This window comes from Cryptomeria japonica, chromosome 11 (assembly GCF_030272615.1).
Source record: "Cryptomeria japonica chromosome 11, Sugi_1.0, whole genome shotgun sequence".
Taxonomy (NCBI): domain Eukaryota; kingdom Viridiplantae; phylum Streptophyta; class Pinopsida; order Cupressales; family Cupressaceae; genus Cryptomeria; species Cryptomeria japonica.
Genome location: NC_081415.1, coordinates 142866195 through 142938283, shown reverse-complemented (window position 1 = coordinate 142938283; position 72089 = coordinate 142866195).

Genomic DNA, 72089 nt, shown 5'->3' with positions numbered 1-72089 from the left:
AATCTATGAAATGATCAATCACATAAGTAGTATAATAATATTAAAACAAAAATCGACTAAGTAAAATATAATTGGTTTTTTTTACTTGCATAGACTAGTTAATGTTTGATTTTTTGCATAATTAATATCTTAAAAAATATTAAATACTTTTTCCTTCTTTTATAAAAAATAATTCTTAATAGAAGAACATTCAATTAAAATATATATTATAAATTTTAAACTATAAGATATTCATAAATTTTCTAATTGAAGAATTAATACAAATTCAATAATTTTAATTTTATCCGTGTTTAAAAATTTATTGCTCGCAAGCCTCTCTCGAGTTACCTACTTGTTTGGAGCAACCTATATATTTCTTTGTGATCTTGATCCCTCCTACTCACCACTAATGTACAATAGCAACAACAAATGTTTTTCTTGTGCAATTGCTGGTAGGTATATTTGAATTTTAGAAATTTCAGGGTTGTATTGTCATAAATTGTAACCCCTTATAGTTTCACACTCCTTTTTGTGCCCTTTCCTTATAGTGTCTCCTCCTAGATCTTTTCCAAGCATATTTTTGGCCTTGCACTACAAAACTGATGTATTATGATGATAACGTGAAATGGCTATTTGTACTAAATTTGTGTACATGAAGACTACCTTTATTTTAGTCCTTTTTTGTTGGACTAAGGTGCTAGGAATCCTTGTCTTAGTGGACTATGACACTAGGCACCATAGTCCCCTTCCCCATTTTGAGCCAATTTTTAAATATATCAATGTACCAATTCCCACTAGTTGATTCCCAATCCCAAAATTTTACTATGACCATTGGAGGTCATCCTAATTTATGAAATACCTTGGGAAATGTATATAAGATAATCTTTCCTTGGTTGTTTTAGTTCTACAATTTTGAGCATTATTAATATCACTTTCTAGAGCAAGTATTAGGAATGACTTTCTTCAAATCCGAGCATTATGGACTAGCAAGTTCTAGCAATTTTCATGCAAGTGTGTTTTCATGATTGAATATTTTATGCCTTGTCATCTCATGATTGAATATTTTATGCCTTTTAATCTCATTTTATTGTGTTAATGTATATGTGTCCTACACAAAGAGCATTGCATCACCAACAAGGTCAAGCTTGATGTATGATTTTATGTCATGTTCCCAAACAAAATAAGTAAACCAATATTACATACCTAGGGGAGAGCTCCTTGTATTATTATTATTTTTAAATATTAGTAATCAATATAATGAAGACCAAAGCTTCGAAATGTCCTCCTCAAAATCAAGGGTGAATTTAGGAAGGGTTCATCACATATTCTGGATCTCGTATTTTACTTCAACGTTTTCCCTTCTATCTATTTTATTTAAAGGTTAATTCCAAACTTAGGGTTTGAGTAAGGAAAACCTCTATCAATAAAAAACCATTTTTTGTCTCGTCTACATGCCAATTTTAGATTTATCACTCGAGGAATATAGATCTAGGAAGTATAGATCGAGACAAAGGGAACTAGATTTTGAAGAAGCAAAAAACCCTAGACAATGAAAATCATTGAATAGTGTCCAACACCTTTTCAAAAAAGTTTTCAGAGGATTTTTTTGCGACATCTTGATCCTCAATCTTTTGTCAATATCTCAATTTGACATATTTAGAACTAAGTCACCTAGCCCCATAATCTAGCACTTTTGGGCCCAATTTCATACATAGGTTCTTCTTTGAGTCCCATTGCCAAATATGTCCTTAGAGTTTATATATTTGACTTGAAATTATCTATTTAATTTTATCATTATTAATTTTATATCATTAACCCTAGTTCTCACACTTTTTCTTATCAATTCAAAAGAATAATCAAGGATATACTTTCCCAACCCCAACTCTTACAATATGTCTTAAGTTGGGCTTATTGATTATTCTTCAATGTATTAATGTGATGAATGAGTTTGATTCCTAGTTTACATAAAAGGCTAGTGACTACAATTTAACCACATCTACATTTTGGTGGATCCAATGCTTCTTAAATTTTCTATATTTCTAATTCGGTTCTTTCAGATCTAATATTTTTCTATAGAATTTACAAAATCTAATTGGTTTGTAATTTTGCATGTGATTACAATGTTTACTAGATATATTGATCAAAATTGGGTGTTTTATGATGGCTTGTTTCACTTCATATTACTTCCAGTCATCCATAACACTAATTTATTTCATCAAAAGAATTTAAAATGTGTTTTCTACATTCACTTCATTTCTAAAAACCTTAATAGATGTTTCATGTTGTTATATGGTGATATTTTTAAATACGTTTATTGAATATTTGGATGTCACTAAAGCTTTAGTGGATGTTACAAGTGGTACCTTTGATACTCTAAATAGATATGATATTGAAATGAAGCATACTTGCACTTCTCCTAGAGTATCTCTTATTCATGAGTATATAGTTAATACTTTATCAATGATGTCTCCAATGAAAATGTAAAATTGGGGATTAAATATGAATACTCTTTTCACAAGGATACTTAGGTACAAGAGGAACAATCTAAACAAATTAATAATGAATATCCAAACACTTATATCACCTTAGATCCTCCTCATTCTCCAAGAGATTATCGTAGCCATGAACATTTTTTGAGACAAGATGTTGTTATTCATTTCCTTAATGATATGATCTAATATAACATTAAGATTAAGCTTTAGCAGATGAGAAAACTTCATGCAAAACTAATAAAGTTGATAAGAGTAATGATGATAGAGATTAGAATCTCCCTCAAAAGATCCATTCCCTTTCATGTATTCATCCTTTTGGTCCTTCAAAGTATACTTACGCAAAAAAAATTCAGTGAGCTTTATAATGAAATTCCTCCACCCTAATGATTGAAAACAAATTATGAGTTTGGGTATGAAATAAAAACTAAACAAGAATATAGTGGACAATGTGTTGGAAAGATGGAACAAGGAATCAAAGTCCTTGTATAACTTCCTTCAAAATACACTAGGGGAGGTGTAGGATTTTGTTCCTCTTCTTTATCAGTTCCCTTACCAAAACCTAATCCTCCTACCCACAAGAGACACATCCTATCTATGTTGATGCTCATTTTGACCTAGTAAAGTGAATCTTTTGGAAGCCTAAATATGATATAGAGATTACTTTTCCTTTCATAAAATTCACAAATAACTCCAAGAAAATTGATGGCCTATTATGTTTTGTCTCTTTCCTCATATCTTCTCTCATTCTGTTGGCGATTTCAACATAAATATTTTAAATAACTTGTAGAGGATTTATATGATAGAGCTCATATTCATATTACAACTAATGTTGATCTTTTTCTAAGTCCAAGTCTAAAAGTAGTGCATTACAAGTCCTTTGGCCCTATTATGTTACTCCTCACTATGTGAGACTAGTAGTAGCTTTTTTTTGGTGGGGGGGGAATGGGGCGGGGGGGGGGAGGGTTTCATTCATGGTAATTCAATTACATGTGCAATCATAATTGGCTAGGATCATAATAGCCTAGTTCTTATTGTTTTACTTTAGGGACATTAATAGTTTTCAATCATTTTCTATTTTTTTCTAAGGATTCACTTTTCCTTTGTTGAATAGCAAATTTTCAATAGGAATATTTTCTTGCATATAATTTTGTGTCATTCGTGAATATTTTATCCTTGCTTGGAGGTGGGTATCCTTGATTAGGACCTCTTACTTGATTAGAAGTGTATGTATCCTATAAAAGATCTCTCCTTGGTGTTGACAATGTTTAATTATTCATAAATAATCCATTCCACCATCTCCTCATTCTATTTTGGATCCATATGTCTAAAAGAACACTATCATATTTATTCCACCATCTTCCAATCCTAAACCCACTTATTAAATTCTTCAACACCCACAATTTCATGTGTGCCAAAGTTGTTCATAAAAATATTTGCCAATTAAAATTGTATCCCATTACTCAATCCACACACTTTCCACACCTCATTAATTAACCAATATCCCTATTAATTCACTGTAGTATATGTGTTTGTAGAATCCAAATGTCGTAGTAAGGCTTTACTAGGATACAATGATCACTCGGGATGGGATCCTACTATATTGTTATGGAAATATAAATTATCGTTATATGCATCCTTATCCTCATCCATATCCATCCATGATATTCAAAGAAATAAATAATAATAATATCAATAAATTATAAAATAAAAAATAATACTAAAGAGAAACAATATGTCCAATTTTAAAAACCTAACACATAGGAATATTGAGAAAATACCATCATGAAAACATAACACATACCCATCATTTGTAAATCCCCCATCGATTTGTTCTCCACAACTCAGAATAAGTTTCTTCAAGTTACTCATCATATACTATTCATTCCAATTTTTGGCCCCTTTCGATCTTGATAAAGATAGGGAAGAAATATGTACATTCTCTAGAAATTATTGGTATATATTCCCCATCACAGCTTTCAGCCCTTATTATTTTCATCCTTCAATCCTTTCTCTCAAACAATTCATATATATTAGCTTAATCCACCACGATTTCCATCAATCTACTCCTTTCATGCATTCTCACACCCCTATCCTCTCATTATCCTATTATTGATCTTATCATGAGTAGCCTAGTACATCATTGTACATTATATATCTAGAGTGGGGTATCTTATTCATCTAAAAAGTAATCTTTGAAGATTCTAGTCAAACATTGTCTAGATTTGACAAAATTCCTTTTGTCCATATATGTTTCAAAATTTTGTTCTCTTCATCTCATAATTCATATATCTCCCAATCATTACCTTTCAATCCCTTAATTCTATAATTCTTCCATCTCTAGCTACTTATCTCCCTATCTTCCTTGTATGGATCCCTCCAAATGTTTACTCATTCATTCTATAATCCTTACATCTCCCAATATTGATCTTTATACCCCCCATATAATAATATTTTTATCTCCCTATTCCCCTTTCATTGACCCATCCTACTACCACATCCTATCATCCCATAATTCATTATCATTCATATATCGATATAGCTTGCCCCTAATACAAATATACACCATCTATCAAGTAGATATTCATGACTCCCATGTAATCCAAATGCTCATTGCAATTCAAAATAACAAGTAAATTTTCCAATCCATGCAATCTAGTACAAACCATCCAATTGCATTCTTGGTCTTCATCCTAGCCTTCATCCAAATCCCATCATTGACATTGAGATGCATCCTTCCTAATGCTTTTATTATTTTGATAAATATAATTCTAACATCACTAACATCTAATCCACTATCAACTAGTATTCAATTTTTCAACTTGGCTAAGACTACTTAGCCCCTTGATGCACTAGTTGATCATCCCTAAACATTGGTCAAAGATGTCACATCATCCAATGTGTAAAAAGATAGGGTGTTTTCTATAAAAGGAATGGGTCATTTTATATATGACATGTCCTTAGTGTAATGTCTCATGGATCCATTCCATGCCCATTTTTCATATATTTTTTAAATTTCCTTAAGATACTCCAAGTACACACTTTTCCATCATATCCCTTCACTTCCACTAATGAGAATCCTCATCCTTGATTATCCCCTTTATCCATCTCCCTCTATCTCCTTCAATACATGAGGAAACTTGTCCTCCTCTTTGTTTCCAATGTCTCTCAACCAATATGAGGCATTGATCTCATCTTTTCATCATAGTCACCCATTCATTGGTTGAAGACTCTATAGACTAGTGTTACACCAAGTCATTGTCATTAAATAACTACTTGAACACAATTTTACTCTACTAGTAAGAGCACTGAAATCCCACCCTCCATCAAAACAAGCACCATTCCATGGTACAACAAGGGTTGATTTTTTAAAGTCTTTACATGCTTTTATCAATTTTTACCAGCCACTATGCATAGTGAGTGTTTCTTGCCTTTTGAGTAGTGTAGGTTAATATATCATTAGTTTTCTCTATTTGATTTCAAAATACATGTACATAACCGCTTTCAATTAAAAAATTCTTCAAATAAAAGTAATCATTGTTGCACAAATAATATTATCTTATGTTTTTTATTAGATAAGTAGAGATTCAAAAGGCTCTTGACCGTTACAGAGAAAAACACGTCAAGAGAATAGAAGGACAAATTTAGAGACGTCCCAATTTACACCTCAAGGCTAAACATGAACCTTTGTTATATGATTCAACTTTAGTAGATAAAAAGGGAAGCTGAAGACTCTACAATTTATTTTCATAACCCAATATGTATGATGAACTAACTATGGACAACAGAGCCCACCAGGCTTGCTACAGGTCATACAGTGATTGCATGCGATATTCCCCCCGCAATTTAGGGGAATTTCCAACTGTTTACGAGATTCGAGATTTCTAACTACGACATTTTTCTGCACAGATCATGAAATTCACATTTAAACTCCAAAACGATAGCAAAATGCAGAATACAAGGAAACTTCGAATGATTACATACAGGTAGAGCCGATTGGACAATTCGTTTTACAGATCTATGCCCTTCTGAAGCTGCAGCTAAAACAAATATTTCAGATTCAACAATAAGAAAATTTAAGCACTTCATAATCAGCATATTGGCTGTTTAGATGTGAATATCATGAGCAGCCGTAAACATAAGCAGCCTCAACATAAACCAATTGAATTTTAGTTGTGTACAATCCACTAGACATATAAATAGGAATGCATACAATTTACCTAAACTTTGATAGGCGTGTGAGAAAGCAGGGTTATTCTGATGTTCTGAGAGATATCGGCCATGAACGCCGTCAGAGGAAAAGAAAAGCAGCAGTACAAATGCAAATAACAGCATATGGAAACCCATTTTGGGAGCCATGGTGCGGAATTCTAAAACCAGAAATTGCAATTTATAGCAGGTAAATCGATTCTAATGACAAGAAAGTATGTTTGGTCCTTGTACTAACTTTGGTCAAAGCTATTTTAAATAAGTGTTTTATTGAATTAGTTTTTGGTGTCTGATTTTTAAAGTTGAGAAAAGATTTAAAATCAAACACTGTAAATCGGGCAAGTTATATCTCTTCTGACTAAGACAGACTAACTTATTCTGATGTTTTTGATAAGTTAATTCATATTCTACTGTTGTCCCTTGCTTTTTTATTTCGTCTAATTAATTACATCAATCATTGCAAAAAACTTATAAAATTTGAACAAAAAAATCTATAATTTGTTAATTCTACATAATATATTTTTGAAACTAAATTTTACACTGATTTTTTTATAAGGATTTGAACACAAATTATAAAATTGCATGCCCTGTTTCATTAGAATATAAGTATTTGAGATTTCCATTTGAAGGAATATACTTGGATTTGTTCTTTCCTTTTCTTGCTTTCTTATGTACACATAAGACCTCTTTAGATTACGAGTCTTCATTATGGTCAAGTATATTAGATATTACTCCTTCAAGACTAATGCTTATCTTAGTGTAAATAACATTCCAGACATATTGTTAGCAAAACTATTCGAAAGTATTGATTTCGCATCATATGCATTTACCTTCTCATTAATCTCAGCTACCTGATTTAGGATAGAGTGAAACTTACTTATATGATTCGTCATTGTTGTACCTTTATCCATCTTCAATCTATACAATCTTTGCTTCAATGTTGTCTTGGCACTTTCTAGTTCAGATCTAAAGAGCTTGTTTCATAGCTTCAAAATTTTCTTTGTAGACGTTGTAATATCTACACAGTGCAAGTATGATTTTGATAAGCGAAGCTAGATATTCCCCAATGCTTTTTCATTTTTTATAGTAAATTTGGCAAGTTCATTTGCATTAGTCAGAGAGACTGAGCTCTAAATAACATCCCAATGATCTTTTTCAATCAAGTGTATCCACATCTCCAATTTCCAAGTATGAAAGTGTAGTGTCATAATATTGTGACCCTAGCAATTTTTGACTGCATTAGGGTCCTCATGCACGCGAGTTCAAATCCTCTAGCCTGATCGGAGATCGGAGATCACTCAGCCCTCAAAAACAGCTTCTTCCTTGGCCTCTGCATCACCCCGTCCACACTCTACCCTTGAGAAAGGGGTAGGACAGGGGCGTGGCATGGAGCCCCTGTCCCTGCCCTATTTTGGGGTAGGACCCTTCCTCGGGTTGCACTGTTGGTTGTGCATTGGGTGGGAAACACCCTCGATGTCGACCTATGATGAAAATAAAATCCACTAACATGTATTTAAGGGGTATTCATCCTCTCATTTGCATAAGTTCAATAAGTTGAAGTTAAATAAAATTGAAGTGTGTCAAGTTGCATAAGCGATCAAGCATTCAAGAGAATTCAAGCATTCTTTTCCAGCATTGAGCATTCTCAAGTCTCCCTTCAAGGCTAGGTGTTACATTCAAGTCAAGGATTCAACCATTGAAGAGGAGATTGATTTCAACATTCAATTCCACACAAGCACTTCTATCAACATTACTATCACAACCTCCCTTGAGGTGATTTAAAATTCAGTCTTTCATTTACATCTACTCGCAAGTACTTTCTCTCATTACTTGGTTAATTCCAAAACTAGGGTTTGACCTAAAGGAAAACCCCCAATCTCAACCCATTTTCCTCTTTTTTTGTGTGTGTAGGTTGTAAGTGTGTAGCTGTACTTTCGGATTTGGGTTCTATTTGCAAAGGCGGAAAAACCCTTTTTGTTTCGTTGATTTTTCAGAGGACCGTGTATATTCTCACCACGGTCTAGGCAACTTTTCCTCAAATTCACAGGATGAATTTGTCTCGACATATTACTACCAAATCCAGGTGCACAACTTCATTCCATATTCTAATCTCAAGCTATAATCAGTTCTTTGTCACTTTTGCATGACATAATTCAATCAATTCCTTTCCATTTCAAACAAGGAAGAGGGGATCAACTTATCATTCCCATCTCATTCAGAATTCAATCTTCATCTTTGAAAGTTGAATCTAGTGAATTCTCCTCTCCTCTTCCAAATGTAACATGGTGAAAAGTGTTTGAAGGGTAATCAATAGTGAGACTCTCATCTCTTTTTGAGGGAAAGGGTAGTTTTCCTCTTGATCTATCATTCACCATTTTTCCACCATTACATTTTGGTGAACCCGATATGTTGCATGCATTCCTTTGAACAAAATTGCATATTTTTCATTCACAAGTTTCAAATTTCTGCGAACTTACTGGTTAAATCATTAAAAGCCCTATTTTTCAATTAAAATTTGAACTTGCAATTTGTAAAAATTGCTTGTGGTTATCTTAGATCTAAAAATTGTTTTGTTTGTCAAATTCAATTTCCTCCTTGTCTTGTTCAATTTAAAAATAAAATTTACAAAATTAAGAGGTTACTTGTTAAAACCCTAATTTTCAAAAATCATATTGAACTTGTGCAAATATTGGATTTCCATTTAATTTTCATTTTTCTGATTGTTCTCAGATTTGTCTTCATTCGTACAATTCAAATTTTAAAATTAAGTAGTTAGGTCATAAAAACCTAATTTTAAAATTTAATTGGATTTTGTGCACATTTCAAATCAATTTCATTTCAATTCAGATTTCTAAACATTTTCCAAGGTGTCCCTATCTAGTAGGTTTGACCTTTTTCAAAATTGCAATTCAATTCCTCTTTTTCTTCAAAACCCTAATAGAGTCTTATCTTTATATTTACGCCTTCATTTCCCCCATCTAGAGATCGTAAAATTCACCAATTTTGGGGGGTTAACTTTAAAATCATCATAATATCCATCCCTGAAAATTTTGAAAAAAGTTGGTCGGACCATGTGCATTCCCACCATGGTCCTTGGTGTTTTTCCCAAAATTTTGGGAGACTGTTATGACTGTATTTAATAGCCTAAATCCAGAAGATTGGCAGATTTTATCTATTTTTGATCCCTCTAGAATCAGAAATACCTTCAAAATTTAATATTTCAACTTTCAAGAAAAAATTTATAATTAAGAGGTTAATTATAGTCTGCCCTGATTTTAAAATTAGGTGGCATTCCCTTCGCCCTAATTTTAAAATTTCAATTTCCTTTCATTTTTGGAAATTGTGTCATTACCTTCTTCCAACAAAGTTCAAATTGTTTAATTATTATTTTCTTTAATTTTGCATTACTCAATTTTCTAAGCCTAGTTCCACAATTCAAAATTCAAATTTTCCCTCTAGTGCATGAGTTTTACCACTATTACTCCTACCTATCCTATCCATGTTAGATGAAGCATTAGAATTAAGGCTTCCTAAGGTTTAATTACCAAGGAGATGGAGCCTAATTTGGGTGACTTCTTTAATGAGGATCATGTTAATTCTTCCCATCCTAATCATGTGCCTATTCACCACATTGATGAATCCTATGATGAAGAAGAAGCTTTAACTAGGGTTTCTTTAGATCAACTTTCTACATTAGACAATCAATTTGATAACTTTCAACAATGGATTTCCCAAGAATACCCTAATAGTGAATCTCTTCCATTAATTGAAGGCCTTAAGAACATGATTCAAAGTGATAAGAATGGAATTCATATATTGTGTGGCATTGCACATATTCTTGATTCTAATATCATACCTATCAAGAGTTGTGCTGACACCATAGGTTATTCACAACCTTCAATACAAGTCAATCCTTCAATTCCTTTGACTACTCCTATGACTAGTATTCCTACTTTCACATCCAATATCATGGCTACTTCAACTCAAAATATCATTCCTACAACCATGGGTCATGGGGGCAATCCCTCTTCTTCATTTAATCCTCCATCGTTACCTACATCTTCCATGAATATTTCTATTATTCCTCAACCAATCAGTGTGACACAAGGGGGAAATTCCTTCAACAACTTTATTCCTCCTTTAAGTGTCCCTTTTCGAACCCAATCATCACCCATGCCTACTTACCATAATGTGCCAAGACCTTATTTTCAGTACATGCCTTCTTTCAATAATATCACACCACCTTCCCAATCACCCATGTCTAACATCAATTCTTCTATCTAAGCAACACTTAACAATATTTCTCAAACAGTGTCTTCCTTACAACAACAAATTGCTTTTATGAGTCAATCCAAGTTTAGTGTGCCCACCTTTGATGTTGCGAGCCCACTTTCTCTTGATATTGTTAAAATCATGCCACCTAAACATGTTGAGATCCCTCAATTGGAACTCTATAATGGAAAAGGTGATCCTCTTACACATGTCAAAACATTTCAAACCTTGTGAACTGATTTTGCTTATGATCAAAGATTGCTTGCAAAATTATTTACAAGAACACTAAGAAATAAGGCTTTACAATGGCATTTATCTTTGCCTTCTAATTCTATCACTTCCTTTCAACAATTGGCAAATGCTTTCATCCAATAATTTCAAAACAACATTGGCCCTAAAATCATGTTGACTAATTTAATGCATTGTAAACAAGGTGTTAAAGAAAAAGTGACTGATTTCATTGGTAGATAGAAGAATTTGTGTGCTCAAATTTCTTTTCATGTACCTGATAATGTTATAAAAATAATTTTCATTTCTAACTTACAAAAAGATATCAGGGAAAAGATTCTTTTGTCTGAGTTTACTTCCTTTCCGTAGGTGTGTGCAACAATCAACAATTATCAACTGACTGTGAGTCAAATAAAGAAATCCACTCCTATGGCTCCGAGTGATAAGGGGGAGAGTGTTCAACACCATTTGCCAAGTTCAAACCAACAAAAAGGTTCATCAAGTTGAATGATCCAGTCAACAAGAACAATAGGTGTGCCTTCTATTTCAAAAAAATTCCAAAGAGAAAGAGACTTCACTCCTTTGAATGAACCTTTACATAGTATTATGTCTCAAATGTTCCATAGAAATGTTATCAAACTTCCTCCTATAAAACAAATTGAGCATTCTAAACTTGCATCCCCTTATTTTGATAACAATTCTTTTTGCCAATTTCATCATCAACCTAGTCATGATACTGAAAAATATTTTCCATTGAAGAATAAGATTCAAGACTTGATTGATAATAATATTATATATGTGCCAGGTGTGAATGATAAAGGGAAGAAATTAGTAGCTCCTCCTTATCAAAATCGTAAGATTTTCACTAATCCCTTGCCATTTCATACCTCTAATGTTATTGAGATTGTCCCTAATTCTCTCTCTTTTGAAGAATTCACCTCTATGACTCCAAACTTGGTTAATATGGTAGAAACACAATATTTTCCTAAGGATAATTGTATTACATTTCACCCTAGCGAGACCATTAGAGTACTCGATGGTCCTTTATACATAGTTACGAAGGTTAAGGATATCCCTTTCTGTGGTTCCCTGATTGATCCCTTTTGCATGGTTAATGTCATAACCGAAGAGTATCTTTTCACTTTACAATTGCATAAACCAATATATGAGGTTTCTAATGGGCAAGTGCAAGGTAATGAGTCACAAATTCGCATAAGTCCGTGTGTTGGAAAATGCGCTCTTATAAACGGGGGCCCATTTGTGCTTCGAGCTCCTGAGCCGAAAGGCAACGCAGGTTCGAAGCAAAAAAAAATGGGCACCCGTTTTGTTCTAAAACGGGGGCCCTCTTTTAAACAAAACGAGGGCCCGTTTTTAAAAACGGGGGCCCGTTTCTAAAAACGGGGGCCCATTTCTAAAAACGGGGGCCCGTTTCTAAAAATGGGCCCCCGTTTTGTTTAAAAGTGGGCCCCCGTTTCTAAATGGCATTTTTCCTTTTTTTCCACAAGTCGCCCTTGTTTGAAAACGGGGGCCCGGGATAGCCCTAGGATGGCCACACCTAAGACATGGACCTGCAAATTCAAATCTCCATGAATGAAAGTACAAATATGAACTTCAGAAATAGTTTACGCGCTTCTAATCAGAGAATTTTTATACAAAATTAAAACCCATTTCAGATTATACTGTCTAGATTCTAAATATGTAAATTTATTTAAAAATTGATTATTTTAACTATTTTTCATTTAATTTATACTAAATCGGGTCCATAAATTTGAAATATTAACTAATTTTGTTAATTTTATAACTTTTTTATTTTAAAGAATTTTGGAAAAAAAATTATATATCATCAATCTACACAAAATTCTTTTGTATTTAAAAATCAAAAAATGTTAAGTTTACATCAAATTATGTGGGTCGTACACATCAAATTTTTAAAAAGATAATTACGGCCATTAAAAAATTAATTAAAAAAAAATATTAGAAAAAAAAATACAGAAAAATATGCTCATCAATCTTTAGTGTGTTACAAACCATTTCCCAAAATGGTTTGAGAGAATAATTTTAATTGTGTCAAAAAGTGTGGGTCGTACACATGCATGGTATGGTCCTGAAACAGGCATTTTTAAAACATAGTTTTCAGAACTCCATTTAAAAAGTTATTTTTTATTATGTGGGTATTAAAATAAATATATATATTTGGAAAGTACATTCAGAGGGCTATCTTTTATATTACTGACTTTTTCCAAGATTCAATCTCTAAGTGTTTCAAAATTTAAGCTCAAATGAGACAAAATCTGAAAATCAGGGAAAACACTTCCACTTTTTGGCCAAAAAGTGGACTCATCTTCTTGCACTGACCCTAATGTGGTTGTGAAGTTATTTGATGTCTTTTCTTGTCCTGCCATTGGCTCTATCACTCTTCCTATTGAAGTTCATACCAAAGCCATGGATGTTGACTTTGTTATCATACCCTCTTCTTAGCAATTCTGTGTGAAGTTGGGCTATCCTTGGCTATATTCCATGAAGGCTACTGCTTCTCCAATATACAAGTATCTGAAATTTCCTCACAATGGAGAAATCACAACCATGAACCTTAGCTTATTTTGTCCATTTGAAAGAAGCCCCGATGTTCCTATTGATTTCCTTTGGCCTAAACAATTTCAATCTCTTCCATCAAGGAGCTATGCTCTTTTTCAATCCTATCAAAAATGGAAGAATGATATAATTTTATCCTTAAGTCAACCTAGATCTCCAATACATGACATTCCTATTATTCTTCAAGATGAAGTTCTTTCCCTCACGAATAGAACTAATCTCCCTCCTAAGGAAAATCATCTCGCTATTCCTATGGATGTCACTTTACCTTCTATTAAGCAAAACAACAATATTGTTCCTAAGGTTAGACCTATACCTCCTCCTCATGCTGGACCTAGTGTCCTTCCTACACCTAATATTGCTCCTTTATATGGTGCAGTTCCACCTTCTCCTTCTTATCAAGAGAAGAGGCCTGCTTCTCCTCTTGTTCAACCAAAAAGACCTCAACCTAAAATTTCCACTATCAATGAGAGAAATATTCCTAGTTTTTCAAGTGTTCCTCTTCCTTCTCAACCTTCCAATAAGACTAATGGAATCATTGTGCGAGAGAACATCAATGAAGACACCGTGTTCGAGCTCGTGAAGTTATCCCTCAAAATATTCAATCTCCTTATACTTTGATAGTTGACATGATTCCCTTTTCTCCTAAGCAAAATGTTCAACCAAACTCTCCAAATCATAAGTTGCTCCTCTTTCTCTAAACTTTGATGAATAAATGGCTGAAAATTGATGCTCTTGAAAAGCACTGACAGGGTGGGGGGTGGGGGTGAATCAGTGACACCAAAACAAGCACAACTTTAAACACTAACCAGTAGATGAACTTGACTAAGAATTTAAACAAAATATAGTCTATCCAAAATAAAATAACATCCACATAAAGTAGAACATCCACCATACCACAAGTGTTTAAATGTGGAAAACCCAAATAGGTACAAACCACAGTGAGATGGAACTCAAGTTAACTATCTGCAGTAATAAAAAGTGACTGGTTAAGGTCTTACAAAGCGCTTTGCTAGGAGCGAATCTTGTTAGAGATCCCAAGCTTGATTAGAAGCTTATACCCTATTAAGAGTAACCTTGTTGGAGGATTTTAGAATCCAAACTAATGGACCACCTTGTTAGAGGATTTGTACAATGAAGCTTGTTAGAGCTTACCCAGTTAGGGGATTTGATTCTATTGTAATGATTAGAAAACATGAAGAAAGATTTGATTTGTTCTGAGTAGCACAAGACTTGCTTGATCGGATCATTCTAAGTACATTCAACACTGCTCTTCATCTAAACACTTATCACTCTTCCACAAAAGATTTCACTCTTTATGCATATCAGTATTTGCATTAAAAAAAATCCTCTTCTATATCAATTCTCTTTTTTTAAATGATTCACTAAGATGTCTTTAAATACTTACAAATCTTATGTTGGCCATAGGAACACAATTTCCTAGGCGCAGTGTATCTAGACATTTAAAAATAACTCATCACAAAAATGACCGCCAAACAAACATTGCTGGTAACTCATCACAAAAATGGATACCAGTTAAAATAGTCAATACTGGTTGGAACAAATATGTGAACCGTTGTCCTAGAATCTTTCAGTTGATCTTCATCTTCAACTTTATCTTCATTTTGATGCTGACTTAATATAACCACAGGTTATCTCTTAGGCACATACCGGTTGACACAGAGTACCAGTTAGAGATAGACCTTAAACATTCTGGTTAACAATATAAATCAATGAAGTTACACCAGTAGTCAATGTAATCATATATGTGTGTGAGAGTGTTTCATCAATGACAAGAAGTGATGAATATATGATAATCATCATCAAGCCAACAATCTCCCCCTTTGGCATTGATGGCAACACTAAGAATTTTTTTTTTGAGTAATACAATACCACTAAGTGTGCATACACAACATATATATATATATATATACTCATATTCCCCTTTAATGTAATACTCCCCCTTAATGCACGCATAAATACAAAACTTTCAAAAACACACATACATATTATTACTCCCCCTTTGACAACAATGCCAAAATGATAAAGTAAAATGCATACATATATATAGAAAATTTGTATTAAAGGGTTCATCATGTATTACAATTGTAAAGAAGTTCATGCATTGGCTATTCTCATAAAAATATTATTGAAATTATGCTTCATCTAGGATAAAGAATTCTCCCATGATTCCCATATTTTATCTGTATACTCAGAGGTAGACAACAATTGGGAATAGAATTTTTCTATTGAGTTTAGCGTGCAGGTTTTAGGAGTAGCAAGAATAGCTTCTGTGCTAGAGTAGGCTCTTCAAAGAATGTCGACCTATGAGGTGAGCTGACTCTTGAGCTCTCTTAGAGATTGGAATCTCTTAGCTCTCTCATTATCATTCCTATTCATTCTATCATGCAAATCATCTATAGACTAGTTAAAGGCATGAATGGAGTCCTGGAGTGGGACATATGCCTTGCATAACCTTTCTATTTCCTACTTGGTTTCAACTTGATTCTTAGAAATATCAAAATAAAAGAAAGTAACATTGGAGGTAGAGGCGAGATACTTCCCTCCAGATTCAATAGCTTTCTTTAACAAACTTCCATTATGAGATAAAGCCATTTTGTCATTTTCAATGTTCTTAGCCAGTTTATCTCCATATGCCTTCTTGTGGCTCTTCTCAACAGATATTTGAGCAGCATCTTCAAGCGATTTGATTTGATCAGATGCATCTGCAACTAACTTACCAAGGTTGCTAATAGGGGTGGGAAGATGTGTGACAACTATTTCCGTTAGTAAACTAGACAAAATTTCTACTGGAGTTTGGATTGTGACTACTTCAATCCTCTTCTCTTTGATTCGCTTCTTGTGTGCTCGAGATTCCATAACACTAGCAATCTTCATCATTTATGATGCACTCAAGGTGTTCATGTCAATAGGTCTTGAGATAATTAAAGAATCTTCATCATCATCATCAAGTAGTTCTTGCTTTGCTGGTTCAGGGGATATACTCTCAATGATGGCTCTTTCTATGTTTTTCTCTGTTGTATCTTCATTTTGCTGAGTAATAGCTTTCTCAATAGACTCCTTTTGAGTAGTCTCAATAATCGGTGGAGATTGGGGTTTCTCTAGTTCTTCAGTTGTCGGTTCACTGACTACTTTTAGTTGAGTACTCAGTTGATCAATTGATGTAACCTGTACTTCTGTGATTGTAGGAGGATCCATATCTGGTCTAGTGATATCTCTAGATAGGTCTACTATGTCCTGACCATCTTCATCAACAAGAAAAATGGAATCATCCTTCTTCTTTGTTGGATAGACTACGTCAACTTGAATAATTTCCTCTTCATCCATTTTTGGTTGAGGAACATCATCAATAGTATCACCCTTTTTGCTAGAGTGGATGACTTCTTCCCTTTGTTTGATTATACAAGCTAGCTGATGAGTCTTAGATTCAATAACTGCCCTTTTTCCATTAAGGAGCTTCAATCTCCTTATTTAAAAATCAAAACATGCTTTGTATTCCTTAGTTAAAGCACTAATGCCATCCGATGATAGATTGGGAAAATACTGTACAAATATTTCATCAATAATCTTCTTTTCTAATTGAATGGCTTTTTCCCATTTATCTAACAAAGTATTATACAAAGAGATTGAAATATCTTTCTCCAAATCATGTGGAAATCAATTGTAATGACCCAAATAAGTTATTACTTGTTGGATTACTTTATTCTACTCATCTTTAGTAAAACAATCATAATGTTCTTTGACATTGTCAAATCTGTTTCTTCCTAATGACTTCATTGTCCTCTCAAAGATTGTGTTAGGTTTCTAGGTAGCAATATCTATAGGTGTAGTTGCCTTTGGCACTACCTTTACCTTCTTAGGTGTTATGCCAGTTGCTTTTTCCTTCTTTGGTTCTTCTAAAAAATCTGTACCCTCAGACTCTAGTTGCAAAATCAGTTTCCTATTTCTCTTCTTTGGTGTGCTCTCCTTCTTTTCATATACTTTGGGTGCTGGTTCCTTCTTGGTTAGGAAACTCTGAGTCACCCTTGTGGTCTTTTTCATAGGAGATTTGTCATCAAATTTGTTTTTCTTTCCTTTCACTTTAGCTATAGGTGCAGTCGTGGTTTTAGTTGGTGCAGCTTGGACTACCAAGATGTCCAATTTTGCCTTTTTTTATCTTTAGGTGATGCTAATAGGGTATTAGTGTAGCCAACCAGTAAATCATGATTGACCTCATAGCTCATATCTTCCATCTCTTCTTCTATAGGTTCAATTGCTTGCATCAAGTAGAAGTCAGTGGTAACCATGAAGATTATGTCTTTTGCAAAGTGTTTTACCACATCTTCAAGTAACTGCACTCTCATGCTCATATTTTTCTGGAATTCATTAATTAAAATACTTGTTCGTGGTAGCAAAAAAACTATTCTTCATAGCCTTAATGTTTTTCTTGATCTGTGCATTGATCAGTTGTTCCTTGGACCATTCAATATCACCAATACCTGGTAGAAAGTTCTGAAAGTAGAAAAATAACCCAGCTAATAGCTAACCATATTTGAAGTTTTGTGTATTGTCCTTCTTAATGAATTTCAAATTTTGAAATAATGGGTCTCTGATAGCTTCACAAATATCATAGTCTGCATTATCAACAATCATTCTATGTGCTATGTGAGTTGTTGCAGATGGAACATTGTTAAGTCTACTGGAGTATAATACCTAGTAGCCTATCACCATTGTTGCAAGTTTCACCGCAGGGTCTCTAATAGTGTTGATAGAGAAGGCACACTTATTAGATGTAGAACTGGTTAGCTTGAAGACAATGTCCTTTGAAATTCTTCTCAGCACAAGAATTTCACCGGTTGAGCAATAACCCGTTACAGCCCTAATAGCCTCCTTAGTTATTGTATGGGTTCTTTCCAAATACATATTCTCTCCGTGGACTTGACTTACGATCATCCTCAAAGTCTTGAAGAAAATATGTGGCATTATGAAACCCTTTTTCAAAAACCCTAGCATATTTTGCTTCAATTTTTCCATTCTTATCACAAAGTGATTTCAGCTGAGTATAGATGTGTAGAGTTCCTAAATCTTCTATTTTGCAATCTATATAGCTAGACAAGTCACCTTTAACCACAACACCACTCGGGACATGCGATAATGCATTATAAAATGTAATTTCATCTACCTTTAGAGCTTCCTCAGGCTCAGCAGTGATCATCAACCTCTCTATAGACTTAGAAGTAGATGCCATTCTAGATAAATAGATTTCAAAGTGGTATACAAAGAAATACCTTATATCTTGCACGTTGCTCCATTTTCTAGTTGAAATGTTCAAATGCACACCCGTTCGCCTCTTTGCAACTTTCGATTTGGCTTGATCTCTCTAATCACAAAGAAATTCACCAATTAACACCAAGACAATCTTGTTCTACTCTGCAATCACTTCAAATTTCTTTTTCGAAAGAGTTAGGGTAAAAATGATAAAGTAAAACTTGTTTTTATGCACTTTACCAACCGCAATAAATGCTCACACCTTTAGGTTACAAAACCTAATTTTTATTTACCGCTTAAGTGAAATACTGGCTGATAACATGTCAGCAAAAATCACCAAAATTCAAAATTCAAACAAATCTTTCCTGCTTATTTCTCAAAGGGGTCTGGAAATGTTTTACTGTTACACTCCCCTTAGTCGTGTTAGATAGGCTTAAGTCACCGGTGCTGGATTCTCTACACTGGGTGAGGGAATGGTTTCGTCTATAGGAAAATCTTTGCTTTTCTTCTTCCAAGTCTAGTTCATATCTTCTCTAGTTTCCTCAACATCAATTTTCTGCTTACCTTTCTGATCCTTGAAAGAGTTCACCGATTTACTATTCCTTGATCTGCAAAACTTTGCCAAGTGCCCCGATTTGTTGCAGTGGTAACAAACCATACTAGATGATCTCCAGGGTCCTATATTTCCTCTTCTTGTTCTTTTTTTGCAGTTCATAGCCACATGACCAAAGTTATTACAAAAGGGGCAAACAACATTTCTTGCCTTTTCCATTTCGAATGGACTAAACTGGTTGCTGCAAGATCTTTGCCATTTCTGGTTTACCCGGCTATCAAAATTCCTTATCCAGTCACCATTTGGTCTAGGGTGCATGTGTGGTACAGGATTGTTTGATCCATATCTGCACTCAATAAACCTATGCCCATATATTCCACATGTGTAGCAATGACCTTCAAACTTTCTAGACACATACCTAGCATTAGTATTGTAATTTGCATTTTTGTTAGGTTTGTTCTTACAAACATTTTCAGTATGACTAGGGTTGTGACAAACAAAGTAGACAGGTTTAAAAACCTTCTTACTGGTAGTCTTATTGACTTTAGAAGCAGTTTTGTTCTTTGTACTAGAGGATTCACCATTTTTAGTTGTATGAAAACCAAGTCCAGAGATATCACCCTTCATTCTCTATGATTGAATTTGTTCTTCCACCATGGTAGAACTTTTGACAAACTTCTCCAATTTCTCATTGGCTTCAGTAATATTTTTGACAAGATCTTCATTATGCTTAGCAAAGTTCTCTTTCAGAGACGATGCCAACTCAAGATCTAGCTTTAGGTTTTCCTTTTCTTTTGTTTCAACAATCAAGTCCTCATGTATAGTATCTTTTTCTCGTTTGATCTTTATGATCTCCCGATCTCTTACTTTGATAAGATCTTTAGTAGCTCTTCTGGCTTCCAGTTGCTGACTCATGCAGATAGTGAGACCTTATGGTTCTCTTCTTACATTCAGTTTTTCATTGTTCACTTTTTCAACTCCATCAACTAAAGCTTCAATATTGGCTTCATCTGAAGAACTGTTATCAGATATTTCTAGCAATTTTTTAGATAACTCTCTCCTTTTGTCTTGAGAGACTTTTAGTTTTCCCCTAAGGGATTCAATCTCATTTCTGCTAGCTTCTAGCTCTCTAACCATCATGAAGTAGATTTTGTCCCCCATGGTAGTTTCAATATTCCCTTCTAAGCAGTTAGGATTCAAATAAGTTAGGCTTTGATACCAATTGATGGTCTTGAAAAGCACTGAGACGGGGGGGTGAATCAGTGACACCAAAACAAGCACAAATTTAAACACTAACCGGTAGATGAACTTGACTAAGAATTTGAACAAAATACATGCTATCCAAAATGAAATAACAACATCCACATAAAGTAGAACATCCACCATAACACAAGTGTTTATACATGGAAAACCCAAATAGGTAAAAACCACGATGAGATGGAACTCACAAGTTAACTGTCTCCAGTAATAGAAAACTGACCGGTTAAGGTCTTACAAAGTTCTCTTCTAGGAGCGAATCTTGTTAGAGATCCCAAAATTGATTAGAAGCTTATACCCTTTTAAGAGTACTACCCTATTAAGAGTAGCCTTGCTAGAATATTTTAGAATCCAAAATAATGGATCACCTTGTTAGAGGATTTGTATAATGAAGCTTGGTAGAGCTTACTCAGTTAGGGAATTTGATTTTGTTGTAATGATTAGAAAACAACAAGAAAGATTTGATCTGTTTAGAGTAGCACATGACTTTATTAGATCATTCTAAGTACATTCAACACTTCTCTTCATCTAAACACTTATCGCTCTTCCACAAAATATTTCACTCTTTATGCATATCAGTATTCACATAAAAAAAATACTCTTCTATATCAATACTCTTTTTGTAAAATGATTCAGTAAGATGTATTTAAATAGACATACAAATCTTATGTTGGCCACAGAAACATAATTTCCTAGGTGCAATGTCTCTAGACTAATGAATACTAAGAGGGGGGGGGGGGTGAATTAGTATTCCTAAGAACTTAACGAAACTCTTAAACAATTTTCTAGCAGACTGGTGTAGTAGTTTAAACAATAAAGTGGTTAAAACATAAATAAGCCAAATAGAAAATAAAGCATTCACCCATAAAAGAACAATCACCATTGTTACTACTTATCAAATTGCCATTAGTTTTTATATTCAAAGTCATACTATTCTAGTCGGTTAGCACTACCGAATCATGTAGTCGGTATGCACAGTCTAGTCGGTTATAGAAGAAAGCAGTCACAGAACATAGTATTCACCGAGCTGTCTACCGAGCAATAAAGTTAACACATTGAGTGAAACATGTTACCAAATACATTGAACTTGGACATGCATATGAAAATGTGTTACAAGATCGAGGCACATCTAATCGTTATTACATTGGAAATTGCACTAGAAGATTGTGTATGATTATGAGGTCAATCTAACCAATGAAATATTTTGCTTAGTTATTCATTCGAGGAATCTTGTTTGTAAGATCGAAGTAATGAATTAGATCACCATTTTAAGAGATCTATTTAAATAGCATGAGCAAAGAATAAGGTGTGTGCATGTATGTATGAAGGAAGACTATTACAGAGACACAAAGGTCACCAAGAAGGTTTTCAGAGAATAGTCGAAGAACAGAGTAAACAGAAGGGTTTACCGAGTTACTATATGGGTTACTGAGGTATGCTATAAGCAAGGTAATCTTATTCTGAGCACATAGAATCTGCTATAACATTTTAGATGTAAAGTTGCAGATATTTGTAATGATTTTATTGCAATATTGTGAAGTTGAAAGAGAAATATTTAATAGGGTAAAAGACTCTAACCAAGTCTATAAATTGTAAAGCCTCAAACCAAGTGCAACATTCAGATTAATGTTGTAAAATCCTTTAGCAAGGTAGATCTTATAGACCTTGTTACTCCTAGCAAGGTAAGCTATCAGAAGTAACTAAATGTAGCTCTAATTGAGCATTGTTTATTATTGCAGTAGTGAAGTTGTGGGTGCCATCCCCACTGTAGTTTTTCTCTCTAACCAATAGTTTCTGCATGACCAAAATATATGTGTTATGTAGTGAATCATGTATGATTGTTATCTATTTGTTTTAACTTTATTTTATTTTACTACACTATTCTGTTTATGCATAACAGTAAGGTTATTATTCAAGAAAGTTTTTGAAGTACTGATTCACCCCTCCCTTCTCAATACATTAGCTTTCCATATTGAGCCTAACAATTGGTATCAGAGCTTGAATCTTGGAAAAGGGTTTAACTACCTAAAGAGAAAGATCTTATCAATGGAAGGCTACAAACAGTCTCAAAGGATTGTGTATCTGGAAGAAGAGATGGATTATGCAAATCAAGTAATTGCAAACATGCAAAGGCAAATGCAAAAATCTCTGAAAGTAAGAGGAAGATTATTTGATGACTTGCAGGATTATCAAGAGTTAGTGGAACAAATTGAGATATCATCTAAGAATAGTATATCTAAAGAAACTGAAGAAATGATTGGAGTATTGAAAGAAAAGAACAAAGCATTGATTGATCAACTAAAAGCAATAAAAAGAGAACATGAACATTTCAGTACACAGATGACTGAAAATCTAGATGCATTGAGGACAGCAGAGGATAAAGCAAGAGATCTACAAAGAGAGAAACAACAACTTGAAGTCTTAGTATCTGATAAGAATGATGAAGTCATAAGGTTAACTGGGATTAAACAAAATATGATAGATCAACTAGGTTATGCACATCATGAAGCAATTCTGAAGAATGATGAAAATCAAGCATTGAAACTTGAAGTATCAAGGTTGACCAATGAACTTGAAACAGAGAAGAAATCCAAAGAAACATTGAAGAAGAGTTATGAAGGATCAAAGATGTTGGATGAGCAACTGAATACAAGAAGACCCAACAAAGATGCAGGACTCGGTTACAAAGGAAAAGAATCAACCGAGAAAGGAATTCATACTACCGAGAGAGGAGAATCAACAAAGCAAGCTGGAAAAAGGAATAACATCAAAAGGAAAAAGCCTATTTGCTACTACTGTGGAAATCAAGGTCATATTGCCAACATATGTCAGATCAGAAAAGGTAAGCAACCGAATATCACTAAGTACAATGGATATTATTACAATTGCAATAAATATGGTCACACATCTAATCAATGTAGGACAAAGTCTGTTAACAACTATCAGAAGGCAAAATTCAAAGGGTTTTGTAGAAACTGCAATAGATATGGACATAGTACCGAGAAGTGTTGGCATAAGCAAAAGAACTACATGCAGTGTCCACACCGAGCAAACACTAGAGGTTACCGAACTCACAGAGATCCTTACCGACAATATGCTGCAGTACCATGGGATTACAATACAAGGATATGGTACGAATGTTGTGGAAGATATGGACATATTAGTGCCAACTATTTTATAAGGTTTGGAATGAAAAACCGAAGATCATGGAGAAATCCTGGTATGGCATGTTTTCATTGTCACAAAGTTGGACATTTAGTTGAAGATTGCAGAGATCAACCTAGAAGAGACACTAAAGAGATAAAAGAAAAATTTAAGATGATTTGGAAAAAAAAAGAAATCATGTCAGATGAAGAAAGCACCTTACCTACCGAGTTAGATGCACCTATTCCAAATTAATCAGAAAAGGTATAAAGGGACTGCATTCTCTAAAGGTTAAATAATAACAGTTCCTATTCTATTATGTACAAAAATCAAAATCTGCATAGTTAAAGATGCATTAGTAAGTTTGAAACTCTATCAAAAGTACTTTACAGGAAACCTGTCAAGTCGGTGTATACAGGAAGCCTGTCAAGTCGGTAAATGAAGGAAATTTGGTTACTCAGTTAAAAAGAAAAAGGAATAAATCAATTAAAGATGAACCGAGTGCATTTAATGTTTTGACCTAACTCACATGGAGCCCAATAAGGTATTTTGTGTACTTAAAGGTATTTTCATGGTCATTTTCATTCACCAAGTTTTCAAGAGAGCAGAGCAGAGCAAATCAAGGTGATCAAACTTCATTCAGAGCAAATTTAAAGGTATTCACATCAAATCTCATCACACTATTAAGCTGGTTTCTGATCTTGTCAAATTGCTATTATCTACCGAGTGTGAAGCGTCAGTCGTTTGTAAACCATAAAACCCTAAGGATAGTTTGCTAATTTTTTACTTGAAATCTATAATGGCACCCAAGATCCAAGATCCCGTAGTTGTCAAGAATGTGGAGAATCCCTCACTAAAATACTCTTTGACTCCTAAAGTCTCCTCTGAACTGGATGATAAAACTGCATTTTCACTCATCCTAGATTGAGTCTTGTTAGTCGAAGATGTTAGATTCTTCACCAAATGCCATGTTGAAGAACTCGGTCATGTTGAGATTAGTGACACATATGATGAACTTTGTACTGATGGCAAAATGGATAGCAAGTACGAGCATATCAAAATCAAGGGATTAACTAAAGCCCTAGCCTATCCCCATGTGTTCAAACCCTAGTGGGTTAAGTTTGTTTTAAGTAGAGTACATGATGATTTTATGTGGCTAGAGGAGAAACCATTCAAAATCACTAAGGAAATCATTCATGTGATCACCGAGTATCCTATCTATGATCATGCACAAGCATAGAAAATGATATCATAGAAGGAGCTAATCAATCTAACTGGAGTAGAATCAAATTACCGAGGACTGAAATTGAACAATGTCACTGATGCAAAAACTTAATTTTGCAATTAGAGTAATTGGTTACTATTTCTTCCAATCTGCAAGGGAAAACAATGTACCATGTGCAGCGGTTGACTTAGCCTACAAAATAGTGAAAAAGGGAATGAAAGTAGATTTATGTGAAGTGCTACTGAAGAACTTGTTTGAGAACCTGAACACAATAAGGAAGCCGAAGAAGAACAACTCGGCAAATACACTGAAGTTTGGTTTACTTCTTGTATGCATGTTTTTCTACTTTGAGGAGTTCTTTCCCTCAGTTGATAAAGTAGTTTGGGAGCTACACCAACCTATCACCCATCAAATCAATGATTTTATCAAGAAATTGGGAGATAACTTTAATGATATCATGGATAACTCTTTCAGCAAATTTCAAGAGAAGATGCACAACAGGTACTGGATTCCACCACAGCTGGTAGAGAAATATAAGGATGATATATGTTTTGAGGTAGACACTGATTACTGTTATATGAATGTTGTTGAACCAAGGACTCAATCTTTGCCACCAATGAGTTATGAGATTGACTATGATATCACACAATAGCAGATTGATGCCTATCTATCATTGCCAAGGCATGCTACCAAACTAAGATATGGAACTTATGAAGAGGTGAAAGAAAAAGTAAAAATGAGCATTGTAGTACCCAAAGCTACAAGAAAGGCTACAAAGATGATAAAGGTTTTATCTGAGAAATTCGGAGAAGAATCCTCCTCTACACCTATAAAAGGCACTCTTGCCATTACTGAAGGGGAATCAAAAGCTCAAGAGGCAGCAATAACATTAAGTACTAAGTTGCCTAAGGGTAAACTTTTGAAAAGAAAGAAACAGGACATTTCAAAGACCCTACCGACTCCACCAACAAAGAGACCTAACACTAGAGCATCAACTGCATCATCAAGTAAGTAACAAAAGAATGTTATTGTTCCCAAGGTAACCAAAACCTACAAGAAATCTACTCGGAGACTCATTTTGGCAAAAGAGTCTAGTGATATAGAATCTGATGATGCAAACAAATTTTAGATTGTAAAAAGCAAGAAGGTAAATATTCATAGTGTTGAAAATTTTTTTGCCAATCTTAAAGAATATGGTGCATTTTTAGGATTTAGATATGTTAAGTATGAGACTAGGAATAATGATGAGAAGTGACAAATTGAAGAAGATGTCATCTGCACACTTCTAAAGTTTTGGCTAGCTCCATTAGAACTAGTAAAGTCACTTCCGAGTGAATTATACTTACATATTGATAACAGATGGGAATATGCATTGGACTCAGAGGGACAAATAAGAGAAAGAAGTCTAGTCCATTTATTCCCTGATATGTCTATAGCAAAAATCAAGGAGCTTTTGACAACATACAATTCTAAATTTCTTGTCAAACAAAGAGCCTTAAATTGATGAGTGGGCTATATATTGATGTAGAAAATGAGACAAAAGCCAAGTGGTAGGAAATATTCAAACTAAAGGATGTCGGTGAACAATCTCAAGTTGAAATTGTTGATGTCACCAAACAAGATCTTGATGTCACCAAGTAAGGTCCTGATCCTACCAAGCAAGACCCAGCTGACACTATTCAAATTGATGAAGATGTCATGGATGTAGAAGCACCAGAGTAGGAAATCATTGAAGGCACTACCTATGCAAAACTTGTATCTAGTGAATCTGTTTTAGAACAAGTTCAGCCTTATCTGCCGGTCAAGCCACCTATCTCTACTGAAGCTCCTAAGGATATAGAACAAGGCACTAAAGCTCACAAGTCTGAAGTAGCAGAAGATACAACTAAAGATCAGACGTCTCAAGCACCGTCAAGCACTGGCAATGTTACAGCTGAGACCCCTAGTACTGAGACACCCAAGGACACTACAATCACTACAGGAACCAACCAAAGTGTTTCATCTATCGAGCAACCTACCGAGGGTCAACAAGCCTCGCAAGAACTTGTCTTAGTATAATCGACCAAAGGTAAAGAGAAGAAGGTGAGAAAGCATAGTTTCGAAGTTGATTTAACTAAACTGATAGTGTTGCCCAATGTGGATATCTCAAAATTAAAAGGGCAAGCACTTATTGATTGCAGTGAACTATGCAAAGCAAAGGTCGAACAAGAAAAACAATTGGCTATTCAAAAGAAGAATAAAGTATCATAGAAGGTAAAGACACTACTAACAGATATGCTACCTTCAGCAACAGTGTCCACCGATGCAGCCATCCACATTCAACTGGATGAACTCCTTACTCAAATAGAAACATCTGAAGTTGATGCATCTGAATACTTGAGCAAGCTAAAAGATAAAGAGCTTACTGCAAAGATGATTGAAGAGGTACAAAAAGCTCTCACTATAGGAAAAGTAAAGCTTGTCAAATTCATTGCTGAGTTGTCCCCTCAACTCAAGCATATTCTTTATTTATTTTAGAAACTTAGTACATTTTCCTTATTCATTAAAGATATCAAGAATAAAACTGATGCAATTGAGAAAGAGATCACCGATCTCTCAACTAAGTTGATCACCAAGCCGAATTCAGTTTAGAATTTCTATACCAAGCTTCAACAGCTCATGGCTCAACAGTTAGAACTCAGAAATGAAGAGCATAAGATTGGGATGGATATAATGACCCTTCAGACATTATTCCTTCCTCATCTCTCATCAGTACAGGAACAGATCAATAGAGCTACACGCCTATCAACTACACAAGAGGAAAGCACTCTTGATGGCTTAATATCACTATTAGCTGATATTCAAGCACAAAATTCATTAATGGAAAGTGTAAAGGATGCACTCTCAGTCCCCCTCACTGACACCCGGAACAAGTATAAATCTATTTTTGATCAGTTATCGCCCCCGGATGGAAATTAATTTTTTGATGTTTGTCAAAAAGGGGGAGTAATACCAGACAAAGGGAGAGTAATACTATATGCAAGGAGTGTTACAATTTTGGTAATACCGTTTTGAGTATTGTATACAAGGCGAGTAGTATACCAAGCAGAATATACAGAGCATACAGAGCAAACAAAGCACAAAACAGAACCAAGCATGCAAAATCTAAGTTATATACAGAATAATGATAAGGGGAGTATATCAGCATATACTATTTCATTGACTATTGTATATATTGTCAAGTGTAGTCATTTTGCAAAGTATATAGATTTTTGAGTTATGACTTTGAAAGTAGTTTTTGTCAAACATCTCAACTAATGTCAAAAGGGGAGATTGTTACTACTTATCAAATTGCCATTAGTTTTTATATTCAAAGTCATACTATTCTAGTCGGTTAGCACTACCAAATCATGCAGACGGTACACATAGAGAAGTCGGTATGCATAGTCTAGTCGATTACAGAAGAAAGCAGTTACAGAATGTAGTATTCACCGAGCTGTCTACTGAGTATCTTTTTATGGCTATCGAGCAGTAAAGTTAACACACCGAGTTGATATTCATCGAGTGAAATGTGTTACCAGATACATTGAACCTGGACATGCATATGAAAACATGTTACAAGATCGAGGCACATCTAACCATTATTACATTGGAAATTGCACTAGAAGATTGTGTATGACTACAAGGTCAATCTAGCCAATGAAATATTTTGCTTAGTTATTCATTCGAGGAATCTTGTTTGTAAGATCGAAGCAATGAATTAGATCACCATTTTAAGAGATCTATTTAAACAATATGAGTAAAGAACAAGGTGTGTGCATGTATGTATGAAGGAAGACTGTTACAGAGACATAGAGGTCACCAAGAAGGTTTTCAGAGAGCAGTCAAAGAACAGAGTAAACAGAAGGGTTTACCGAGTTACTATATGGGTTATCGAGGTAATCTTATTCTGAGCACATAGAATCTGCTATAATATTTCAGATGTAAAGTTACAGATATTTGTAATGATTTTATTGTAATATTGTGAAGTTGAAAGAGAAACCTTTAATAGGGTAAAAGACTCTAACCAAGTCTATAAATTGTAAAGCCTCTAACCAGGTGTAGCATTCAAATTAATGTTGTAAAATCCTTTAGCAAGGTAGATCTAATAGATCTTGTTACTCCTGATAGGGTAAGCTATCAGAAGTAGCTAAATGTAGCTCTAACCGAGCATTCTTTATTATTGCAGTAGTGAAGTTGTGGGTGCCATCCCCACTGCAGTTTTTCTCTATAACCAAGAGTTTCTACGTGACCAAAATATATGTGTTATGGAGTGAATCATGTATGATTGTTATCTATTTGTTTTAACTTTATTTCATGTTACTGCACTATTTTGTTTATGCATATCAGTAAGGTTATTATTCAAGAAAGTTTTTGAAGTACTGATTCACCCCTCCCCTCTCAGTGCATTAGCTTTCCATATTGGGCCTAACAACCATAACACAAGATATTTTAACATGGAAACCTAGATGGGAAAAACCACAGTGAGTAAAACTCACAAGTCAACTATCTACAAAATAGTAACCAGACTGGTTAAGGTCAGACTAGTGAAGGTCTTACAATGTTCTTTACTAGAACAAATCCTATTAGGAATCCAGATCTCTGTTAGGAGATAAGTCCTATTAAAGACTACCATGTTAAAGGATTTCAGATCCACAATTGTGAACCACCTTGTTAGAGGATTTACAATAGGCTTGGTTGGGCCTACCTAGTTAAGGGTCTCAAAGTTGTCAGGGATATTAGTAATCAACAAGTGAATGATCTAGATAGTAGCACAAAATGCTTGATTAGATCCCTGATAACTCCTTGTTAATGCATTTAAGCATTGCTTCAATCTTTTATGCTTTGTACTCTCAATCTCAGTCATGAGATACCTTTCCTCTCAAAGACTTGCACATATCAACTTTTGTTCTCGTACTAAAACCCTAGGCATGATGTCCTTAAATAGGACCTTGATTTCATGTCGGCGCAATAGGATTAGATTACAATTTCCTAGGTATAGTGCATCTAGACACATTTGGTAACACAACACAGAAACATTGCTAAAGTGTCGGTGGATGATAACACATCACATATTACATGTATACCAGTTAATTACATATGCCAATCACCGGTTAATAGGCGAAGACTGGAAAACTTGATCATAGTCGATCTGATCAAAAGATTAACTATCGCTCAGAGTCTCCATTCCGTTTGAGGTCTTCATACCACTTGACCAATAAGCTTCTTCTTTAAAACACTGATAGTCTTCAATCAAATAAAGACTATACATACAATACCGGTTAGAACAACTACCGGTTGAGAATAATACATTCATCAAATAAGTGTGTGTCCATCAATGACAATCACAACTAAACATCATCAAAATACCAACAATCTCCCCCTTTGGCATTGATGGCAACACTTAGGAAAAAATTTGACATCTAAGTGCTTTAACACAAAAAAAAAGTGATAAGCATAATTACTCCCCCTAAGCATATACACTACTCCCTTTGCAAAAATTACAAGTACGTACAAAAATACTCATCAAAATTTGAAGATAGATACACTACTCCCCCTTTGCCAACAATGACAAATCAAATACAAAAATATTGCCAATTTGCATAACATAAAAATAGAGTATGTGTTTATGACAACAAAGAATAAAATTTCTCAAAAAGAGATTTAAGGTTTTGTAGAAATTCCTTCATATCTGAGGACCACGACTCAAGAAGTGAGGCAAAAATTTCACTCTCAGTCTTCATTTGGAAGGCTAGTTCTTCCATCACATCTATGGTGCTTAGCTCCTATGTCACAATGATAGCATCTAGGTTCAGAAAGCATTTCTGGAGTACCTGTAATTTAGGCAATAGAAGCAACTAAAGCTCCTACAAATCTTGAGTCTGATTGTAGATTTTTGAGTCAAGCTTGGCAATTTGATGCTGATAATGATGAACAAAGTGTCCATAGGCTATGAATAGATCATAGGGAAATTTGAAGTTGTCGATGTACTTCTGCAACTCTATTTGTAATAGTGTCTTTTGCTTCAGAGCATCTTGATAGAATAGGTGAGATTGACAGATTTTACTCAAGAGTAGGTGACCTTCACCCATAGTTCACCTTATATGATCTTTCTGTTTAACCAGTTTTGCTCGGTCGTCATTCATGTGTTGTACTAAGGTAACTGCGAGTGCCTTTTCATGGCTTTTCTTTATAGTGGCCTGGGCAACCTCTTCCAAACATTGTACCTAGTCATGGACTATTGTGCAAAGTAGCTTGAGCTTAGCCAGCGAGGAATTGGTACTGGGGAGATTAGTACCGAGGATTAGATTGGAGAGGGTGTCAATGACAAACTGAATGACATCATGTTCTTTCTTTTTCCTTAGTTCTTCCAATCTTTCCTGCACTAAGTGAATGCTTTGTAGTAGCTTAGTTTCATCAACCAATTGGGTCAGACATGCAAGAGTCAAACCAGTGTAACTAGTGGAATCAACCTGCTCGACTTGATCTCCAGTTTCCTTAGGAATATGTTCCCTTTATTTGGCTTTGACCTCCACTTGTCCTTGCTTCTCCTCTTCATTTCTTTCTTGGGCTAGCTTGACAACCTTCTCCTCTTGTTTATTTCTCTCTTCTTCTCTCTATTTCTCCTCTTCCTTCTTCTTCTCTATTTCTTTCCTCTTTTCTTCTTCGTCCTTTTTCTTTTTCTCATCTTCTTCCTTTTTCTTCTTCTCCTCTTCCTCCTTTTTCTTCTTTTCCTCTTCTTCCATTTTCTTCTTTTCATGTCATGCTTTCTCTTCTTGTTCTTTCTCTTGTTTTTCTTTCTCTACTTTCTCCTTTTCAAGTTTATCATTTTTCGCTTTCTCTTCATTTTCTTTTTGTAATCTTTCTTTTTCAGCTTGCTCCTTATATGGAGTGATATCTTCTATTTCTAGTGCATCAACATCAATGGTGTCATTTTGTTCTACTATTCTTTCACCCATACTGTCAAAGACTACAACGGGTTTGGTAGTGGATAGATCAGGCTCTTGTTCAGCTAGCCGATTAGCTGCTTGTACTTTTGGCATGCCGACAATAGTTTTCACCTTCAAATGGGTGTCTTTTTTCACTTCAGAAAATCTGCCTTCGAGTAGTAGAAGTCTTCTTCTTTGCATGAATAAAATGCCTTTTTTCTTATCAATGAGTTCAAACAATTTTGAATTAAAGACATCTGGAAAATATTGAGCAAAACTTTTCTCCCTGATGTCTTGCTCCTTGTCAATAGAAATGCACTATTTGTTGTCCAAAGAATCATACAAGGATTTAGATGTAACATATTTAATCTTAGAAGGTGACTGATCATTTATGTATAGATATTTAATGAGTTCTTGTTCAACCTCCTCCTTTTCATTATTGAAATCATCAAAATAATCCCTTAATCATCAAGGAATTTTCTTCTAATATTCTTTATGGTCCTTTGACAATGTGTCATAGGCTTGTAAGAAGAAATATCTAAGTTTACCGATGCAGAGATTGTAGGTACATTACTAATTGACTTCATTTTCTTGGTAGATTGCTTTGTCTTCTTTACTTCTACCTCTGATTCAGAGTCTTCTAGATCTGGTGAGTGATTCCTAGTTTTTCGTGTTCATTTGAACACCTTTGCCAGAATAGCCTCCGGTTTCTTTTTAGCAGGTGACCTTTTGGTCACTTTGGGATCAGTAGTAGATGTAACCAGTGCCAATGTCGATGGTGTTGCTTTACCTTTTATCTCCTTCGGTTCCTCACTAGATTTGATTCTCTCTAAATAAGTAGCAGTCCTCTTCTTTTTGGGTTCTAGTGGTAAGGCTAGTAGGGTTGAGGTGTATCCTATCAATATATTATTTACCACCTCATAGGCCATAAGCCCAACTACATATTTTTTGTGTTAAACTACTTCCATTATGCATTCATCTATTTTGATGGTGAAACATATGTCATCTTCATATTATTTAACTAAATCACCAGATATTCTCATTCTCTGGTTTATTTTTATTTTGAATTCACCAAAATACTTGTTCAAAGTCTCTGGATATGTAGTTCTTACTACTTGCAGACTCTCCTTTATTTGTCTGGTAACTAGTAGATCAGTTGACCATTCAACATCACCGACTCCAGGAAATTAGAAAAATAAACCAATTAGTAATTGACCAAACTTAAACCTTTGAGTTTTATCTGATTTGATTGACTTCGGTTTTCTAAGAGTTGATTCTTCATAATGGTACATAGATCACATTCTGCATTGCCTTTTATCATTCTGTAAAGTGGCATGCACTATAGCTAAATGAACATAATTCATTCTACTAACATAAAATATTCTATACCCAATTACTATACATGCATATTTCACCAAATCATCTCTAATGGTATTGATAATCATTGCTCGTTGATCACTTACTAAACTGGTGAGCTCCGTTACTTTTGATTTAGGGATTTTCTAAAGAATGGGCACTTCGCCAATATTGTAGAATCTAGTCACGACATGAATTGCCTCCGGTGTAATGTCATGTGTTCATTCAAGGTACATTTTTTCACCATGAACCCTACTGAGGATAATCCTGATGTGTTCCTCGATAAATTCTTCGAGAAAGTAAACTGCATTGTGCAATTTCTTCTTCTCTATTATGCTATATTTGGGTTTAATCTTTTTATCATCTCCATAGAACAAACTCAACTGGGAGTGAATTACTAGGGACCCTAGGTCTTCTAGTTTACAATCAACATATCCTGTAACATCACCTTGGACAATGAATCTAGTAGGAATTTGGGATGGGGCATTATATCTCATCTTAAGAAGCTCAGGTGTGTCCTCAGGTTCAGTAGAACTAGAGGGGACATTAGATGCAGATGCCATATCAAACTGATTCCAAATGATAAGAATGTTTCAAAGAGAAATACCTTTATTCTCTGAGCTTTAGGGTTTGCCGATGATGAGAAAAACACACTTGTCCGGATGCTTGATTACCACTTTAACTTTCACACTGAAAGTATGAAACAGTTGTAAGATTTGTGCAATATTTCTTTTTGAATTCTTTCGAATGCAAGATGAATTGCTTGGGTTGTGCTACTCAACTTAAACAAAGTTTCTCGATAGCTAGGTAAGTAGAAATGATGACAAAAGTGACTTTTAAACACACTCCCACCTACCATAATAAATGCATCACTCTTAGGGTTCAAGCCCTAATTTTACTTTTTACCGCTTCAACTCTCATGTTTGTTGACAAGTAACAACTATCGATAAAAGTGCCTTACCAATATACTCTAGGGGTTTCTAAATATTTATACCGATATGTTCCTCCTAAGCTTTTTGAAGCTCATATTATTGATTCAGGGATTTCCACACTTGGTGCAGAAACTAGTTCATCATGTGGCTTCACTTCAGATTTATTTTTCCAAGTTTTGTCCATATTCACTTGAACGGTTTCAATATCAATCTTCCCTTCTATGTTGATCGATACATTTCCTGATGGATTCTTTCTCTATCTACATGCTCTGGTGGTGTGTCTCGGTTTGTTGCAGTGATAGCATACCATTCCAGGTGTTCTCCATGGTCCAGTGTTCACATTTCCATTCTTCCTTTTGCATGTTGCAGCAGTGTGACTGCTACCATGATAGATTAGACAGGTTGCTCTCCAGCTGGTTGCCGCTTCACAACAATTTGACCGGTGGTCATGGGTTCTGTACTAGTTTGGGTTCCAGTTTATAAGAGGTTTAGGGGTGGCTCCATTGGATCTTGGTGGATTTTTTCCAGAGTTGTTGATAATTGACCTACACTCAAAAGCTCTATGCCCAAACTTGTTGCATGTATAATAGTGACCATTAAATCTACCAGGTCTAGCCACATTATTATAAAAATAAGGAAAATTATTGTAAGGCTTGCTCCTACATACATTGGCAGTATGTCCTTCCTTCAGATAGTTAAAGCAAACAAGTTTAAACTTTTGCTTACCTTTACTTCTGCTATTGTCCTTAGGTGTTGATTGCTTCTTCAATGCGTCATTCCTGGTTCCAGAGGTCTCACCTTCCTTATATCTAGAGAAACCAAGTCCAGTGGTATCCTTTGATGGTTTTACCAATTCTAGTTTTTGTTCTAACTTGACAGCACTTTGGTTGAACTTAGCAAGTATTTCTTTGGTCTCAGCAAGTTCCTTGGAAAGGGCGTCATTGGTTTTCACCAAGGTTTCATTTTGAGAGAAAGTTACATTTAGTTAAGCTTGCATTTCTTCTTTCTCTTCTTTACCCTCCCGTAGATAAGCAGTAATGTTATCAACTTCTTGCTTTAATTTAAAGATCTCATGCTCCTTGTCTTTTACCAAATCTTCATCTTTTCTCCTTTTTTCTAGTTCCTGAATCATCCTGATAGTCATTCCTTCTAACTCCCTCCTTAGGTTAGTTTTGGATTCATTTATTTTCTCTACTTCTCTGACTAGGGCATCCCTACTCAGCAAGCTCTCTTCTCTTGACTAAAGAGGCTTTAAAATTGATGTTGAGTTCATCATAGGCTTTCTCAGATTTAGCCAAACAGTGAGTGAGTTCCATCATACGGTATTCGCCCATATCTCCTTTTAGCTAGATAGACTTATGGAAAGCTTGGCTCTAATACCAATTGATAAATACTAAGAGAGGGGGGGATGAAATAGAATGCCTAAGCACTTAACCAAACTCTTAAACAATTTTCCAGTAGACCGATGTAGTAGTTTAAACAATAAATTGGCTAAAACATAAATAAGCCAAATAGCAAATAAAGCATTCACTCATAAAAGAACAATCACCATAACAAAAGATATTTTGACGTGGAAACCCAAATGGTAAAAACCACAATAAGTAAAACTCACAAGCCAACTATCTGTAGAATAGTAACCAGAACGGTTAAGGTTAGACTGGTTAATGTCTTACAATGTTCTTCATCAGAACATATCCTGTTAGGAATCCAGATCTTTGTTAGGAGATAAGTCCTGTTAAAGACTACCCTATTAAAGGATTTCAAATCCATGACTGTGAACTACCTTGTTAGAGGATTTACAATAGGCTTGGTTGGGCCTACTGAATTAAGGGTTTCAGACTTGTCAAAGATATTAGTAATCAACAAGTGAATGATCTAGATAGTAGCAAAAAATGCTTGCTTAGATCCCTGATAACTCCTTGTTAATGCATTCAAGCATTACTTTAGTCTTCTATCCTTTGCACTCTCAATCTCAGTCATGAGATACCTTTCCTCTCAAAGACTTGAACATATCAACTTATGTTCTCCTACTAAAACCCTAGACATGATATCCTTAAATAGGAACTTGATTTCATGTCAGTCCAATAAGACTAGATTAAAATTTCCTAGGTACAGTGCATCTAGACATATTTGGTAACACAACATAGAAACACCACTAAAGTGTTAGTGGATGATAACACATCACACATTACATGTATACCAGTTAATTATTGTAAAGCGGAAAATCGAACCCTAGGTGTTCCCCCCCACTCCAAGGAGAAAGGAGGTCACTAGGATTGACGGTTTTCACTTAGGAGAGACTTTACATTCAAAAGAGGGGTTGAAGCTCACAAGATCCAATCCCACACAATGCAAGATTGAATTCTAAATGAGTTTCAAGGGTTGAGACAGCAAGGCTACCCTCTTTTGTAAAGAATGTAGATAGAAGGATTGAATTGGAGTGTAGGTGAAAGTACGAAAGATTCATTTGCAGACAGAAATAGAAACATGGGATGAAGCTATGGACCTGGAATTAGTAGTAAAATGTCAAGATGATGTTGTCCTACAAGTTTGAGCGAAAGTTGACGAGAAGATGGCACCCAGAGTGCACACGGTCCTCCGAAAAATCCGTGAAACGAAGGGGGACCTATTCATCTCTGTACAAGGGTTCCAGATCTTCAATTACAGCTACGTACCTACAACCTACACATAGAAAATAGAGGACGATTGGGTGGTTAGGGATTAGGGGTTTGCCTTTAGGTCAAACTCTGGTTTTGGAATTAACCAAAAAATGAGAATGCTGTAAATGTAAATGTTTGTAATGTAAACAAGTATTGATACCTTGTTGTAAGAATGTTTGTATTCTTACATGCAAAGGTGTAATGTTGTATGTGGTATGTTGTAAGTGATCTCCTCTTGAATGGTTGAATCCTTGTCTTGAATGCAACACTTAGCCTTGAATGGAGACTTAGAATGCTCAATTGCTTGAAGGAATGCTTGAATGCTTGAATGTTTGAATGTTTGCCTATAGCTTCCGCCTCTTGTACACATCTATTTTTCCCTCCTCTTTTCATGTACCCTTTCTGAGAGGGGAAATTTAGTTTATATACTTGTCAATTTGGGTTAAAAGACTGATTTTTCCAACCTTAGGCCGACCTAGGAAGATTATTTTCCAATTTGCAAACTTTAAGACCCGATGCCCAAAAGAGACCGGGCCCAAAATAGAGCCAGGGACCAGGGCACTGGGCGCCATGTTCCTGAAGGACCAGGGCACTAGGCACCATGGTCCCACCTCCCGGGACAGCAGGGTGCAAGGAAGGATCGGGCCAAGGTGCAGAAATATGCAGTTTTTGATGTCACAAACAGGTTTCGGGGTCTCCATTTAGGTTCAGTGTTGCATCGCCATTGTGAAGACCCAAATGCAGTTGAAATTGCAAGTGTCACAATTTTAGGATGCTACATTTAGCCCCCACTTTAGCGGGATTATAAGCATATGCCCATACTTCCAGTAAAGTACAAGGAAAACAACTTTGAAAGACTTTCACCACGTCAAGGAGGCAAGATACACCAAGCCCCCAGTGGACTAAGGATCTTACGACTTCGATTGACAGAGTAAAAGGGAAGATCATGAGGGAGAACCATGACTGTCAGTAGTAAGGTTCCCTCACTATGAGTCATGCAAGAATAATACCAAAAATTTTCAAGGCAAAGCTAAGTTCGTCAAGAAATTTTCAAGTATCTTGAAGAGATATGGACGGGGTGTATGCCCCCTTATGTTAAAGCGGTCGCACACACCTCAACGGGGGTGATTGCTTTAAGGTAGTGATACACATAAAAAATGAGAAGGGAAAGGAGCATGTTATCACGAAGATTTAGCCCCCAAGTGTGAGATAAACCCAAGGATAATGGACACAAAACACAAAGCATGAAGTCACTTCGCTTTCCTTAGGGTTAGTATGTTGTATGATAATTCATGTATATCATATGTATGTATGCATAATTTTTCGTCATTCCCCAATCAAGGAAGGTTACCTAGAAGAAGGGAACACATGTGTCTTTTGAGTCAACATGAGAGAAACCAAAAGAGATCTCAATGCTTTGCATCGTCCTCAAGTAGACAACACTAAGGACAACAAATAGAAGAATGAGAATAACACATAGAAGAAGTAACAAAAGAAAGAGAGGAGGAGAGAGTTTTCTATGCTAATGAAAATAGTCTAGCACGTCATCTACCCCCCGATCTTGCTGATCAATATTTCAGGAAGGTAGGGAACACGCTATAGGAGGAACATCCAACACAGCAGATGGAGCTATCACAAGATCCAAACAAGGGCTATGTTCATGTTCCAAGCCACGTTGTTCTTGTCTAGGAGCTAGGATAAGTGCTTTAGAAAATTCGTTAGATAAATGGTTATCAACATCAACATATTCATATTCACTATCAAAAGCAAGAGAAGTAACATTTTCATCATGAATAACATTTTCATCTATATCATCATCAAGATTTATAAAAATAGGATCTTTAACTTGCACAGGATCAAAATCATCATGCATCTTATGTTTAGGAGATTTTGGCTCAATTTTCAGCTGAGGTGAAAATGGAATAATACTAGCTGAAGGTGTTATTGGGGATTGCAAAGTTTGAGAAGCAGCAGCCTGAGCTCTAAGATGACGCTTTCGTCGGCGTTCATGCACAGAACGATTTTGTCTAGTCTTAGTAGGAAGTTGAGAAGATTGAGGAGGAGGAATGTTCTCATCCTTATCACTTGGGTGTTTAGGTTGTGGTCTCTTAGGTTGGATAATAGGAGAAGAGGAAGGTCTCTTCTCTTTATAAAAGGAAGGAGGAGGAACTGCGCCATATAAAGGAGGAATATTTGGTTTAGGAAGGAGACCATGTCCATCATGACGAGGAGGTATAGGTCTACTTTTAGAAAGTTTATTAGACATAGACATAGTCACATCCATAAGAATGGGTTGGGAATCTTCTTGAGGAAAGACATTAGTTTTATCTTTCAAAGGAAGAACTTCCTTCTCAAGAACGATAGGAATATCAAGTTTGGGTGTTCTAGGTTCACTTAGAGATAGAATCATATCTTGTTTCCACTTTTGATAAGATTTGAAAAGATGATCACTTCGCGGTGGAAGAGATTGGAATTGTTTAGGCCAAAAATAATCAATAGGAATGCTAGAAATTCTTTCAGCTGGTTTAAAGAGACTATGATTGATAGTAACAACTTCACCATTATGGGGAAATTTCAAACACTTGTGAATAGGAGAAGCAATAGCTTACATGGAAGATAGCCAAGGATAGCCTAGCTTGACACAAAATTGTTCAGATGATGGAATAATAGCAAAGCTCACATCAAGGGATTCGTTATGGACCTCAATAGGTAATGTAATAGAACCAATTGCAGGAGAAGAAAATGCATCAAATAATTTCACAACCACATTTGTTTTGTCATAGATCACTTGATTCAATTGCAAAGTAAAAAGAAATTCTTCAGTAATAACATTAACCATGCAAGAAGGATCAATAAGCACTCCACGGCAAGGTGTATTCTTGACTTTTGCAACTATATATAAAGGACCATTAGGTGCCCTGATAGTTTCAATAGAATCAAATGTGATGGAAGGTTCTTTAGGGATTTTCTGCTATTCTAGAAAGTTAATCACATTCGGAGTCATAGACACAAGACCATCAGGTGAGAAAGAGGAATCATTAGTCTCAATCACATTAGAGGTATGAGAGGGTAATGGATCAGTAAAAATCTTAAGATTTTGGTTAGGAAGAGCTATAGATGTGTTGCCTTTATCATTCACACCTGAAACCGAGATAGTATTATTATCAATCAAATCTTGAATTTTACCCTTTAAATTAAAACATTTTTCAGTATCATGCCCAGGTTGACGATGAAATTGACAAAAAGATTTGTTATCAAAATAGGGTGAATTAATCTTTGCAGGATCTATTTGCTTTATAGGAGGGAGAGTAAGCACATTTTGTTCCAATAACTTATTCATAATACTATGCAATGATTCACTCAAAGGAGTAAACTTTCTTTCTTTCTTGAAAAACTTAGAAATAGGAGGCACACCTGATGCTGCATTCACATTGTTGTTGATGATGTTTTCATTAACGAACCCTCTATTCGGTTTAAACTTCCCAAATGGTTGTTGACTACTATCACCCTTATCACTCGGAGCCATAGGATCTGTTTGTTCCATTTGACTCACAGTCAGTTGATAATTGTGAAGAGTTGCACACAACTGTTGGAAAGAAGTAAACTCAGAAAACGGAAGTTTTTCTCTAATATCTTTTTGTAAATTAGAAATAAAGATTCTTTGAATATCATTGTCATGTACTGGAAAGGAAATTTGAGCACACAAATGCTTATATCTACCAATGAAATCAGTCACTTTTTCTTTAACACCTTGTTTACAATGCATTAAATCAATCAAAGTAACTTTAGGACTTATATTGTTTTGAAATTGTTGAATAAAAGCATTTGCCAGTTGTTGGAAAGAAGTAATAGAATAGGAAGGCAATGAGCAATACCATTGTAGAGCCTTATCTCTTAATGTTCTAGTAAATAGTTTTGCAAGCAACCTTTGGTCATGAGCAAAATCAGTACATATTGTTTGAAAGGTCTTAACATGTGTTAGAGGATCACCTTTACCATTATAAAGCTCCAACTATGGGATTTCAACATGCTTAGGGGGCATGGCTCGAACAATGTCAACAGAAAGTGGGCTCACAACATCAAATGTGGGCACACTAAACTTAGATTGATTCATAGAGGCAATTTGGTTTTGTGAAGAGACAGTTTGTGCAAGATTGTTAATGGTCACTTCAGTTGAAGAGTTCATATTAGACATGTTAGATTGTGATGGAGGTATTATGTTATTGAAAGAAGGTATTGATTGAGAGTAAGGTGGCAGGACACTATGATGGTTAGTCATAGGAGATGATTGGAAAAAAGGAGCACTAGAAGGAGGCATGGAATGGTTGAATGAATTGCCCCCTTGCGTCATGTTCATTTGTGGAAATGTAATAGGGACACTCGAAGAAGTTGGATTGAATGAAGGAAGAGTGTTGATTGAAGAGGAAGGATTGCCCCCATGACTGGTGATCATAGGCAGAATGTCTTGTATTGAAGTAGTCATTATGTTTGATGTAAAGGTAGGTATACTAGCAATAGAAGTTGTCAAAGGAATAGAATGATTGACTTGAGTAGGAGGTTGTGTATAACCTAAAGTTTCGGCACAACTCTTCATAGGCATCACATTTGAATCCACAATGTGTGCAATACTATGCAAAATATCAATTCCATTCTTATCACTTTGAACCATACGTTTTAGACCCTCAATTAATGAAAGAGCTTGACTATCAGGGTATTCTCGAGACATCCATTGCTGAAAATCATCAAATTGGTTATCCAATTTTGAAAGTTGTTCTACAAAAACCTCATGGAGAGCTTCTTCATCATTAAGAGGATTAGAGGAATTACCCATGTCCTCGTTAAAAAGGCCATTCAAATTAGGTTCCATCTCCTCAGTGATTAAACCTTGGAAAAACCTAATTCTAAGGCTTTGTCTAATGGGAATAGTATAAGTAGGGCTTATTGTTGTAAAACTTATGCACTAGAGAGAGGGAGAATTTTGAATTTATTTTCGAATTTAGAGGTAGCAAATTTCAATAAAATCAACCAGTCTCCTAGATTTAAGCTGTTAAATGCAATCACGACAATCTCCCGAAATTTCGGAAAAAATGTCAGGGACCGTGGCAAACGGAGTGCACATGGTCCTCGCAACTTTTTTTGAAATTCTCAAGGATGAAAGTTATGATGATTTTAAAGCTAATCTGAAAAAATTGAGTGATTTTACGATTTGTAGATAGGCCAAATTAAAGTTGCAATCTCAAAATTAAACCCTACCAAGATTGTTGAAAAATGCAAAATTTGAATTTTGAAAAAGAGAGGGAAACTGAAATTTTGAATTTTATGATTTTAGAAGGAATACTAAAAGCAATGCAAACTTTGAAATTTAAAAGTTGACTCAATTTCATGCAAAATTCAATTTTGAAAGCGGAAATCAAAGTTGTTGCAATTAACACTTAATTTCAAAAGTCACAAATTGCAAAAATTTGAATAAAGCACTGAAACTTTGAATGAATGCCAACACACTTTTCAAATTTAGGATAGTAAGAAACCCAATTTTGACACAAAATTTCAATTTCAACAATTTTTGAATGATTTTGAAGCCTTAATCCAAGCAATCACTAGACCAACTTTGACTTTAATTTTGAAAGTGTTAGAATTGATGAAATCAGCCAAGATTCTGGATTTTAGCAGAAAAATACAGTAAGATCTAGCTCCCGAAATTTTGGAAAAAATGTCAGGGACAATGGTGCTCGGGGTGCACACGGTCCTCGCAACTTTTTTCAAAATTTTCAGGGATGAAAGATATTATGATTTTGTTGCGGAATCCAAAGTTACAGCCGATTTGGAGGTGTTTTGATTAGTGAAATCATCGGTCAAAGGTTGAATCAAGAGGGTTTTAAAAATTAGCGTTTTGACACTTAACCACTTAATTTTCAGAATTAAGGCACAAATATGAATTGACAATTTGCAATAGAAAGGTGGATCTGAAACAAGCATTAACAATTAAACATTTTACAAGCTCAATTACTAAAAAGAAAATTTAGGGTTTTTATGCAATTAACCTCTAAAATTTGCAAAAGATCAAACATGGAAATGTAATTAAGGAAGAAAATTTTTCAGATCTAACCATGAATAATCAGAATTAGGATGTTCATGTCGAGTTCACCAAAATGTAAAGCGAAAAATCAAACGCTAGGTGTTCCCCCCCACTCCAAGGAGAAAGGAGGTCACTAGGATTGATGGTTTTCACTTAGGAGAGACTTTACATTCAAAAGAGGGGTTGAAGCTCACAAGATCCAATCCCACACAATGCAAGATTGAATTCTAAATGAGTTTCAAAGGTTGAGACAGCAAGGCTACCCTCTTTTGTAAAGAATGTAGATAGAAGGATTGAATTAGGAGTGTAGGTGAAAGTAAGAAAGATTCATTTGTAGACAGAAATAGAAACATGGGATGAAGTTGCGGACTTGGAATTAGCAGTAAAATGTTGAGACGATGCTATCCTGCAAGTTTGACTGAAATTTTACGGGATGATGGTGCCTGGAGTGCACACGGTCCTCCGAAAAATCCGTGAAACGAAGGGGGATCTATTCCACTCTGCACAAGGGTTCCAGATCTTCAATTACAGCTGCGTACCTGCAACCTACACATAGAAAAGAGAGACAATTAGGGGGTTAGGGATTAGGGGTTTGCCTTTAGGTCAAACCTCGGTTTTGGAATTAACCAAGAAATGAGAATGCTGTAAATGTAAATGTTTGTAATGTAAACAAGTATTGATACCTTGTTGTAAGAATGTTTGTATTCTTACATGCAAAGGTGTAATGTTGTATGTTGTATGTTGTAAGTGATCTCCTCTTCAATGGTTGAATCCTTGTCTTGAATGCAACACTTAGCCTTGAATGGAGACTTAGAATGCTCAATTGCTTGAAGGAATGCTTGAATGCTTGAATGTTTGAATGTTTACCTATAGCTTCCGCCTCTTGTACACATCTATTTTTCCCTCCTCTTTTCATCTACCCTTTCTGAGAGGGGAAATGTAGTTTATATACTTGTCAATTAGGGTTAAAAGACTGATTTTTCCAACCTTAGGCCGACCTAGGAAGATTATTTTCCAATTTGCAAACTTTAAGACCTGATGCCCAAAAGAGACCGGGCCCAAAATAGGGCCAGGGACCATGGCGCCATGGTCTTGAAGGACCAAGGTGTTGGGCGCCATGGTCCCACCTCCCGGGACAGCAAGGTGCAAGGAAGGATCAGGCCAAGGTGCAGAAATATGTAGTTTTTGATGTCACAAATAGGTTTCGGGGTCTCCATTCAGGTTCAGTGTTGCATCGCCATTGTGAAGACCCAAATGCAGTCAAAATTGCAAGTGTCGCAATTTTAGGATGCTACAAATACATATACTAATCACTAATTAACAAGTGAAGACTAAAAAAATTGATCATAGTCGATTTGATCAAAAAGATTAACTTCTACTTGGGGTATCCATTCCGCTAATCAAATAAAGACTATACATACAATACCAGTTAGAATAACTACTGGTCAAGAATAATACATTCATAAAATAAGTGTGTGTCCATCAATGACAATCACAACTAAACATCATCAAAATACCAACACTAGACATTTAAACATAACTCATTACAAAAATGACCGCCAAACAAATGGTGTTGGTAACTCATCACAAAAATGGATACCGGTTAAAACAGTCAATACCAGTTGGAATAAAATATGTGAACCGTTGTCCTGGAATCTTTTGCTTGATCTTCATCTTCAACTTTATCTTCATTTTGATGCTGACTTAATGTAACCATGAGTTATCTCTTAGGCACATATCAGTTGACATAGAGTACCAGTTAGAGATAGACCTTAAACATACCGGTTAATAGTGTAAATCAATGAAGTTACACCAATAGTCAATGTAATCATACATGTGTGTGAGAGTGTTTCATCAATGACAACAAGTGATGAATACATGATAATCATCATCAAGACAATAAAAATCTTATTCATAATGGTAATACAACTCCTAATGCTTCTGATAGTGAGTATAAGTATGTTGATATGGACAAGCATTTATCACGAGTTTTCACAAACCCACATCGTAGCTCCTAGAATCGAACAAAGTGACTTACAACATGAGCATAGTCCTTGTTTGGATCTTGTGATAGCACCATTTGTTGTGCTCGATGTTGCTCCTCTAGCATGTTGTTCTACTTCTTGAAATAGTGATCATCAAGATTGGGAGGCAGGTGTCATGCTAGATTAGCAATATTAGCACTGCAGATGTTTCTCTCTCTTCATTCTTTCTCTTTTGTGACCATTATTATATGTGTATCCTTGTTCTTGTATTGTTTCCTTAATATCTACTTGGGGATGATGCAAAACATTGAGATCTTTACTTGGTCTCTTTCATGTTGACTAAAAAAACATCTTCTTTGTTGGAAACCAATAACACTGAGAGGGGGGGTGAACCAGTGTTATACCAGAATAGTAAGTTTTAGCCTTATTAAAATGTGCATACATGAACCAGTATACTAATATAAGCAAAATTGAAAGAAGTAAAGAAACTAATAAGCCAATCACATAAATGAGAATCATAACACACCAGTTTATATGTGGAAAACCTCAAAGTGGAAAAACCATGGTGCAATATCAATCCACTGGCCATATGAAGAGATATTACAAAATATGAGGGGTCTGCACTTGCAGGAAGCCTTGTAGCCTAGAGCACCCTGCTCAATCACAAAAGGAGCCTCACTGACTACATAAAATCATAGACTACAATCTAGAGAAGTGTGAACTGATAAGATAACATCTTCTATGCCAGAATACATTTCCAGTTTAAGCTTTGTCTATTCTGGTCTGAATCCCTAAACCCTTTACCAAAATAACCCTTACAATAATTTCCTCACATACATAATCTCTCTGAATAATTTTGTATCATATTACATTCACATATCCATCACCATGTCTGTATCTAAAATAATATAATCTTAACTGACCTATATACCCTATACAACATTTTATGCTTTATGTCGGCTTACAAAGATATATACAATATCAAATTACATGTCAGCCAAATAAAATAAATGCATAATCATAAAAATCAATTTACTGATGCCGGATCCAAGATATGTTGGCCTCCAATACTGATAACCTTTACTAAACCATGTTGTATTGCATTGTCGGTGACAAAAGAAATTCTTCTGTTCTGCCGGTGTCAGTGAAGTATCTGTGAAGTGCCTACCAGTATACCATACATCCAAAACATGAAGCCAAGACACAAAATCATGTTGCCATCAATGACAACATAGTGAAACCAACCAATAGAGTGTCAATGAATATGCAAAATACTCCATATCTCCAAAACTCCAAAACTCCCCCTAATGTATACAACTCTTTTATTCTTTTTCACATCTATACTACTGCCCCTTTGACATCAATGCCATTAAATATTCTAAAAAGAATGTCAAACAATAAGAACTGTATAATGAATATCCCCAAAAAATGTCTTACCGGAGCTTGACCAACTTCAAAATTACCAGATAAGCCTTCTCTAGTAATTCTACATAAGTATCCCAACCAGTTTTGAATGTGCTAGAAATAGATACAAGTTCACTCAATAAATGTACAAAAGACTCTTTCCCATTTACCTGTGTTGGTGTGGGCTTTCCCACCATATCGATGCATTATTTCTTGTGTACATAGAGTGAATCCAACTAGGGACTCACCAAAACTCTCAAACTTATGGCTCTTCTAATTATTTTATCTCTTTCCTTTTCAAGAGCAGAAATTTGATTCTCCAAAATAAAAATTTGACCATCAGTTTATGTAGTCAATGTAATCAATCCATCAAAAGAGTTAGCAATACTTGCAATTTTCTCTTGAATCTCCTTTATCTTTTTGTCTACATTTGTTGTAAGGATTTCAATATTACAACATACCCTATATATGTTTGTACATTGTTTCAAGGAGTTTTTTGTTAGGATCAACTTTTCCTCAATCTTTTTCTTCTTTGTTTCAATTACTTGATCAAAAGCATCTCTCTTAGCCTGAGTAAATATTTCTAGTGCTTGTTAGTTTGAAATTTGTTGTAAGGATTTAATGTATTTTGATACATGCTCCATGATTACCTTAAGCTTGCCAGATAGGCTCGCTTCATTTTCAATCTTACACTCTGGGACCAATCTATGGAGAACAGTGATTGATTGATCTATAATCCCTTTATCTATGGATCCCTCCATTAGTTTTTGTGCAACCATCATCATCAATTTAGTGGGACTCATCTCTGTGATGTTTTCTTTTCTACTTGAGAAGTGTCAATTGACAATAATGAAGGGCCAACAACTGGTTCCCTACTGGATTCCCCTATTTTCTACTTTGAAGTATTATCCTTTATAACCTCCTCACCTACACTGGTGGTTTCGCCACTTGGTGCAGTCTATGCAACTGTCAGTTCCTCTATAGGAACAATAACCTCAACATGTTCATTTGTATCCAGAGGAAAATCATCCTTAATATTAGTATCCTGTACAATGTTAGCTTGTTCATTCTTTGTATTAGCAGATAACTCAGTATTTGTCTGTACATTTGTAATCACCAGGGGCTTAATTTTCACTATCTTAATATTTTTCAAAACTTAGGGGGAATTACCCATAATCCCCTTTCCTTTTCCTTCAACTGGGGTATCTACAGTGTCTATCTTGGTTTCTGGTGAAGTAAAGAATCCTCTATTTTCTCACAAAAATTTAACCCATGCTATTTGAGTCTCCTTTATTATTTCATTTACTCCTCCTAGCATCGAACTAGTTATCCTATGTTTTCTATTGCAAATTTTTATGTCTACCACCTCACGTGTCTTTTCCATTTCATCAACAGCTATAGTAACATAGATAGATAATAGCTCTTGAATTTTAATGTGTTTATCTTCTTGCATAGTTGATAATCTTATAGCATCCAAAATGTTATATAACTCAGCCGATATTTGATTTTCTCTCTCTATTAATGTTTTCTTATAAATATCCAAGTATAATAGGACTTCTTCCTCTACCTCTCTTTGTTCGTCATCCTCTAAGTTTTCATAATAAAATTGAACATTCTTCAACATGTCATCATTTAGTGATTTCATCTACTATTTCTACACAAGTTCTAGGTGGTATGATAGTTACATTACAAGTTTTAATTGCTAAGTCAATGTCACTCTTCTTCTTCCTCTTGACAATACTAGATGCAACTGCAGGTGTAGATTTAGGTGCATGCTTCTATGCTGGTAGCTTGATTGTGACCTTCCTAACTAATTGCTTCTTTTCTTCTTCCTTTGTTTCCTTTAGTTGCTTCCTAACAACCCTCTTAAATGCTAATGGTGTGTTATCCTCTGATTCTGATTATGCAATAACAAGTTCAATATGAACTTCCAGATCCTTCCTCTTTCATCTCTGAGACAACATCAATTAGTGCCTTGATGTCCTTAGAGACCTTTTGCACAAACTTACTTGCTTTTTCTTCTTATTTCTCTCTTTTATTCTGGTTGAACTCTGTTTCAACCTCTTTAGTTTTCTGTTGTGCAGTACAATAGGGCTTCTCCCCCTCATCAATTGGTGCATCAATTAGCATTTTTGCATAGGCATCAAGAATATGTGCATCCACCTCATAGCCTATTTCTTCAATCCAGATCCTTTGGGGCTTAAATGCTTCCATGAGTGTCTCATCCTTCTTTACCATAAAGCATATGTCAGTAGAGTATTTTCCTACAATATGCTCAGGTACCCCTACCCTAGACCTCATAGATTTTTGAAATGCCTTAAAATACCCCCATACCTTATCATCTCTCTGACTTCCTAATGCAGCTATTGACTATTTCAATTGTCTCCCTACCAGGATGTCAAAATTCCATTATCTATTACTAGAACAGGGTGTATCATTAAAATAATATAACAATAGGAAAACTAACAAGTTCCCATATTAGAATGTACCCTTTTTCTCACCCTTAATCTTCCCTAAGTTTATTAACAACTCATCAAGCATCCAACCACATAAATCTAATTTTACATTATCTCTCATCATTTTGTATGTATCTAAAATGCATGAACTGGAAATAGAATTCAGTTGGTTTGACTGAGTTACCTTATATCCGATAATCATGCTACCAAATTTAATGTTTTTTTCGGTGATAGTGCTCACTTTCATGGATCTTTTGTTAGATGTTGTGCTGGTGATCTTCCTTGCGAAATCATTTGAAACTATCTTGTCTGGATGTTGCCCTACTAATGGTAAACCAGTGATTGCCTGAATGGATTCCTTGGTGATTTTGTAAGGTTTGTTTAGCCATATAATTTCCCCATGTACTCCACTCATTGCATATCTGATTATCTCATCCTCTAACTCTGGAATATCCAGAATGTCTATAAACCCTAGCTCTTCAATATGTTTGTATGTTGATTTGATCTTTCCAGATTCTCCCATTAGCTCACTCATATGCATGCCCTTAATCTCTCAAGTTCCTAAGTCCTCGATGTGACAGTGAATATATGCCCTAACATCCTCTACATACACAACTTCATCTAAAACGTGAGAAAATGATCCAACTGAATCTTCCAAGGTATCCACATGTGAATACCGCTTGAAAATTGGCCTAGGGAGGTCCTTGACCTCTACAACAGTTGGGTTTGCAATAAAATAGGAATAGAAGATGATCTCGCTTCCATGTTTAAATAAAAATACCTTTTGATCGCTCTCGGTGGAAACCTTCAACAAATTCTTCTAGATGCTGATGAAATTGCTCAAGAAGAAATTTAATTTCCTTGAATTGCTTTTGATCACACTTAGTCAATCGTAATCACTCTAAAACCACTCTAAATGCAGGGTGATGAACAATGAAGTGTATTCGACCTTTTATCCTTTGAGAAAAACCCTAATCTTCTATTGACATAAATGACTATCGGTGAAAGATACCGGATCTTGCTTAGAACTTATTCATGCCGAATAATCCTCTCCAATATCTAGAACATCTTCTAGAACCTCTTCACGGGGTATATGAAGCATCTTCATGAATTTTGCCTACCCTAAGGCATTTGCCTCAGATACCAAATGAGCTTTGTGTCGGTGGAGGAGCAACCTGTTCTGTCGAATAAGTAACTAAGACATTCCCATCTGATGTTTGTTCTCTAGTCTTCCTAACCCATCTCTGAGAATGATCTTGTCAGATTTCACTAACCTTCTCTTTTCCTTTCTCATTTGATCCTTCATTACTAACTGATGGATTTCTGCTTTTACAAAACTTAGCAATATGTCCAACCTGATTACATACATAACATGTAACATTGTTCTTCTGAATTTCTTTGCTAAAACAGGTGAAATTGCTTGACCTATACTAATTAGCCATATGTCCAAACTTTCCACAAACATAGCATTTAACATTCATTATGCAATCTTTTGTCTTATGACCAAACTTATTGCATTTAGAACATTTACCAGGAGCATAATTAGGGTTCTGATTTGTTTTGTTTCTACGTTATCTAGCCATGTGAGCAAATCTATTGCAAACAAAACATCTACCATTTAATTTATAAGCATTAAATTTCCTCACCGATGCCTTATGGTTTTGATCTTCATTAGCAGTATCGAAACTTTGTCCTTGCTCAAATCCAAGTCCATTGGAATCTCCAATCTGTCTTTTTCTCTTCAATAACTCATCAAGTTGTGCCGAGCTAATCTTGAAGTTTTCTTTGTACTCACTTGTAGTAGTTAAATCTTTTCTTAGTATTATCATTTATCTCTCAAGCTCTTGCTCATTACTCTGGGATTGTACCAAATCAATTCTCAACATGTCATTTTCATGAACCAACCTACCACATTCTTCAAATTTGTTCTTTAGGGATACAAGAAGATTTTCTTCCTTCTTCTTTATGTCCTCAATCTCTTTAGACATCCTCATATTTATAATTTGCATTTCATTTTTCATATCCATGTTCTCCTGACTCAATTTCTAACATTGTTCCTTAAGTGCATTTTTCTCTTCATCATGCTGACTTTACAAAAGTTCCTTCCTCCTAGCTTGAACTTATGATAGCCTCTCTTGTAAGACAAGAATGAATTCCTTAACAGAATTCAATTCATCTTATAGCTTTAAGTTGTTCAACCTTTTAGCATCATAATCTTCAACTTCCATCTCAAGTTGCTTCTCCAAAGCCATATCTATGGATTCTAGTTTTGGGATCTTCCTCAAGTTGTTAAACTTCCTCTGAGGAACAAGGATCTGATACCAATTTTCAGAAACCATTAACACTAAGAGGGGGGGGGGGGGGGGGGCGTGGGTGAATCAATGTTATACCAGAATAGTAAGTTTTAGCCTTATTAAAATATGCATACACTAATTGGTATATGAGTATAAACATAATTGAAAGAAGTAAAGAAACTTATAAGCCAATCACATAAATGAAAATCATAACACATAAATTTATACATGGAAAAAATCAAAGAGGAAAAACCACGGTGGGATTTGTGACCCACAATATCAATCCACTGGTCTTATGAAGAGATATTACAAAATATGAGGGGCCTGTACTTGCAGGAAGGCTTACAGCCTAGACCACACTGCTCAATCACAAAAGGAGCCTCACTAACTAAATAAAATTCCAGACTACAATCTGAAGAAGTGTGAATTGGTAAGATAGCATCTTCTATGCCAAAATACATTTCTAGTTTAAGCTCTTTTTGTTTCGGTCTGAATCCCTAAACCCTTTACCGAAATAACCCTTACAATAATTTCCTCACATACATAATCTCTCTGAATAATTTTGTATCATATTACATTCACATATCCATCACGATGTCTATATCTAAAATGATCTAATCGTAACTGACCTATATACCTTATATAACTTTTTATGCCTTATTTTGGCTTACAAAGATATACAATATCAAATTACATGTCGGCCATATAACACAAATGTATAATCATTAAAATCAATTAGCCAATGCCGGATTCAAAATAGGTTGGCCTCCAATACCAATAACCTTTACTAAACCACGTCGGCCTTCATTGCCAGTGAGAAAAGAAATCCTTTTTTCCTGTCGGTGTCAGTCCCATCCCAATGAAGTATCTGTGAAGTGCCTACCGATACACCATAGAACCAAAACATGAAGTCAGAACACAAAATCATGTTTCCATCAATGGCAACATAGTGAAACCAACCAATAGAGTGTCAATTGCCAATAGTCTCTTCCCTTTCTTCCAAGGGAGTGCCCATATTTGGGGAATGACGATTATTATATGCATATACATACATGATATACAAGAGTTGTCATACAACATGTTGATCCTCAGGAAAGTGACACTACCTCATGTTTTGTGTTCATTATCCTTGGATTTATTCCTCAATTGGGGGCTAAATCCTTGCAATAATGTCGTCCCTTTCTTCTCTCTCTTGGGTGTATCCTACCTTAAATAAATCACTCCTAATAAGGCACGTGTGATCACTTTAATGTGGGGGCATACACTCCATTCATATTTTCTTTCTATGATACTTAGAGTTACTTAGTGAACTTTGTTTTGCTTTGTAATCTTTGGTATCCTTGCTTTCATGAATCATATTGAAGGGAACTTTGCTAATTGGAGTCATGGTTCTCCCCTTCTCTATCTTCCCTTTTACTTTTTCAATTGAAGTCGTAAGATACTAAGTCCACTGGGGGCTTGGCACATCTTTCCTCTTTAGTGTGGTAAAAGTCTTTCAATATTATTTCCTTGTACTTTACCGATAGTATTGGCATACACTTATACTCCTACTAAAGTGAGGGATAAATGTAGTGTCATAAAATTGTGACCCTAGCATTTTTTTACTGCATTATGGTCCTCATGCATGCGAGTTCAAATCCTCTAGCCTGATCAGAGACCGAATATTGCTCAGCCTCAGAAACAACATCTTCCTTGGCCTCTGCATCACCCCATCAAAAGTCTTCCGTAGAAAAAGGGGTAGGATAGGGGCATGGCACCACTATTCCCCCTTGTATAGGAGCATGAAACCCTTTTCCTCCAAGGATAGGGGCATGGTGCCCCTATCCCTACCCTATTTTGAGGTAGGAACTTTCCTTGGGTTGTATTGTTGGTTGTGCACTAGGCAGGAAACTCCCTTGATGTTAGCCTATGACGAAAATCAAATCCACAAACATGTATTTAAGGGGAATTCATCCTCTCATTTTCATAATTTGGATAAGTTGAAGTTGGATAAGATTGGAGTGTGTCAATTTGCATAAGTGATCAAGCATTCAAGCATTGTTTTCTAGAATTAAGCATTCTCAAGTCTCCTTTCAAGGCTAAGTGTTACATTCAAGTCAAGGATTCAACCATTGAAGAGGAGGTTGATTTCAACATTCAATTCCACACAAGGACCTCTCTCTCTCTCTCTCTCTCTCTCTCTCTCTCTCTCTCTCTCTCTCTCTCTCTCTCTCTCTCTCTCTCTCTCTCTCTCTCTCTCTCTCTCTCTCTCATCTATATCCTCTTGTATATCCTTATGTTTTCACCCCCTCTCTCTTTCTCTTTCTCCCTCTATCTCTCCCTCCTTATCTTCATATATATCTCTCTTCCGATTGCAAAAATAACATGAGATTTATGGTAATGGATACTAATTATGTTCTTCATTGTAGAGGCTTTGTATTGGTCATGTTTTAATCCTTGTATTTGGATGCATAGTTGATTTGAAATTATCACTTCTACATTGAGACTATTTTTGCATAAAAATAGTTGCTAAATTTCCTATTTGTAGAACTTGTGTACTACACAATTATATTAAAAAAAATAAAACAATTTGTTTCTTCATTAACTTTATGAACCTCATCTATGTACCCGTTGCATACCAAGGTGTAATTTATAGTAACAAAATATATTGAAAGTAACAAGTGAAATCGATTGTCTTAGGGGAGAACTTTAACAACTCTATCGATTGGAAAAAGTCTAAGGATTTAGTGATTAGAGCCAAAGTAATGATTAATCATTGTCTTTATTGATTCAATGGAAACTAATTAGATTTAGAGTAATAACAATATAAAATAGTGAAGACTGGGAAGACATTAATTGATGGCATTTTAAAATGAGGTGTCTGGACATGAAGGTGGGAGGGCGGGCTATAGGGGAGGACAAAAGTTGGGAGGATGACTTAGGCAATGAAGTAGATGGCTCTGTTCCCCTCTGTCTGCATGTTATTTCCTAATGCACTTGGTTGAAGGATTTGTTGACTTGTGGGTTTTGTTGTTCGTAAGCCTTTGAGGATGGTCTGGGGTTTGGAGGAAGAGGTGGGAGGTGTGGGGTTTGGATTTCAGTAGGCATTGTGTTGAAAGTTGATGTCATTCCAACTATAGATGTCTCGAGGGTGGGTTTTTATGCAAGTATTTCTCTAAGGTTTGGTGGGTGGAATGGTTTGGCTTAAGTGAACTAATTGTTCTGGATTTTGTTTTTTTTTCCTTGCCACTCATTGCTGCAACATGTCTGCGCCTTTGGTTGTTTTAGGTGAGCTAATCTTTTGTGATCTTAGAGGGCTTTGGATCCCCTCCCTTTTGGTTGTTGATGGTCATTGTTTTAGCCTCTTTCTTTAGTTTTCTCTATTTTTTCACTCTCATGGGTTTTCTACTGCTATGTCTATAGAGGTGACTGCATCTCCTATAGAGGTGGAAATGTATTTTCCTTGTGAACCCTTGAATGGATGCAAGGAGTTGTGTTGGGTGGTTGATTCTATAGGCATACTTTGAAAACTTCTTTGGGGGTGGAGCTTTGTGTGTTGGATTGTGAGAAGATTGTATGGACAGTCAGTGTGCTCTCTGCATTGTCCTATCGAGGTGGCCCTTTCTCCAATTTAGGTAGAGACTAGGTGGGAGGGAGTAGTTTTGCTTCTACTAGTTATGGGAGGAATTTTTGGGTCATCATTTTGATTTCCTCATAGTCCTATTAAGGTGGCTTCTCCTATTGAGGTGGAGAGATGGGGTGAGGGAGCTTTTAATCTGTTGTTATTCATACTGCTAGTTGAGGTTGCCTATTAGTTCTTTTATCATGTTCTTCTCAGATGGATTTGGGTTCCCTTTCCAAACCTAGTTTCCTCAAATATTTTGTGGTTTGACGTAGCCTATAAAAACCCTCATGGTCACTTATGTAAAAGGTTTCAGGTGCCTTTACAAAACCCTATCTCCTAGATTGTACTTTCAAGTGGTTTTGTTGTGGTTTGGGCTTTGTCTGGTTGTGGGAGCCTTGTAAAACTCATATTAAAGGTTGGGGGAGCCTGCAAAAACCCTATTGTTTTTGTTTCTTTTAGGGGCTTGCTGGAAGCTAATAGTTTTCAAGGGCCTAGTTTAGCCAATGTTTGTTTTCGCTTTGGTTTGAGTCTTGTGATCTTTTTTGACCCAGAGATTCTGTTATAGGTTATGGGATCTTGGGAAACCCTTCTTGTTGGCTAAGGGTGCTTGAAAATCCTCCATTCTCTATTTTTCTAAGGTATTCTATTTGTCAACCCAGATTCACTCCTTGTTCTAGCCTATTCTATAATGTATTTCTTTTGATGTTTGGCTGATGTTGGTAGGTTGTGGCTGTGTTGATTGCAAGTTAATTTTTGTTGCGGTCCTTGATTCTTGCACTTTGGATGCTTGTAAGTCTATAAGGTTTCTGATCCTTTCTAAAATTTGCGGTTGGCTGCCACGTAGTCATGTTCATTATTCGATGGTAATTCTTTGATTGAAAGGGTTTCAGGGCCCCTTTAAAACCTATTTTATCCTAATAAAAAATAATATAAACTAGTTAATCATGGTCTTTATATACTTATTTCTAACAATGTTGAATTATAACAAAATAAGTGATAACTAAATGGGGCAGGAGCACTGACCTATGCAGAAATAAACCAAGGACAAGATTATTTTCCTATTAGTCTAATATGAATGTAATAAGACCCTATGGGTCATTTTTGTAATTCAATGTCCTAGGAGTGTGACAAGTTTGTCCATGTTTGCGTCAAATTGTCATCTAGGGTCTTGTAGAGAAAATTGAGTCAATAAGGGTCACAATGGTCTAAATTGAGGGATCAAGTGACCACAAGTCTATTTGAGTCATTTTTGATGTTTTAGGATCTAATGTAATCATTTTTGGAGACTAGGATAGTCAGGAGTCTAAGTTGGTTGAATTATAAATAAGTTGTCATATTGTCAGTTTGTTGTCATGAGAGTTTTGCACTTTCTTGTAAGTTGTGATTCTCCAATGGTCAGTTAATTTGAAAAATAGTTGGAGGAGGTTGTGTTTGTCTAGGGTGACACATTTAAGGACCTCAAACACTGAAAGATGTATGTTGGTTGATTTGGAAAAGAAATTGAAGGATCAAAACTGTTGGAAGCTCAGAAAACCATCTAATTTCTATTGATTGCATACTCAAGGTGGATTGGCAAGAATTTTCATGACATTGATTCTGAAACTAGATTGTTTTACCTTTTTTTTTCTTTCAATGTGAAGTCTTGAAGTGATCGCTACCCCATTCTACAAGCAAATCTCTACTGGGTAGCCTAAAACCCCTAGGGTTTGACTGCAATAATGGATTTTGGCCTATCAATCCTTAACTAAATACTCTGTCGTTATAGGAGATGATAGGCCATTTTACCATATGTCAGTTCCCAAATCCATTAAAAGGACACAACAGGGCGAAGAGGATCGAGAACTAACCCTAGGTCTAGCATCTCTATGTGATAGACCGGTTTGATGAGTGCAGTGCATGAGAATTGAGTGGTATAGCACTAGAAAGGGGTTTGAATATGGTAGAAGAGTAATTTGTAAGTTTAAATAACATTTCATGGTCTAGGATAGTCACCAATCAGGAGAACCAAACCAGTTTGTGGAAGGTGTTTGTCAAATAGGTCTAATATCCCTATTAGGTCTGTTAGTGCAATATTGGTTGGGATATCTATAAGTTGGTTTGGTATTGGAAATTGAGATATTGTTGAGAACTCCCAAAAGGGTATCTGAAAATATAATTTTTTTTCCTAGATCCACAAGGTGTCAAAAGCTACCACCTAATTCCTTCAAATGGAGGCCTAATTGCAATCGGTTCTATTTGTGGACAAGTGAGTCAAAATTGATGTTTCGGTGGGTCTAAACCATGAAATCCTGAAATCCTATTTCATTTGTGTTAACATGTTGTGAGAACACCCCTTCAAGGATATTTGTATTGAATTGATCAAGTGGGTGATTCAAACCCTAAAGCCTAGTAGTAGCCCACACATGTATGCAAGGGTGTGTGTAGTCACACAAGACTTGAGAGTGATAGTTGTTTGTAAGTGGATATAGTGGAGCCTTTGAGTCTTCCAAGGTGTTTTTTACTCTCATTGAACCATTTCTTGACTTGGTGTTGTGTAAGGATCTTTGGAATTAGGGATTTTGGTTGAGTTTGTGAGCCTTAGAGGTTGGTTGGTTCAAGGTCATGCTTCCAGTCTGTTGCCTCCTCATCAAAGCTCTGAGGAATTAAGGTCTTTGAAAAAAATTATTAATTTTCAAAATATCAATGTATTAATTATAACAAAATAAATATTTTTAAGTATATTTTTAATGAGAAAGATATTATTTTGTTGAATATTGTATAAGTTGATATTAAGTGAAAAAGAATCCTTAAAACCTATACTTCAGAGATAGTGAAATTGATAATACTTCTATATGTATATGTGTATAAATTTGTATGCAATTATTTGATGGACTGAATAATCTAGTGATATCATGATCATATTTATTTTGTTCTTTGATTTGGGAGAGATGCTTAAAAGAATAAACCCTTAATTAAATATTACAATATTAATACAACCTAATGTACCACAGATATTATTCATAACCTTATGATCCTCTAACAATGGTTGAATTTTCAAATTCTAACTACCTCAATATTATTTTATATGGCTATGATATTTACACATAACTAATTAATAATTGCATGCATCTGTGGGGACCAATCTAGATATTTTATCTCATACTTGTACATTGAATCAAATGAGATTTGTATAACATTACTCATCCCTTGCTACATATCTAAGGCATACAAGAGTGATATTAATTATGCATCTTTAAGGATGTTATTATTGACTACTAATCTCTTGAATAGAGTACATATAAAAAATGCATAAGTTTATCTTGAACCTTATGATAGAGAAAAAGACATATTTTCAACAATAATTATATTTAAATGAAAATAATAGGGCTATTTTCTTGTATACTAATTCCTTAAATAAATAATTATAGGTAAAATGTATAATATATTATTCCAATAGATTCAACTAACCTTCTTATCCCTCCCTTGATGAGATATTTTGTTTAGATATTCAAAACATCACTCCTTAAAACTTAACATTTATAATAGATGTTTATTGTCAATTCTAGCATATTAAACTAACATTTCCTCAAACATGTAAAGTATCTTTTACCTCTAATATGGGTATTGATAAGGAATGTATAATGCACTAGCAATCTACTATCCAATGAAAGACAAGTTCCATGATATTATATAATATAATATAATACAATACAATACAATACAATACAATACAATACAATACAATACAATATAATATAATATAATATAATATAATATAATATAATATAATATAATATAATCATAAGAGAGATTGATTGGTTAATTTTGAACTTGGTATACAATGTGGGTCTCATTCCTCAATATCAATTCCTAAGAAATCCTCAAGGGATTATAGTTGGTAGGGAATTCATTCCAAAGGTAAAATCCAGTTCTCTTGAGTATAGTACCACTTAGAAGGAAAGATATCCACCTTAACAATAAAGAGTTAAATAGGTTCAATGGACTATTCAAAATTTTGTCTCACTCTATTTCAATAATTGCATAAGAACTTTAATGTTGCATATTGTTGAGATATGCAAATATGATTGACTATGAATATGTAGCTGGTGAAAGATATGAAAAGGATGAACCAAATGATATGTGAAAACTAGAGATTGTTTATCGAAGGAGAAATATTATAAAGGGGAATATAATTTTGCATGCAATCTACAAAAGGAAATACCTGCTTAGAAGATTTAGCTAAAATGAGTACATGTTGTGAAATAATGGCATGGATCTAAGGCAGATTTTAAATGATTAACACAAGCATAATTATAGGCTTATGTGAGTAGATTTGTACTAGGTTGACATGAAAAATAAATGGCTATAGGTAAGTGGCCTATATTTTATACAAACTCAATCATAATGATCTACACTTAGTTATACCCTAGGCATAGCTTCTAATCTATATTGGGATCACCAAGAGATATTGTACACAACATACCAATGTATAAACACTGAATATATCAAAGATAACAACATACTTGCTCTATATATCCTCTGTTAATCTCACCAGCTAGGAGCATATGTGATTCCTCTATCACACTCACTACCTACAACTTCCCTCTTCTTTTCCTATTCCCTTTCCATTATGTCCTCTCATCTATCAATTATGTTATTATAATATATTATCATAGAAAGAAACAAAGGAAATGCCTTAACAGAAGGCATTATGCTACATGTTCCATTTGGCTTGTTGTTATTTGCATATAGTTGATATCAACCATAACATATTGTTTGATAGAGTTGAAGATGCTAACGTTCAATGTCATTATTATTTAATTGGCTCCAAGAATAGATTATAATGTATGAGTTTGGTTTAAAAGATAATTGGACTCCAATGTGCATATAAGGTCCAATTCAAATGAGTATAAATGATATCATGCAAAAAAAAAAAACTTATCATTACATAATGTGTCAACATATACATATATAGAATATATATAATATATGCCTGTATAAATAAATACATATTATTTTTGATTTTTTAAAGAAAGATAATTTACAAATGAAATCAAACCAAATACATACAAGTACTAATTGATTAATGTAAAAAAGGTATTTAGCTTTGTTTTGTTATCAACGATTCAAGCATCATGATGAAAACAATGATTTTAGACACCATTAAGCCATTCAAAAATCAATCAGGTCATGTCATTAGAAAATGCAAATCCAAAAAAGACTATGTGGTGTGTGTAATAGGCATTAACCATGACCAGTCTTTGTGAAGTGGCTAGATTACTTCTCCTCAAATGCGTTCTAACTTTGACTCATACTTATACTTAGTGGCACTCAGTCACACATCAATAGGATGGCTCTCCAAATCATAGCTGACATGTGTAAATGATATAGAATTTTAATAATAACACAATTTAAATCATAATATTTTCATTTATATTTATTAGAATTAACTCTTAATTCTAATCAGTTAATCATGAAATAATTAACTAATAAATTGTGCAATTTATTGCATTATTGAATTAAGTAAAAAGATAGCATGTGCTAAGAAGGGAGTCAACACTCCCCCTGAACCTGTACTTTTCTTTTAAAACATTAAAAGGAGAGAGCTCTCTATCCCTTTCATCTTTTACTAAGTGAAGAATTCAAATGTATTGTCATACTCCATTTTCTTTGATGGCTAGATTTCATACTTTTTACCTAATGGGAATTCAATTTCCTTGATTTTATTTCGATCCCAATTTTTTGTGCTACAACTTTCTAATACTAGATTTTTAGAACTTTTTGCTATGGTTTCACATTCTTTCATATTGAATGCAACAATGTAGCCTTTATCTCCATATCTATCACACATCTCATATTAATCATGAAATGTAATATGCAGGATAATTGTTCTTTGCGGAATTTGTTCCTCTTTCTTAATTTCCACACCTTCTCAAACGTATTCCTATAATTGCAAGAGGTGTTTTCCTCTCTAATCATTTTAGAGTTATTAATAAGGTTACTTCTTGAATGTCATAGTATATGTCTAAAATTATTACACTTGTAACATACATTATCAAAATCAATGAGAAGAGAAAATCATGTATACTTACATTGAAATTTTTTTTCATTATAGAAAACCTTCTAAAATCCACTACCTTATGTTCACAATGATTAAAATAAAAAAGGTAACAAGAAAATAAATGACTAAACCTAGTATTCTATGCATGTCTTTCTAGATTTTTTCTTTTGGATCTTCTCCTGCATATTTAGACATGGATGAAACCTTCACTTTCTTTCTTTGATTCATCAATTGTCTTGGATTGATCAAATCTTGAAATTATAGAACCGTGCTCATTCAAATCTTCTACACATTTCTTCATGGAATCCTCATTACCCTTAATGATATATTTTTCATTAATCCACTACTAGTTTCAATATGCAGTGCCCTGTAATTGTAAGTTATATAATCTTAAATAGTTTTACTCTTTTTAAAATTTAAGTTCTTGCTTATATAATTGTTTTATTTCTACATATCCTTTTTTATGGATATGTTTTTTGCTTCAAGATTTTAAAAATCATTTTCTCTTGCCTTTATTTTTTTGTCAACACATCTTGTATCCTTATATTTTATATGAGAATCCAAGTCTAAAATCATCATTTGATTTCTTAAGACTCTCTAACAGTTCATCTTTAGCTTTGATGTCCTCTATTATTCTCTTCTTAAGATTCTTGATCACTCTACGAGGATAGTGAGGTTCTACATCACAATCTATTTCAACGTCCTCTTATCCATTGCTAGAAAGTATATTTTCTACACCCTCATCTAGGGTATCCAATCCATGAATAGATCCTTTCTCATTTTTGGAGATGTTATAATCATAATCATCAAATGAGTAGCCATATTATTTAGCATAGAGACCATTCATCTTATTATGTTGTGACTTCTTGGTACAATCTATTCTAAACTTAGAAAACTTTGAAGAATTGTATCTAATTTTACCACAATTGAAGCATTTAAAAAGTAGCTTAACTTTATACTTGTTGGAACCTTTTTTTAATCTCCTCACAAGATTTTATTTTTCCAAATCAAAATATTCATTGTAATTTAAATCCTCATTCTCCATTGATTCCTTGAAAGTTGTTTGCTTTCTTGAAGTTTTTTGACTTAAGATTCCCATCTCATAAGAAGTTAATATGTCGTACAACTCATTGTAGTCAAAATACTCATATCTTTGGCTTGTTCTACTGAAAATACTTTTGAATTAAACATAGAGATAAGATATTTGAGTACCTTTTTTACACTCACTATTTTCTCACTTCTTCATCAATTTCTCTAGTGGTATTATTAGTCCTCGGTAGGTATGAAGCTTTGCATCCTTAACATTATCATCACCTTAATAGATATTGTAAATGTTATCCCAAAATTCATTTATATTCTTGTAGTGCATTATCTTCACAAGCATTAAGTTTGCTAAGCCACAAAAAATAATATTCCTTTCCTTTGCATTAGTCTCACATGGTCTCTTTCCTATCTTATCTCTTTGTAAATTTTATATAAGTGGAAAAACTATATTGAGAGTATCCTCTAAAAGATATGAAACATACAAATGTTTATGGGCACCAACCCACCAAATACACCAATCCCCTTACAATGAACTTGCATGCACCAACCTATTCGAGACATGAATCCCCTGATTTAGTAATTGAGCACTAGCTATAATTATGAGTCACAAACCTCCAATCCAGTTAAAATAGTAATTATGTATACCTTCTAAACCCATATTTCAACATTAGCTAGATTTTATCTAGTACAAAACACTCTCTCAATTTGAATAGGATCTATAACTTGATTCACACACCTAAACTCGTATTATTTGCTAATTGAATAAGTAGTGTGTATAACTCTTTCACCACTTTTACTCAACACACACACACTATAAATGATCCTATATCAATAATATATATATATATATATATATATATATATATATATATATATATATATATATATATATATATATATTGTAAAGATGATTTCATTCACAAGTCACCCAAGAACATAAATTCACTATCCATAAGTCGATGAAATATGGATTTCTTAATCAAATGTGCAATAGGCCCAATCCTAAAGCTCACACATGCACTAGGAAAAGAGACGTGTTATGTGTTACACAACACACTCTATAGTATCCCTAGATAATGTTTTCATGCTTCCTTAAATTGGTACACACTATCCTCGTCGGGTTTATCCATCAATGCAACCAACCAACTAGCATAGTGAACACTCTGCCACTTCTAACTTTGTGTCTTCTGAGACATAATTTATGAAACTTTGTAATATTATACATTATGATAAACTTTACATTAGTTCACATTAGACTTATCTTGTATTAGCTAATAATTATTTATTTAATTATTAGTCTATTATAATCTATGCTTAAGCTAAACTTAGGCATTTAATAATATTGTAGGTATTCAATAATTACTCTAATTATTTAATACACATTATCCCTTTAGGGTTTCTTTAGGGTTGTACATCTTTAGGGTTTCATATTCTCCTTTCATAAGGATTGTATTGTAATTTTCTATTCTATTTCCTCTCTGAATGATAATCTTTTTTCTTCATAACCATTATTGTGTTTTTGTCTCCAATCTTCTCTTGTGACAGGTATTTTGCTTACAGGTGCTCTTGGGATCTCAGAAGTTATATTTTCTCAACTTATTCATGGTATTAGAGCATTAAAGATTGAGTTAGAGATATTTTCCTTGTTACCTAATTCCTTTCCTCACATTGAGGACTTTCTAAACAAGTTTACAACCACCAGATTTATCCTACATGGTTTTGGTAAAAATAAGACAGACACAGAGTGTATCTACCTGATTCTCTCTAAGAATTGAGGTCCCTATTAGATATTATATTCCATATTTTATTCTACTATGGATGCCTTGGGTACACGCTTCACCATGCCTACTTTTGATGTGTTATGTGATCACTTGACTTGTGAGAAGGCTCACCTATCTCATTTGGACATTCTCATAGGATCAAAGAACAAAGAATTGGTTGCTCAGACATCTAAAGAGAACAAAAAGTAGAAAATGAAGCCCAAGAAGGATTCAGCCGATAGTGAGTGTTCCTCCAAGCCACCACCTAAGTCTGATTATAAACTGAAGTCCTATCCCAAGTAGGAGCAATCTTCTAAGTCTGGTGAGTCTTCCCCAAAGACCAAGAAAAAATCAGATGAACTTTGTAGTTTCTATGGAAAGGAAGGTCATCCAGTTTCCCAATGTTGGAAATGATTAGAGGCTTTGGAGGAAGCCATGTAGCAACATCATATTTATTCTCCTCAACCTGCATCTTCCTCTTCTACAACAAAAGGTCATACTCAATCTACACAAGCAATTCCTTTTGCAACCACTTGGATTACTGTTTCAGGGGCTTCTCACCACATGACAAACTCATAGCAGCTTGTTACCTCACTTGCTCATAATAATAATTTACAGATTGCAGTGGGTGACTTAATACAACTTTCAGTTTCAGGTTTAGGTTTTGTTCCATTGACAAGTGGTTGTTTTCAACATGTTATTTAGGTTCCTCACATTTCGACGAACCTCCTCTCTATTTATCAGATTTGTCATTCTGGCTCTAATAAAATAGTTGAGTTCTCACCATATGATGTGGTTATTAGAGAGCTCCATGATCCTGATTTGGTTGTGGCTACTAGCACTGTTAATTTAGATTCTTGGTTATATCGGTTTGATGGCTTTGAAAGTCTAGATGGTTCAAGTTTTTCTCTTGCAGCATGTGTAGATTTAGTGAATAGAATTTGGCATGATAATTTTGGCCATGTCAATTACAGATACTTACATCAAATGAGTACACAAGCACTTATGATTAGGCTCCCTCAGATATCCTATACTGATGGTGTATGTTGAGGTTGTGCACTTGGTAAGCATCACCATGATCCTTTTCCTACAGGGAGAGCCACACCTGCTAAGGCACCCTTGGATTTGGTACACAATGATCTTATGTCATTTTCGACTCCATCTTTTTTAGGGTCCAAGTATGTGCTCACATTTATTGATGACTTCTCTAGACGTACATGGGTGTACTTTCTTAAGTACAAGTCTGATGTCTATGATTCATTTTGTGTCTTTAAAACATTTTTAGAGATGCAATTTGGTCTTTGTATACAGAGGATACACATAAATAATGGGAGAGAATATGTGAATCAGGATTTTACAGATTTTTCTACATAGAGCATGGTTTGCAGCATCAATTATCAGTTCCTTACACTCCTCAGTAGAATGGTGTTGCTGAGAGAAAGAACATAACACTACAGGAGATGGCCAATTGTATGCTTCAGTCATGTTCTATGCAACCCTCTTTCTGGGATGAGGTAGTTAGTTGTGCCAGTTATATTCAGAATTAGATGCCTCATAAGGCATTGTGCTAGATGACTCTTGAGGAGGCTTGGTCCCATGTCAAGCCCAATGTTTCATCATTCTAAGTTTTTGGTAGTGAGGATTGGGAATTTATTCCAAATGTTTAGAGGAAATCCATTAAGAGGAAGAGATGACCACTCTTTTTTGTTGGTTGTTGTAAGGATGTTAAAGCATACAGGTTGTTTGATCTTGATTCCTGAGATGTACAGTTTAGGTGAGATGTCCTATTCAATGAGCGCCTTCCTCAGATGAATTATCCACCACTAGCTTCTCCCTCATGGCCTCCTCCTCCCTCTTCATCTTTTGAGGATTCCTTATTATTTGAGGATGATGCAGATGATGGTCCACCATCCTCACCACCACCACCACCTATAGCTCAGCCTTTGCCCAAGTGGGCCCGATTTATAGCTGATGTTGTTGGTTCTATGGTAGGTGATCCTTCTAACACTCATCATACTTGTGCACAAACATCTGGTTCTAGTCTTTTGAGTCATTATATTTTAGATGATCCTTAAAAAATTTCAGAGGCGACAGGTCACCCAAAGTGGGATAGGGCCATGGATGAGGAGTATTATTCTTTGATGAAGAATCATACTTGGGATCTTTGTACTCTTCTGAAAGGAAGAAAGTTGGTTTGGTGCAAGTGGGTGTACCGTACCAAGTATAAGATTCATTCATCTTGTTGCAAAGGGGTTTTCTCAAGTGGAGGGTACTGATTACACCAAGACCCTTGCTCCTATCACCAAGATGAATTCTATTCGCTTTGTACTTTCTCTAGTAGCTTCACAGGAATGGATAGTTTTTCAGATGGATGTGAAGAGTCATTTCTTTCATGAAGATCTTCATGAGGAGATCTATATGGAGAAGCCTCAGGGATCTGTGTAGGATTCCTCTTTGGTTTGTAGACTTTGACGTTCATTATATGGTCTCAAATAGGCTCCACGGACTTAGTATGAGGAAGTGGACTCCTTCTTGCTCTCCACACTCTTTACACATTATCATTCCGATCCCACGGTATATATTCAATGTCAAGGGGATGATATATTTGTCCTTGTTCTCTATGTTTATGATCCTATCATTATTGGTAGCTCATCCTCCTTGATTCAAGATATTGAGAGAGCCTTGCTGGAGCAGTTTGAGATGACAAATTTTGGTCTTTTCACTATTATTTGGGCCTACAAGTTATTTAGTCTTTTGATGGGATTTCCATACTTCAGCAGAAGTATGCTCTTGATATGCTTCACAGATTTGACATGCTTACTTGCAAGCCTGCACCCACACCATTTTAGTTAGGTGTTGTTTCGTCTACCACTTGTTCTACACCTTCTATGGATCCTACCTTATACAAGGAGTTGGTTGTCAGTTTGTTATACTCAACACATATGTGCCCAAATCTTTCTTTTGTGGTTGCTCTTGTCTCTTGGTTCTCCCATTATGCTCATGAGAGCCATTGGCAAGCAACCAAATGTATTTTGAGGTACATTCGGGGCACTACACAGTTTGGTATTCACTATACTTCAGGATCCCCTCACATTGTTGGCTTCACTGACTTAGATTGGGCTGGTGATGCTCATGATCAAAAGTCTACTTCTGGCTTTGTATTTTTCCTTGGTTCTGGTCCTATCACATGGTCTTTCATGAAGTAGTCTGCTATTACATTATCATCTATAGAGGTTGAGTACTGAGTAGTGATGTTAGCTAGTCAGGAGGTTTTATGTTTTCAACAGTTGATGATAGAGTTTGGGTTCCCAAAATGATAGTGCACTATTCTTTGGTGTGACAGTTAAAGTGCCATTCACATATCATGCAACCCAGTGGAGCATCGGAGGACTAAACACATTGAGCTTCACATGCACTTCATCGCATAGTTGATTTAGGATGGCTTTCTCATCTTTGAGTACATTCCTACAGAGGAGCATGTTGCTGACATCTTTACTAAGCCTTTTGCATCTCCACACTACCATCAGTTGCACTCTATGCTTGGGGTGAAGGAAGTTGTCCTTGGGGGTTCTCATTGAAGCCTTCATTCCTTCATGTTTTTTTTTATATAGCATGTTTTTCCCACTAATACATTTGGCCTAAAATTCTGACGAAGGTTTCCGCAAAGAAAGTATATTGTGAATAAATTTAATTTTTTTTTTTAAAATTGCTCTTATTTGTCAGAATTACAATGATAATTCAATATTTGTTTTCAACAAAGAAGGAATTGGCAATGAAATTTGTGCTTTTTTACAAAAAATACCCGTGTTCATCAAAATTTCGATGAGCATGGGCATTACTTAAGAAAAAAAAGACCAAGACATTTCAAACATCATTTTCAATGCCTCTTCCTATATATGGTGAAAATGGATAACAATAATAATGATATTGAAAGGCTAAATAAATTCAACCACAAAACCCTAGCCTAACAACAACAAAGATCCACCATAACATATGAAGATTACCTAAGACAATGTAAATCAAATGAAATCACAAAGATTATACCATCACGTATCCAATAGGGTTTGGATCTCCATTCTTCCTATCTCTATTGATCTTGCTTGATATATTTGCTCTCAAATTTTATGTGTGCACAAGAGCTCAACAAAGAACGGAAATGTGGTTGCAAGTAGGATCGCCTATGTTCAAAAGTGTAGTGTAGTCAAGTAGTCAACGGGGGCTGAATGCATAGTGAGAGTAATCAATTGATTAAGATGCATAGATTGATTAGAATGATTGATTAGGGTTGATAATGAAGGAAGCATCTCCTTGTATAGAAGACACTATATGAAATGGAGGGATAAGATTGAGAGGTGTAAAAGGAGGTCGGCTATAATTAGAGGGTAGGTAAAAGAAATAATAAAATAATGAAAGGGGTAGGTAGTGTATGAATTAAGAGATGAATGACATGTGTCATGGGTAGAAAAGGTTAATGAATTAATTAAATAAATAAAGATTTATTTAATTAATAGAAGGAGTGAGATCAATTAAATAAATAAGATATTTATTTAATTTAGGAAAAGGATAATTTAAATAAATAAATGTATTTATTTAAATGAGAAATAAGGCTAGAAGAGGATAAATGAATTAATTAAATAAATAAAGATTTATTTAATTAATAGAAGAATTAAGCTTAGATAATTAAATAAATAAAATATTTATTTAATTAGACTAGACAATTTTGGGTGTCTACATTTTGCCCCTCTTTGAGAAAATGCGGCTTGTCGTGTTGTTTCAAAGAAGATAAGATGAACTGATACAAAGTTGCCCCAAGATGCGAATAATATGCCCCCTTGAGAGATTGGATGTAAATGTGTGAAAAGACCACAGACAATCTCTTGATAAGAAAGAAAGGCTAGAATGGACTGACCAGATAAAGTGACAAAGTCACGAGATAACGAAGACTGACACAAGAGACTAGGGCTAGGGTAGTCTATAAGATAGACCACGAGGGGAAAACATCCTCAATGTCATCCACACATCCAAGAGATCAAAGTGCAAAGTGAGATAGAGCAGTAGCAGTCAGTAGAGATGGCAATGGCTCACAGATTCAATCATGTTTGCTGATTTCAGAGGCCAACAGAGGTAGGAGAGCCAGTAAGTACCACAAAACCTCCTTGTACTTTGATGCATTTATTGTTGTCATTAATGCATGCTAGGTAGAGTAATAAATGTGCTTAGAATAGGGTCCAAAAAAATGTCAAAAATGTGTAGGTGCATCTGCATTGGTGCCAGACATGTTTATGTGGCCTAAAAGAGCGTTTATGTCATGAAAGCACGTTTGTGTCCAAAAATGTGAATTTGTGTCTTCTAGGTCAAATTGGTAGTTCTGTGATAAACATGCACTATCGATTGGATAAGCTGCTGAGAGGATACACTCAAGTAGGTCCTCTAGGGAAGACTAGGATAACAAATATGGCTAGGATTGACAATTCTATGATAGAACATACGTTGCCAATTAGGAAACTACTCAAGAGGATTCACTAAAGTAGAGGCCATAGGATAAGATAGATCAAGGCACTTTGTGATGAACAGTGAGTACCAAGATATAGTACTTTGTGATGAACAAGGAGTACTAAAATATGAGTAGCACTTTGTGATGAATAGTGAGTGCAAATGTGAGCAGCACTTTGTGATAAACAGGGAGTGCCAAACATGTAGTACTTTGTGATGAACAGGGAGTACCACTAGGATAGAAGCAACACTTTGTGATGAACAGTGAGTGTCACTAGGATAGAGTATTATAAGCACTTAAGATAAAAATCAGCATTTTGTGATGAACAGGGAATGCCACTATGAATGACATGATTGATTTGCTTGATTGTAGGAGTACTTACCTATGCTGGAATCACAAGAGAGATTCCCATGGACTCAGAGGTTATGACCAGAGTTGACATTCAAGGATAGGGCTACCATTGAGGGTATGGGTCTGAGATACATCATGTATGTGCTTGAGTTTTAGGTGAACATGAGATTGCTGACTGCTTTGGCTGAGAGATGGCATTATGAGACATGCACTTTTCATTTGTCGATGGGTGAGATGACAGTCACCTTGGAGGATGTATACAGGATACTAAGGATATCGATGGATGGAGAGTTGATACCCTATGATCGAGATGGAGATAGGGATGCCCTTAGATGAGTGTTCTAGGATCCAGGACTAGAGATGAGGGTGGGACATGTGGCATGGGATACCATGACATGGACAGGATTAGCACTACCAATAGTGCTGGCAGGAGTTATCAGTGGGTTCCTCTGTCCGGATAGGGCGACATGAGGGGTGGCTGTAAAGGACATAGGGGCTAGGAGAGATGATCTTGGGGTGGGTCCTTCTAGGGCTTAGACTCCGTCGAGGCCAGCCATCTCTGAGGGAGGGAGTTCATCATAGCCGTAGAGGCTCCCTATGTATCAGTATTGTATAATTTTTGTATGATGATGTACACACCTGCGGGTGATTGTAGCCATATGATTTTGACATCATTGTATCATGAAACTTTATATATATATATATGAGATGATTCATCTTTGCGGTAACTATATGCATGTGTACCTATGTGATGAGATGTTCTTATGTGATGCTTATGATATGGATGCAAATATGTATATGATGCAATGCAATATATATATATATATATATATATTTCTTTTATGTTTTATATGTGTATGCATGATGCAAATGTGAATGTATGTAATGCAGATGAATATGATAATGCAAATGTAAATTGTGCTAACAGGTGTTGTGTGTAGGATGTGATGCAGTTGTGATATCTATATGTATGTATGAAATGCTTATATGTGGTAATGCAGGTGCAACTGCATGAAATGCAAATGTTTTTGGTGTGTCATTATACTCAGTCATGTGATAGTAGGTTACGCAGACTCGAGAAGGATGATGGAAGTCAATCAAGAAAGGGGGATGAAAGATAGAAGATATGAAAGTGAAAGAGCTTCTTGTCCATTATCATCATTGAGCTTTATTATGGCAAGTAGGTTATGACAATCGAGGCATATGTTTGACCCAGAAAGTCATTGTACCTATTTGCATGGAGATAAGACAGTCACAAATAAAGAATGCCTTAGTTCATACTAGACTCATAGTATCCTCATATCCTTGGACAAGTCATAGCATTACTAAAAGACAATCCACAGATAGCAAATACAAATAGGCGACGATACTCCATCCTCGCATTTCTAGTCAAAGACATCCTGGAGATAGAATCTCTAGTCCGAGACATCCTGAAAAAGCTAAAAGACATGTCACCAAAAAGATAAAAATCAAAAGAAAACCAAGACTTGACACCAACATCCACTGTAGTCCTCAAGTTTAGTGTCTCTTGTCACTTGTATAAGTTGAATTTGATTGTGGTCACAATGTTTACTTTCACAAAAAGGATAGATAGAATTGAACCATAATGTTGTCTGAGTTTGTTGAAAGATTTGATTTTGTTGAAGCCCATTGTTGTTGCCGTCTCATCTGAAACTGACTGAATCCATGAAACTGATACTTTATTGCAAAGAAGATGGAACTTTATTGTGGATTGGTGATGCAGATGCTGCTTTATTGAGAATTGGGCATGGATAGACTAAAGGAAGCTGGAAGAAACTATACTCCTTGAAACATGTGATGCTCTGAGTTCCACACCCATCACTAGACGTAGGATTTGCCTTAGCCACAGATAGGATCTAATTTATTATGGATGGAAAGGATGTGAAAAGGGAGATTTATTATGAATGGCTAACCAATCTTGGGTAGATCAATAACAAGCCATGATGGGAATGGGTAAGTTTATTATGAACGAATAGGTTGTGAGTATGTGCAAAGTGAAAGGATGAAAGTGAATCCTGAAGGAGGGAGGAGCAATGTCTCTACACATGGTGTTGGTGACCCAGTTTTCACCATGGTACTTGCCCAGGGTGCCACCGAAGTGGTTTTCACCGTTAGATGAAATTATTTCTATTTACTTTTTTTTATTTTTCAATGTTTTTTGTGTCACAAGGCGCCTGTTTGCCAGGTTTTCACCAAGTAACGATTTTTTTTGTTTTATAATTTTTTTTGTATTTTTGAATTTTTTTTATTTTTTTTGTATTTTTTGAAATTTTTTATTTTTATTTTATTTTTTGAATTAGGATATTCCAAAGAACTATGTGTAGAACCTACGATGGTGCTTTCTATTGATAGGATCCTCCAAAGGTTCACCTACTATAGTTGAGAGCTGATATGCCCCAGATCGATATGTTGTTGTAATGATGTAAGGACCAAACCAATTTGGTTCGAA